At 50.3% G+C, this 69761-nt stretch overlaps 3 protein-coding genes across 4 annotated transcripts; all 3 read left to right on the plus strand.

The window, feature by feature from the left end:
• Positions 1-14575: 14575 nt before the first annotated feature.
• Positions 14576-16901, plus strand: Dusp2 (dual specificity phosphatase 2). Its single transcript, XM_031373647.1, has 4 exons — positions 14576-15153; positions 15249-15370; positions 15734-15953; positions 16066-16901. The coding sequence occupies exons 1-4, from the start codon at positions 14754-14756 to the stop codon at positions 16278-16280; spliced, it is 957 nt and encodes a 318-aa protein (XP_031229507.1). The 5' UTR covers positions 14576-14753; the 3' UTR covers positions 16281-16901.
• Positions 16902-21100: 4199 nt separating this feature from the next.
• Positions 21101-35489, plus strand: Astl (astacin like metalloendopeptidase). Of its 2 annotated transcripts, XM_031373645.1 has the most exons (9): positions 21101-21216; positions 21853-21978; positions 23494-23555; positions 24810-24903; positions 25255-25372; positions 26394-26575; positions 29735-29816; positions 30054-30208; positions 34225-35489. In XM_031373645.1, exons 1-9 carry the CDS (start codon positions 21162-21164, stop codon positions 34656-34658), a joined length of 1308 nt encoding a protein of 435 aa, XP_031229505.1. In that variant the 5' UTR covers positions 21101-21161; the 3' UTR covers positions 34659-35489. The 2 variants fall into 2 exon arrangements, with proteins under 2 accessions (XP_031229505.1, XP_031229506.1); XM_031373646.1 differs by lacking the exon at positions 24810-24903 and having other exon boundaries at positions 21162-21216; positions 25227-25372; positions 34225-35024.
• A 5578-nt stretch (positions 35490-41067) lies between these two features.
• Adra2b (adrenoceptor alpha 2B) lies at positions 41068-43182 on the plus strand. The gene has a single exon (XM_031373648.1). It carries the CDS (start codon positions 41416-41418, stop codon positions 42775-42777), a length of 1362 nt encoding a protein of 453 aa, XP_031229508.1. The 5' UTR covers positions 41068-41415; the 3' UTR covers positions 42778-43182.
• Positions 43183-69761: the final 26579 nt, after the last annotated feature.

Genomic DNA, 69761 nt, shown 5'->3' on the forward strand with positions numbered 1-69761 from the left:
TATTAATTGAAACTAGTATAGCAGGGTCAACTCTGTAATGGAGACCAGAGGGACCCAGAGGAAACCAAGCACTCAGCATTTATACAGAGCTTACAATGTGGGCTGGTTACAATTTTACAACACGGGCTGGCTACACTTTATCTTGTTCATTGTTCTTTAGTTTCAATTGACTTTTCTCCCGGTTAGGATAAGACACCTGTGACTAGCAGGAGGGGTGGGGGAGATCCTCTCTCTGAGGGATGTCTCTTGGAAATGGTGCATTCTTTGGGGATGGGTGTTTGCTCTGTAAACTCTCCTAAAACCCCTTTGCCTAAAGGATAAGGGGACTTCCTTGCTTTCTGGTAATTTTATGAAGCATCCCCGTTTGGCTCAATTTCTACACTTATAAGTTTACAAAAGAGATAAATTTGTTAACAGCATGATAATTTTTTAAGATGAGCTTAGGCACACCTGGCTGTTGCCAGGTAACTATGGGGCAGAGCCTAGAAGAAATGCTAACATTTCTCATCCACAGATGCACATTGTTGGGTTCGTTGGACTACAGACCGTAAGTCATCACAATAAATTCCCTTAATATATAGAGACATTCTGTAAGTTCTGTGACTCTAGAGAACCATCACTAATACATGGGGTGAGCTTCATTGAGTGTGAGGCAGCTGATCTTGAAAAAATTCTTTCAGCTTAGGAATGATTTCTTCCTGGTCCCAGGCCTTTCCAGGCCCAAGCACATTAGTGCCTCTGTTCCCAGAAAACAGACCTCTGAGCAGAAAACATCACAAAGAAGGCTCAGCTAGGCTGGTGGGGGCACTGGCTGCTTGTGGACCCAGCCTGAAGGTGGACAACCATGAGGGCCTCTTTTCTCTTTTTTCTGCCTTCTCTTGCCTCCAGGATTCAGGAAGTGGGGCAGGGGCCAGGAGATTAAGGGACCAAGAAAAACAAAGGCCCCGTGGGAACCCATGTCCTCAGTGGAGAGAGGGCACATAGGACAGAGGTAGCCCTGTGTCAGGGCAGTATGACAAGCTTGGGATCTCCCTAGAGATGGGTGCTGCCCCTGTCCTCAGGGCCAACTGACTTTCTTGAATGCATGAATCTGCTGTTTATTTAAATCATTTCCCCACAGACAACCCTTCATGGTTTCCAAAATGCCTTCCGGGATGGCGAGGCTCAGTGAATTTCCATAGCATGTGCTGAGGTGGCCCGGCTTTGGCCCCTTCCCCAGTGAGGCTAAGGGGACATGACTCATCAGAGGGGTGGCCCAGCATTGGCTGGGAAGGGGAAGGTTCCTTGTTGTTGGTCCACGAACAGTTTCTATTTCTCTCATTTGACGAGCTGTTGAGTCTCTTCTCTGCTGGAATCAGTTACCCTTACTAGACTCAATAATGAGAAGCTACCCCTGTCCTGCAGGGTTGGGTGTGGTGTGAGATGTCTGGCCTTATGCCAGGCCTTCCCTGTCTCTGGACACCACCTTGCTGGGTGCCCCCAGGATCACCCCCTTGTATCCTTTTCTACAGTGGAGGGTCCCATTAACCAGTAAGCCCCTCTTTCCTATACTACCCCCCACTTCTCAGGCCCCCAGGGCCCTGGATGAGGAGAAGGGCATTACTAAAACCAAGCCTGGGGCACCCCTATGATAACTTCTTCCAACCCACAGGAACCAAGGTGGTTTCTAAACCCTCTTTCTAAGAGCTGTTGGGTCTCTTCCCTGCTGGGATCTGTTAACTGGCCCTGGACTTAAGATTGAGAGGCTACCATTGCCCTGCAGGGTTGGCTTTCCACAGCTCAGATGCTGATCAGCTCTTGGGAGAAGAACTAGCGGAGGCCCGCAGAGTGTGTGTAGGGAGAGGGGGAGTGGGCCAGAGTGATGGGGGGAGGGACAGCCTGAGTCAATCTGCCCTGGACAGCCCTTTGCTTAGGCCTCAGGAAGCCTTGACTCATTTCCCCCTCTGGGTCTCAGATTTCTCCCATGAAGGAGGCCTCAAGGCAATCCCTGGGGTGAGGATGGAGGAGGTCCCTGGAGAGAGGGGAGGGTGGGAGGTGACAGCTGTATGCACCCTCGCCTCAGGGGATCAAGCCTCTGAGCTCTTCATAGTGCTGGGTGCTAGGTATACAAGAGGTAGTCACTAGGCAAACTAGGAGGCTTCCTGGAGGAGGTGTTCATTGGTGCTGCACTCCAGCAAGGGAGTTTGGGGCATTCTGCCTCTATCTGTGCTCTTCAATGAGAGGATGCTGTGAGCAAACGGGGGTGTGGGGCCCAGGGAGCCGCATGGTAGGGGGAATGCTTGGGCTTTGCCACAGAACTGAGGTGGACACAGGAAGAGGTGAGAGCCTTGACTATCCTACTGAGGGGTTCAGGTTCCCCTCAGATGTCCTTAGAAAAATATTTTCACTGTAAGTGTGGAAGCTGGCTGGAGCTGGGAGGCAGGCACCCAATGCCTGTGTGGCAGGAACCATTATCATAATCAGGTTATGGCTGAGAGCAGTGGCATCTGTCTGTGATCCCAGGGAGGCTGAGGCAGGACAATGGAGAGTGTTGAGGCCAGTCTGGGTTATATGATGAGATGCTGTGGTTGTTGTTTGTTTTTAAATCTGGTTAGGAGATGACAGGGATGGGTTAGTTCTAAAAGGGACTGCTTGGTTTGGGAAACCTCTCTGCTGCAACCTCACGTTGGCCTCAGAACAGTTTGTTCTGTCACTAACATGCGGGGGTGTCCAGTCCTGGATCCTTTCACACCATGGTGTTAAGTATGCACAGTTAACCTGTTCAGGCTGGGGACATAGCTCAGCTGCTCTGCTCTTAGCTCACAGGAAGCCCTGGGTTCAATACCCAGCACTGAGTAAAACCAGGCACACATGTGCTTCCAGCTCTTAGGAGGCAAAGGCAAGAGGAGCAGAAGTTCACGGTCATCTGTGCTGTGCTTGGAGTTAGAGGCCAGCTGGCAGCCTTGGATATATGTACCAAACTGAAATAACAAACAACGACAAAAACTTGGATCCTGCATCAAACAAAACAAGACAAAGAATATTACCAACCAAACAAATTAAAACACACACACACACACACACACACACACACACACACACACACACACACACACACACAAAATGCCTTGCTCTTTGCCTTCCTTTCTTATGCCCTCATTCCAAACAAGTTCTGAAGGGTCATAGATGAACTGGGAGGAAGGCCCAGGAAGTAAAGCTCTGGCCTCACAAGCCTGGAAGGTTGAGGGAGGCAGACAATTCCATGAAGATATACCCTGATTTCCACATACATGCTGTGGCATGATATACCCTGCTATCCCCCCCACACACACAAAAACCACACACATACACACACACACACACACACACACACACACACACACACTTTATTTTTTAAAGAGTAAAGACAAGTATATGGGGGAAGAGAGTCCCAGCAGCTGGCCACATGTGAAGTCATATGCCCCAGGTCCTGCACAGACATCTGTCTCTCTTCTGCTCCTAGTTGGTGGAGTGTGGGCAGGGCTGATTGTATCCCAGTACAGAAGCTGCTGGGCACAGAAGGAAGGGCTAGCAAGGCTGTACCCGTCCTTGGGAGCCCTTTCCAGAGGGCATATGGGAATGCCGTCCCTGGCACTACTAGCCATTGGGAAGCAGGGCAGGTGGCTAAGACACAGGGAAGGACAGGCTGTTCCCTACTTCTCCGTGGCCTACATTCTGGGAGATCTCTTCATCTCTAGTAGGGCTAGTCATTACTGTCTCCAGAGGGATGAGAAGCTGAAAGCCGTCTTGTGGTAGTTTCAGAGTACTTGGGAATGTGAAAATGTGGCCAAGTGGTTCTTTTTGTATCTTTGAGGCTGCTAGAGTAGAGCCAAAAATCTCTCAGTGCCTGGAGCCTGGGCTTTTGCAACAAGATTTGGTTTCTTGTCAGGGATAGTCTGGTTCCAGGATCTAGGGAGCATGATGTAGGTAGGTGGTGTATGTATGGGGAATCTTCCAGTTGGATCCATTAGCAGCTAGACTAGGCTCTGACACCTATAAGCTTCCTGGCCTGGCAGGTGAAGAGTGCACAAAAGTGCATGAGGAAGTTGTCAAAACTCTTGCTCTACTTGACTGCGAAGGTCTTGTTGGCCATTCCCCTGCTCAAGGAGGCCTCAGTTCACAAAGGGAAAAGGCTCTGGATGGTGTGTGTGTGTGTGTGTGTGTGTGTGTGTGTGTGTGTGTGTGTGTATGTGTGTGTGTGTGTGTGTTTTCAGAATACTTACCTTGGTCTTTCATCCTATAGTTTCTTGTCTTACTTCTTCTGCCCCAAGGGACAAATAACCTATGCTGAGGGTAGGCCTGGTCTGGTTCAGCCAGGATGCCCATGTCCCTCCTTAGACCCAAGGCTCAGGGAGGTGGCACTGAGTGCCAACTCTGGTCTCAAAGTGTATGCTCCTGCCTGGGGCTGCCACTGAGCTGGGGACGAGGTACACAGGGAAGTCAGCTGGGTCCAGCTAGGATGTGTGAAAGTTCCACAGCCAGGGTGTACCCCTCTTCCTAGCCACATTGCAAGGAATACCAAGAGCAGAGGTACAGAATTTGGGGTTCAGAGAGAATGAAGATGTGTGTGGAATCTGTTTTTGTTGTTGTTGTTTTGTTTTTTCAAGACAGGGGTTCTCTGTGTAACAGCCCTGACTATCCTGAAACTTGGTTTTTGTAGAACAGGCTGTCCAGAGATCCGATTGTCTCTGTATCCTGAGCGCTGTGGTTAAAAGCATTTGCCATCACAGGTAGCTAGTGTGTGGAGTTTTTAAAGCTAGTCTTAAAGAGGGAGGGAATCAGGTCAACACTACCCTGAGGCTTTGAACAGGGTAGGCTCCAGCGGCTGGGTGGCAGGGGCTCAACCTTTATGTCTGCGGAAGAGGCTAACATGGAGAAGGACTTGTCAAAGTGTGGGAGGACTGGGCCCCTACCTCAGCACCAGCTCAGCCCTCCTCCCTGCATCCTCCTGTCCTCTTCCATCTAAGGCTCAGGTTTGGGAGCGGGCATGAGGATGGGGCAGCCAGGGCCAGGAGAGAGGGATTGGAGGAGGAGGGGCAGGGCTGGCAGAGTGGAGAGAACAGAGCCAGACTGAGAGAGAAACAAAGACACTGCCCTTCACCTTGCCCTGGCTTGCCGGCCTGAGTGAAGGCAGCCTTCCCTTGTGCTGTGTGTCCTATGTGTCTTCACCCTCAGCAGGGAGGTGCCTCAGCACAACCAAGGTCTAATGACTGTTGTCATTGGGGCTTCACACTGAGGCCTGGGGCTTCCTCCTCCCTTTCTTGAGCCATTCCTGAGAATGTCCGTTCCAGCCAAGCAGCCCTGTGATAGCTGGCACAGGGTGTGCCTGGGTCCTTGTAGGTTCCGGTCCAGAAACTTGGTGTGTGTCATTACAGCTCCTGCTTAGTCTAGCCTGGGAGGCCCTTCCTGGCCACTGGGAGTCACCTTGCCAGGATTTTTCCCTTTTCAGGGTGAACCTGGCTCTGCTTCTCTGTATTGGGAAGCTGAGTCAGGTTCTGTATTGGTTAATTTCTGTATTGGTTAATCCTTGCTTAGGCTCCAATATGGGGTGAAAGGCTGGGAACAGGATTAAAGGGCCCTCAGGCCGGCAGCCTCACCCTAGACGGAAGAAGGGGACAGAGGGTGATTTTTTCTCCAGAAGGTCCTGGAAAGTATATGGCATAGCATGGTGCTACCACAGCATTGGCTGAGCTGCCTCATCCCAGAGCAGTGAAGGACTGCAGACTTGCATTGCTGGGATGACAAAGCTCATCTCTATCTGACAGTTTTCTTGGGGCACCCAGGATAGTCCCTGACACCAGAAGTAGGGAGCCCTACTGCTAAATTTACAAGTCGAAGACTGATGAGACGTCATGAACCCTTTCCTTCCACCTGGTGATCTCCCAAGTTGACATCCCTCTCAGATCAGCACTGATAGTGGAGGTGTAAGCATGTGTGAAAGTGTAAGTGAGGTCTTTGGATCTAACTGGTGTGGTGCATGTGTGCGTGTGTGTGTGTGTGTGTGTGTGTGTGCGCGTGTGTGTGTGTGTGTGTGTGTATGTGTGCATGTGTTATGTGTGTGTTTGGTGTACATGTGGATATGTCAGAGTGAGGTATATCTGATAGTACGTGTGTAATACTGTTGTGGATGTCAGTACCTATGAGAGGATAGGGCAGTAGCCAGACCCAGAAATGGTCCCTAGCAGTCTGAGAGCTTGCTCCTTTCTGGGCAGCGCAGAGGAGGTATCACTGGCCAATGAGGGAAAGAGGACCATCACTCCTGAGTAGACAGAGAAATGGACTAGAGGACTTGTGTGTAGGCAGGGATACATTCCATGCTAGAAGTGGACAGGCACTTATGGTAGTGTTTTGCCGTGGGATGAGTGGTCAGGGATGAAGGTCTGTGGGCTGCAGAAAGACAGGAGGGAGTGTGTGAGGAGTTGGCCTGTAGACCTGGGGTCTGGCTCCTAGGTGGAATTGCTGATGCAGGGTTCCTGTGGTCTATGCTGGCACTTGGGAGGCCACATCGTGGAGGGTGTGTCATGTGTCCATGGGTCATTGAGGGTGTCTTGGTTTAACTATGCAGCACTGTGGCTCTGAGGACTGGTATGCTAGTAGGGCTGTGTAAGCATGAGGGAACACGTGTGTGAGACTGGGTACACGTCTGCCTGTGAGCACATGTGACCCCTGGTGTCTGGGGAGACTCTGGGGCGAGCTGCAATGGTTGGGCTTTGTCAGGAACCGTCATCTACAGGAAACACCTCATCTAACTTGAACGTTAATCCTGCCTGATCCTCCCAGGTGCTTCCTCTCTGCTGTTCACTTGAGGCCCTGTCCCCATATCCTGCTGTGTCTGTCCATTTCCCTTCCCTCTCCTCCTCCCCCTCCACTGCTCATTCTCTCGGACTGTGGCTTGGATACACTCTCCTTTTGAGCCTTTGCCTCAGCTTAGAGTGGGTAAACCTCTTGCAATCACAGAAGTCTGAGTTGCAGGGTGCACACACAGCTGGACCCTGGCTGGGCTCGGGTTCAGGAGGATGACGATGGGCGGGAGGTTTGGGCCTTATCATACCCAAGGAATCTGGCTACTTTAACAGTCCTCTCCACTCCTCCTCATAACTGCCCCTTCTGGTAGGCTCAAAGTTCTTGCTGGCTCTTTTCCTTTGCTACCCAGGTTGAAGTCACTGTCCCCAGTCCCTGAGCCACTGCATTAGCATCTGACCTTCCTCCGTGGTGGCCTTTAATCCCTACTTGTTCACCTCTCACAGCTAAGTGCCAGTCTGATGGTTCTGCCCCATCAGAACCTTCCAAGGGTTCCCATTGGCTTTTCAATAGAGTCAGATCCTCACTGGAAGTAAAGGGCCTACCAGCCAGCTGCTCCCCAAACTCCTCCGCTTGGCCTGCTGCTGTTGCTTTGTTCTGAGCTACCTCTTCCTAGCTGTCATCTATAGGCCTCATAGATGTCATAGCTAAAGGCTTCATTCAGTGGAACCCTCCTCATTATGGGTCTATTCTCTCCCTGCCCTTTGAGTGCTTGTCACAGCTTCTGCCACTCTGACATGACATATTTACAGTCTGGTCTCTGGCTCCCATGGAAGGTCACCCCAAAGCCTTGCCTATCTCTTTCATAGTCACAGCGCTAGCATCCAGAATAAAGCCTAGCACCCTGTAGATAAACCTGGTGAGCTGTGAGTCCTGGGCTGTGAGGCAGTCTGAGGCAAGTGGTGTGCCCAGGGTCACCAAAGTGGAACAGGGTTACCAAAGAGGAAGTGGCTGAGCTTGCCCTTGAACCCAGGACATTCTGCTCTTCATGGAAGTGATGATGGGCACTCCTTGATATTCCTGGAGTGTTTGCTTTCTAGAACCGTCCCCTGATCTGAGAACCTAAGGACACTTCTTTCCTGCATCCCGGGGAATGGTGGGAAGCCAGTAGAGATGACCCCATCCCCAAGCCAGACCTGGGCACTGTGCTTTTTTGGTGGGGAGCACAGTGGACTTTTGTCAGGGAGCAGAGGCCTGTGTGCTTGCAACCTCCAGATATTTACAATTAGGCTGGGAAGCAGCACTTCTGATCCTGAGACAGCCAGTGTTTCCAGGATGGGAAGCTCAGGGGCCAGGGCTTAAAGAGAAGAGTGCTGTGGGAAGAGCAGGGTGTGTGGTGGAATCTATGGCCCAGCATGGATCCTGGGAGCATGGTAGGAAGGGCCTAACACTTAAGTTCCATGTGTGGCTGTCAGCTGACTTCAGGGCCTTGGGCAAATTACACAGTTTCTCAGCACCTTGGGTTCCCCATGCATGTAGTAGTAAATTTTTAACCCAATTTACCCAATCAATGAATTCACAACTCAGTTAATTGGTATACAAGCTACTCACCTAGATTGGGCAGATCTACCACTACACTACTCTATTCCCATCTGTTAGATCCCATATGACTTGCAATTTCTCCAAGCCACGTGCTTCAGCTCCATCTTCCTTCTACCTCGTCCTCTCCCCATCTCCTCTTTCCCCTTCTCCTCCAAACTTTTCAGCTCCACCTTCCCTTCTGCTGCCAAATCATCAGCCTTAACCTTTATTTGAAAAGTTAAGGTGGGGAGAAGGTTCACAAGGCACCTGTATAGTGATTCACTCCTCCTCCGCAGTGCTTTTCAGGAGAGGAGAATTAGCATCAAAATATAAGACCAGGGCTATCCCCAACACATGCCTATTTGGTGTAGCATTCTTTCTGGCCGATAGGGATGTCGGGGTTGAATCTGATCATTTTTAGAAAGGTCTCAGGGCAGGGCAGGACCTGTGATATTCATAATTTGCATTCAACGTAGTTGTTATTGTGAAGAAGGGCATGTGGGTGGTATGTGTCCAGGGAGGAGGTAAATGCAGGACAAAGGCAGGTCCTTGCAGACTCTGTCTGGAGGCAGGGAAGTCTAATAGTTAAAACCCAGGCTCCACTCAGTATCCCCATAGGCTGGGCGGCTGTCCTAGTTATGGTTCCTGTTGCTCTGATGAGCATGACCAAAAGCTCCTTAGAGATAAAGGGTTAATTTTGCTTCGACTTCCACATCTCTGCTCCATCATTAAAGAAAGTCAGGGCAGGAACTCAAGCAGGACAGGAACCTGGAGGCAGGAGCTGATTGATGCAAAAAGGCCATGGAGGGTGATGCTTACTGGCTTGTTCCCTATGGCTTGCTCAGTCTGCTTTTTGTTTGTTTGTTTGGTTGGTTGGTTGGGTTTTTTTGAGACAGGGTTTCTCTGTGTAGCCTTGGCTGTCCTGGAACTCACTCTGTAGACCAGGCTGGCCTCGAACTCAGAAATCCGCCTGCCTCTCCCTCCCAAGTGCTCAGTCTGCTTTTTTATAGAACCCAGGACCACCAGCTGATGGGTGTTCCCACCTACAATGGGCTGGGCCCTCCCCCATCAATCACCAGTTTGGAGAATGCCCTCCAGGCTTGTCTAAAGCCTAACGTTATGAAAGCATTTTCTTAACTGAGGCTCCCTCCACTCAGATGACAGCTCATATCAAGTTAACAAAAAAAAAAAAAAAAAAAAAAAAAAAAAAAAACCCAAAAAAACAAACAACAAAACAACAACAACAAAAACTAGCCAGTACAGTGATCTTGGTACCTTCACTGGTATGATTATCAACTTTGGTTTCAGTTCATTTGTGTGCTAGAACCAAGTGTACCAGGCTGTACAATTACTGAAAACAAACAAACAAACAAACAAATAAACAAACCCAGGGACGAACCAGAAGGCTTTAAAAGCCCAAGGGTTAGCATTACTGGAGGGCCATCTTACCCTGGTGGGAGGTGCACTCATTTCCACCATATAGGTATCAACCCATTCTACTCTCTTGGCATAGTCACCTCTCACTAGGCCCATCTTCTAAATAAGCGGTTCTTAACCTCCCTAATGCTGTGACCCACCATGTTGGAGTAACCCCCAACCATAAAAGTATTTTCGTTGCTACCTCCCAACTGTAATTTTTCTACTGCTGAGAATCGTAATGTAAATACATGTGTTTATTGAACCATATGTGTTATCTTAAGCAACCTCTGTGAAAGGGTCATTTGACCCCTGGAGGGGTCATGACCTACAAATGGAGAACCAGTGTTCTAAACATTGTTGCACGGACCACCATAAGTAGCCAAGGCATACTCCTGTGTAAATGCAATGAAGCTGTTGCAGTTTCTCTGTCTCCAAGAGACAGAGATAAGTAGGATATGATGACACTTACACCATAGTAGTGCCTATAAGGCTCTATCATACTGCTAGTCATTGCTTTCTTTATCAAGGGCCCAGAAAGGTTAAAGCATTTGCCTAAAATCCACACTAATTGAGCAGCCCAATTGTGTTTCATCCAAGGCCCTATGACTCCAGAGCCCCTGTGGCTGACTGTTGGAGTTATCTTATACCAGCCTCTGTCACCTCTGCTGCCACTTCTCAGTCTGGCTGTCTTCAGAGGGGGTGGAAAGCCCAGCCTGGTCTCTGATCCTGGAAGACTCTAAATTCCCAGGACCTAAAAGTCCCTTTGTCATCCACCACAGTGTACCTAGCTCTGTCCTGTGTCGTGACAGAGAGGAGTCAGTCCTCTTGTCACCTTGAAACCCAGTTTGGTCATATGTCTGAGAATGAACTGCTTGTGAAGCTGTACCATTGGTGGCAGCTTTTCCTCCATAGCCTGCTCTTCACTCCTCCACTGTGCCTAAACCACAGATGCCTCTGGCTGCCAACATGGGAGTAGGGTTAGTTAACTGGGGGAGGAGGGTGTCATCCAGGCTTGAGAGCCCAATATATGTTGGGGATGATGGGTGTACTGGGGGGCAGTTTCCACCAGCCATGTCCAGACACACAGGCAGGGGCATAAGTAAAACCCAGTCCTTGTGTGGATCTGTGTGGGCCAAGGTGTAGACTCTGCCCTGACCATGGGGGTGCTCACCATTGTCCACTGTGGCTCCTCCTTCCCCTGTGACTCATGCTCTTGTCTTTATGGGAGACCACAGCCATGGGGAGAGCCAGATCCCCAGAACCACACAGCGCACAAAGCTGGAAGGGGCTATGACAGTGCCCTCCAGGGCAAGGTGTTCCCACTCTGGCGTCTCCTACCTGCATCATCGCTTACAAGGTGTTTGGGAACTGTCTGTGTCTTACCTAATAGCTTTCCTAAGTTGACTTGATTTTCTTTTACAACCCTAGCATTTATTTTAAAAGGAAAAGATAACCATTACTCTAATGGATAACTAGTGTCACTGGCCACGAATACAACATGGTCATGAAGATAGGTATTTCTGGGATGAGGTCAACTCCTTGAAGGTAGGCGACACTAGGGGTTTACTGCTAGATCCCCACCCCCAAAGCAGGCCTGACACTCACGTTCTCAGGACTGAGTCAGTGAATGAATGCGGGGGTGAGGAACCTGAGCTTTGGTGAGGAGGAGAAAGAATGGAGGTTTCAGGGGCCCCAAAGCCAGCCAGCCACAAGTGGACAGAGTCAGATCATTGAAAGGGATTTGAAAAGCGTAGAACTTCCTCGCTGTGTGCTGTGGAGTTCTTCAGTGCCCTATTCAAATGTTGCCTCTGTATATCAGAGGACCACATGGGCACAAGAGGGACCCAAAGCTCAGGTGGCAGGCCCCTCTCACCCACATCCAGCATGAGGATTGATCCAGGGAAACCTCCTTGGGAGCTGCCTACGTCCCTCTGCCCCCATAAACTAATCAGACAGACATGTGGGACATGCCAGTCCCTTCTACCACATCCTTGTCTATGTCTGACCAGCAAGATCTTTGGGTCTTCCTGAGTCACCTTCCCCAGCAGGAGACTAAGTGGCCATGTGACCTTCTGGCAAGACTGTGATGGCAGCTGAGCTCAGGGTCTGGGTTTTGGGTCTTTGCCCGACAGGAGCCTATGGGGGTGGCTGCAGCATAGCATCTGGGTGGGAGGCCTGGCACCGGAAAGCTGACGTCACTCCTGACTCACTCACTCTTCGGCAGGGCTGGGGGTGGCTTGTCGCTCATCTCCACGGTCACTCTCACCTTTATGACTCTCAGGCCTCTCTGCCCAGTCACTCACATCTCCTTTCCACCCTGGGCCATCTGCTTGAGGCTGGGCTTGGACTGAGGAGGAAGGGAAAGAGCGTCAGGTTAGAGCCTGGAGCGTCTGACTGTGGAAGGGAAACCCAGGCTGCAAGCTGGCTGGGTGGACAAACCGGAATCCCAAAGGCAGAAGGCTGGTGACGTCTAAGCGGCCATCCAAATAAATGGTTACAGAAAAGAACAACACAGAGAATCATCACTTCTTCCAAATGAGTCCCACACGGTTTTAATTGAAGGAAGAAAAATAAATAAAAGCTGAGCTCCAAACTCACTTGTTAGGTCTGTTCTGTAACAGCCAGGCCATGAAGGACCTTAAACAGAAACCAACTGTGTGATCACTCACCGTCTAGCGATGGGGCACTGGCAGCCTCTGCAGCAGCCAGCCTGGCTGGGGCCCCTTCTCATGTTATCCCCAGCCTATGTCCAGAGTCCTGCCTCCTCTTGGCAGGCTCCCAGGGAATGGCTCTGGAGAGACAGGGTCCTGAGGAGGTAGCAAGGGGTAGCAGACATCCTACACATGACTCATTGGTGGCGGCACTGGGGGATCTTTAGTCAGAACAGGAGCTGGGGAGGAATGTGGGCTCTTCTACCCCAGCCATGGACTTTCATCAGGTATTGAAGGTGGGGGGTTTCCGCATGATTTGGGACTCCAGCAGAAGATGAAAGCAAGCTGCTCTTTTATGGTTAAGTTTGGCCTCTTTGAGATCATCTGTGTTTGTCAGAGCTGAAAAGGGTACCACACCAAGGACAGTGGCTTTGGGATGTATGTGTGACAGATCCACAGTGGCTCATCTGCAAGGACTGAGGCACCCGACAAATTCTGAGTAACACACTCTCACCCTGCAAGGAGGCCAGGCAGCTCAGTGCAGCACCGGAGTCAGGGGCTGGAGTTCCCCACAAAGCTAAGCTGATTTCACTCCTGCTGCGGGGACCTCAGCTTACAGGGCCTCCCCTCTTCTCCACGGCTGGAAGGCTGTGGCTCCAGGCATGGCAGGTGACTCTGTTCAGCAAGACTAGACATGATGGTCCCCTCCATGCTCTGTAATTTGTCCCTGGATACAGCCATTAAGTCACCTGTGAGGCTGATGCCAAGGATTAGAGCCTCTATCAGCTTTGGGGATCTATGGCCCAGACTCCCTGGCTGGGCTGCCAGTTGTGCTGCATCAGCCTCCAGACTGGCTTGGTGGGAAGAAACCCAGACGGTGGCACAGCCTTAAAGCCCTGGAACCAACCTGCACGGCGGTGCCACTGAGACACAAGTCCATGATTCCTGGTCCAGGAGTCCTTGTGGCTCTCCCTGGCATCCTGTATCCCCCCACAAGATCCAAGTTCCCCAAACAAAGAAGAAAGGCATAATATTCTGCTCTAGCATCTGTAGACCTACCATACTTTGTGTTGGAGGTCCACACAGGTTCTAGCCATAGGCCTCCAAGAAACAATGGGTATGCTGGGAAACTGGAAGGGTCTTACTAAAGGCACAGAGGATTGACTCAGGTGAATAAAGATTTGGCTAGGTTCTGAACACTGTCCCCACCCACTGCGCCTGCTTCAGATGGAGTTCAGCCACCTACCAACTTTCTTGCCCCCAACCCAGGAGTGTCCCTGGGGCCCACGTGCAGCTGGGCCTCACCACATCCGGGAGAAGGGGGCAGGTACTTGAATGGGGGAGGGCAGAATGGCTGTGAGTTACCCAGCTTTTCATTCTTAAACAGCTTGGTGTGGGACCAGGGCCTGTCCCACAAGGGTTTGCAGCTCCTAAGGGGTCAGAAGGGGACAGGTTCTGTGAGTAGTTCTTCTTCTGAAATTCCCGTCAGGCCTGGTTAGGCCCTGGGAGAGCCCAGCATCGTCAGCAGAGTTCCTCTTCAGCCCTGGCCTGTGGCATGGGAAGTACTTCTTATTAGGCTCTTGGGGGGTTTCCCTGGGCCCCTGGGGAAAGAAACTGTCCCAGTCATAAGTGGAAACTCGTCATAGGCCCCTGCGCCCCTTCCCCCTAAAGCCCCCCAGACCCGGGGCTTTGGCTTTCTGGGACTCCTCCAGCTGGGCCTGGGCCTGACATGGGGCGAAGGGGACAGACATTTTCCTAAGTTCTTTAAAATGAGACGGTTGGTGTCTTTCCTAATCAGTGTATCATCATCGGTAGCAACAGGTAATTTGCCCATTTTTCCTATCAAAATTCCTAGAATGAAAACCCTGGGAGAAAATGGGAAAAGTGAGGAAGCCTAAAGCCCGAGTAACTCCAAGGCTCCATGCAGCTGAGAAGCTGAGTTCCTAAGCTCTTAGCGGCCTGGAGCCCGGCAAAGAGTAGGAAGCACTGGGGCATGTACACTGGGGAGACGTGGGTGGGACCTCTAGACTCCAGGCTGACACTTGTTACGGTCTGGTTCTCAGTTTCTTCCCCCGCGTGTCCCTCCCCCTGATGCCCCGCCCCACCCACCCCCTGTCCGCTCCTGGAGCCCCGGGGGCGGCCCAGCCAGATCCCCACGTGAAGCCGCGGGGGCGGGCACCGGCGCCTTCCTGCTCTACCCTTGTATGGTGACCGGAGGGGCCAGCCCTCGAGTACTTAAGCTCGGGCGCCACGAAGAGCGCCCAGAGCCCTCATCTCCCGCCACCCAGACGCCGCGCCGCCAGAGCCGAGGGACAAGGACCGCGGGAAGCAGGAGGCTTTGCGATGCCGATCGCCATGGGGCTGGAGGCGGCGTGCGAGCTAGAGTGCGCGGCGCTAGGCGCGCTGCTGCGGGAGCCGCGGGAAGCCGAGCGCACACTGCTGCTCGACTGCCGCCCGTTCCTGGCCTTCTGCCGGAGCCACGTGCGCGCCGCTCGCCCTGTGCCCTGGAACGCGCTGCTGCGGCGCCGTGCGCGCGGCACCCCCGCCGCCGCCCTCGCCTGCCTGCTGCCCGACCGCGCGCTCCGGGCCCGCCTGGGCCGCGGGGAGCTGGCCCGCGCCGTGGTGCTGGACGAAAGCAGCGCGTCTGTGGCCGAGCTCCCGCCCGACGGCCCCGCACACCTGCTGCTAGCCGCATTGCAGCACGAGATGCGCACGGAACCCACGACCGTGTGCTTCTTGCGAGGTGAGCCCGCGCCCTGAGCCCCGCGCCCCCACTCCCCGAGCCCCGCGCCCCACTTCTTGGCTAATTATAACCTTTCTTTCTTGCCTTTCTCACAGGCGGTTTCGAAAGCTTCCAGGCATACTGTCCGGATCTGTGCTCTGAAGCTCCTGCCCAGGCCCTGCCTCCTGCTGGGGCCGATAATAACAGCTCTGACCCGAGGGTTCCCATCTATGACCAGGTGAATTGATACTCGAATTCTTTGTCTTCCTATCTAGTCTCATTGTGCATTCTTAGAGGGATGCCTCCGGAGAAAGCTAGTGGGGAAAGCCAGGGGTGTGTTCAAGTACACTTTCCCCTGTGTGGAGAGTGTGTGACCTGCAAATGGTGTGAATGTGTATATCCTCGTACAGACTTTAAGGCATATGTGCCACACGCTGTCTGAACATATATGTCCCCTTGTGGCCTCAAGACTTCAGGTTCTGTCCTTGGTCAGAAGGCCTGGCCTAGAGCGCCTCTGGTTTCTAGCCAGCCCAGGATATCTCGCTCAAGACCTCCTCCAGGCCAAGACTGGGATCTCACCATGTTCCCCTTCCTCCTCCAGGGTGGTCCTGTGGAAATCTTGCCCTACCTGTACTTGGGCAGCTGCAACCACTCCTCAGATCTTCAGGGGCTGCAGGCCTGCGGCATCACAGCCGTTCTCAATGTCTCCGCCAGCTGTCCCAACCACTTTGAGGGACTTTTCCGTTACAAGAGCATTCCAGTAGAAGATAACCAGATGGTGGAGATCAGTGCTTGGTTCCAGGAGGCTATCGGCTTCATAGGTAAGGGAGCCTCAGCCCAGGGGTCTGTGGGAACTGAAGAGGAGAAGGTCCAGGTCACCTGACTCCTCTAGCCACCTTCCCATCTGACTCTCTGCTCTCCATTTCCTTTCAGACTCGGTGAAGAACAGTGGGGGCCGGGTGCTGGTGCACTGCCAAGCTGGCATCTCTCGCTCAGCCACCATCTGCCTGGCATACCTGATTCAGAGCCACCGGGTACGGCTGGATGAGGCCTTTGACTTTGTTAAGCAACGTCGGGGAGTCATCTCCCCCAACTTCAGTTTCATGGGGCAGCTGCTGCAGCTAGAGACCCAGGTGCTGTGTCACTGAGGCAAGACCCAGCCTGGCCCCACCCCACAGCTCTGGCTTTCACCGACTCCTGGGGGAAGCTGCTGTGGACAGCTGGGCTCCTCTCTGGCCCAGCTTCTCTCCCCCTCACCTTGTCGTCAAACTGGGGTGCTAGGAAATCCAGGATGACTGCTATTCTGATATGGTGCTCTTCTGAGGGGGCGTAAGGGCTGGCCCTTATTTGCTCTCCCTCCTTCGACTTGCAGAAATTAATTGGACTCTAAACCCATATATTGCCGTCCCACTATATTAAAGCCCTTGGTAACCCAAGGGCCCAGAAAACAAGCTGTGACAAGCAGAAACTGTGTCTAGGGGTGTGCAGCCCTTGACCCAAAGCTTAAGCCCTGTGCTCCCAGGGGAGCCAGGAAGTGATGTGTGTGTCATATTACTGACATCTTACGTTTGTGTGTGAGTGTGTGGGCATCTCGCTGTAACTGGTGCTGAAAAGTTATTTGTGTTCAACTGACATTTAACGCTCCCTCCCTGACTTCCTCCCACCCCTGTGGGCCAGGGAGGGGCCGTTGGAAACAGCACTTTATATTTATATAGAATATTGAGGTTTTGTCAATAAAAACAAGTGTTTTGTTTAAAAAAGAACAACATCACATCATCTGGTCTGTGCCTTTGATGGCTGAACAACTGAGTGGCCTTCCCTGCCCTGGTCTGGGGTCTTTCCCGTACAGGTTCTAGGCTGTGGATGAACTGGGAGGGTTAGGAAGGCTGAGGCCGGCTTCAGCCTCACAGCAGCTCCTGATTAGACCCCACTTCCTTGGGAACCACCTTTACCCAGTGTGTGGTGTGCAGGTGTATGTTGGCTGAGGGCATTCAGATCAGAGGGCACTGGCTTCCTGGAGCTGAATGAAGGCTGTATAACCTGCCTCTGGTACCCATTCTCTCTGTCCTGGAGTAAGGCACTCAAGAGCTAGGGTTGTCCTGAGCCTTCCTCAGGAACTATATCAGGTTTTTTTTTTAATTGATTATTTGGGACTCTCACATCAAGCACTCTGGTTGTGCTCACCTCCCAGTTTTCCCACGTCTGCTCCCTTCCCGAAGGATGTTCTGCCCCTCCAAAAGGAAAAGGCAAGTCCATTTTGTGTTGTCCATATATTCTCTGGACATGGTTGAATTCTAAGCAGCCCACAGGGAGAATGAATCTTAGCTTGCATTCACACCGGAAGCCATCGATTGTAGAAGAGCCAGTGAGGGATAGGACCAGCTCTCCTACACCTGACCCCGCCCCCGGCCCGGGCCTCCGCCCCGCCCCCATCCCCACCCCCACCCCCACAGACGTTAACATGGTTTAAGTCAGGCAACCTGCTTCAGTGGTAACCACAGACATCAAGTGGGCTGGCCATATCAGGGTCACTAACCCACTCATGGCTCATAGCAGTTGCACAGTCCCTGGACAGGTGCTACAGCATGGCCTCAGGTGGCTACAAATGCCGCTCACATCAGGATGCTTCCCCCTCCCCCCCCTTCCGCCCCCAGGCAGCAGAGCCCAAGGACATCATCAAATCACCAGTCAGAGGCACAGACTTGCGTCTCTGTTGATCTCAGGTTTCATCCATCCTGGGGCAGCAGCATGGACTAGATACCAACATGGCTTCCAGTGGCTCCCTGTACCATGATGGTCCTTCAAGGAGGTCGGTCTAATCCAGAAAGCAAACCTTTCTTCATCTTGGGTTTCTGTAGTTGCCCAGAGCCAGCGGGATTTCAAGGCCAGGCAAAAGGTTTGGGGAGCTGAGTCTGCATCTCCCTAAGCTTCAGGCTGCTATTCCGCTGACCTTCCTGGGCAAAGACAGCGTGTCCACCAGCCCGCTCTCTCACCCGTCACCGCCATCACATCTACAGTTTCGCCTTTCTCCGTCGTAGCACACACACCACTCAGTTTTTCTATGTTCCCCACTAATCATCTCATATCTGTTCATTGTAGTGGTGCCCGCCTGCCCAGGCCATGGGGCAGGCAACTCTACCACTTTCTACTGGGACCTGTGAGCTTGATGTCTAGCTCAGGGGTGGACATCTGTGTCCCAGAGTCATTAACATTTCATCACCATCTTATACATAGCGTGGCTGGTTGCTGGCGGCCCCATTCCACTTTATTCCTTGTTCTTCTGTTTCTAACATCTTAGCCTCCTAACAAATGGCCTGCCTGCCTGCCTGCCTGCCTGCCTTCTTTCCTTTCTCTCTCTCTCTCTCTCTCTCTCTCTCTCTCTCTCTCTCTCTTCCTTCCTTTCTTCCTTTTTTTTAAAAAAAAAACAGTATTACTATATGGCCTTGATTTGTCTGAAACTGGATATGTAGACCAAGTTGTCCTCAAACTCACAAGAGATCTACCTGCCTTTGCCTCCCTAGTACTGTGATTAAGGGTACTTGTCACAAATGACATTTCATATTCTCTCCTTCAAGTGTGTGTGTGTGTGTGTGTGTGTGTGTGTGTGTGTGTGTGTAGAGCCATAACAAACTTTATCAGTTTTACCATTCTAAGTGTTCTGTAGTGTTAGGTAGTAGTCACAGTAATTGTCTCTAGAACTTTTCATCTTGAAAAATGGCAACAGTTTATAAGTTGACACAACTTCCAAATCATCCTCCAGGTGACCTCTGCCTTCTGCTGAACTGGTGACTCTGGGGAGCTCAATGAGTGGGGCCAGACAACATTTGTCTCCTTTTAAAATTACATACTTTTTATTCTTTGAGAATCTCATACATGTATACACCTGTGTGCTCATATTCGCCCCTCTCTCCACCAATTCCCCCTCATCACGTCTCTCTCCCACCACCTTCATGTCTTTTCTTCTTTCATAACCCACAAGTCCAATTAGTGCTTCCCAAGTGCTCGTGGGGGGAAGTGTTATCCAGTGGAGTGGGGGCACACCCCAAAAGAAAAATGGCCACTCCAACAATCACCCATTGCTGCTTAGCTAGAGGAGAGGGCTTGAGAGCTCCTCCTCCTCCCTGCTGGAAACTGCCTTGATCTTGATCAGCACAAATAACCTCAATTGCTACGCGTTGGAATGCCACAGCCATGTTATGCCCAGAAGACAGCATTTCACACCTCCTCTCGACCTGCTGGCTCTTACGCTCTTTCTTTCCCTTCGTCTGATATGAGACATTCTCTGTGCCTTGGGGAGGACCGGGTGATACAGACGTTCCATTTAAGGACGAGAGCTCACAGCCTCTTATTCTCAGCAGCTGACCAGTTAGGATTCTCTGTATTAACCACAGCTAACTGCAGAGTTTCCCTGGCCAAGATGGAGAACAGCACTCACTTATGAAATGAACTGCTGGCACGGCTGCAGAGTTGAAATGCAGAGTTCTCAGGTTCCTCCAGCACTAGCAGGCTTGCTTTGCTCTCAAAATGGAGCCTTGAGGCTCTCAGTCAGCAATATTGTCTTCTTGTTACTGGTTACTCCAACTTAGTTCATGACATTCTTGTTTGAAAGAAAGAAAAAAAAAACTGTGTTTCTGACCAGATATGAGATTTTCCACTAGTGTGATGATGATGATAATGATTTTACTAAAGCACATTTAAGTAGTTAGGCTATTGTTTTATATGTTTTTGAGATGGGCCCTCACTATGTAGCCCAGGCTAGTTTTAGTCAGCTTCTATGGGATCACAGGTGTGAACCACCATGACAACTCATGTCTTCTTTTTTATGGAAAAAAAAATTGAGTGTTTAAGGTACCTGACAAGCTTTGACATATATAAGTGCTGTGAAGGAATGAGTCTGCCAGTCGAGCTAATTAGCATACTCATTGGATGCATGGAATCCAGTCCACACTCTGCTCAGGCGTCAGTAGCATCTGCTTTTATAGCCCCTCCATGCGGCTCTGGCTTCTATTTCTTGAGAAATGCTAGCCCCAGGCTCAGCAGGAATGCCAACAGGCCCTTGTGGAGAACAACCAGTGCCCTTGGCTCTGGCTTTCCTTGTTGGTGTGTTCCAGGCTGTCCATCCAGGTGGGGTTTCTGGATGGCAGGATGTAAAGGACAGGAGGAAAATTCAGGAGCTTTGCATTTTGAATTAGTGAAATGGAAAGGGGCCCTGGCTGATCATGCCAGTGGGCCGTGGCATTGGAAGGACCCTAGTCATATGAGAGAGGAGTGGGTGCTGATAATGCTGGTGTTCAGTGTGAAGTTTCTCGAGTCTTGCAACCTGTGCCTGTGTAACTGTGTACTTTCCTATATGGCCTCTGAAATAAAAGCTTATAGTTGGGCATAATGGCACATGCCTTTAATCCCAGCACTCAGGGGGCAGAGACAGGCAGCAGGCAGATATCTCTGATTTTGAGGCCAGCCTGGTCTACATAGTGAGTTCCAGGACAACCAAAGCTACATAATGATACCTTCTCTCAAAGAAACTGAGAAGAGGGGGTGGGAAGGGAGAGAGGGAGAAAGGGATTATACAGGTGTGGTGACCACGTGGGGAGAGGTACCTTGAGTTTTCCGGTGGGGCAGGAAAAGGAAAAGCCCCCTTTTAGTGACGATCTTAATCCAGCTCATGAACTACATGAGGCTGCAATCTTCTCTGCCCTCTGGTGGCAGGAGGGGGAATCTCAGGGAAGCTACACAGCTAAAGGTTATCCTAAGGATTTGTTTTGTGTCCCCTGCCCACTTTTTACCCACTTCAGATGGGTGAGACTATGGTCCAGAAATGCTCAGGCTTGGGGGTGGGCCCTCAGGTAAGACTTCAGGTGGTAGTCGTTGGGAGGAACGGCAGGTGGAGGTGGTTGGTTGGCAGGCTGCAGGTGTGGGCTGGAGAAGCCCCTATTAAAGGGGGTGGGTTGTAGAGCACCTGAGCTAAGGAGGTCCTTCCCTGCCACAGTTCTGTGTGTTGCTTGCTGAGAAGGCAGTGAGGACCCACCATGGGTATCGTGGGAAGCCTGTGGCCTTGGTTGTTAACTATGTTCTCCTTGCTGGGTAAGCTGGCTCCAGCCTCTGGGACATTGAGAAGGGGGAAGAGGCCAGAGGCTGTGGCTGTGGCTGGCTGTGGCTTAACATAATCTTAACTGAGTTTTATAGCTCCAGCATGGAGTTGCAGGGATGTGTTCCAGGGGACTGAGGAGGAGGCCTCCTGATACTTGTAGGAGCAGAGAGGGCCCACCTAACAGCAGATTGCCACGTGCCATACCGTATACCTACTTGTTTTACGGTAGAGGCTCTGTTCTAGCCTGGCTGAGGCAGCAGGCACTCAGGCTGAGCCTGAGGTGAGAAAAAGTTTAAGAGCAGGGTCTGAGACAAGCCCTGAATCTGGTGCCACCTCAAGATTTGAAGTCTACCATGCCTCTTTTCTGCCTCATATTGGCTGCCCTAGCCTTTTTGAGCCAAGTGTTAGTCCCTTAAAGGGACCTCCTTCACTGAAGGCATCTAGACCTTGTACCTAGGAATGACTGCGTGAGATAGCCAGGCAGGTTTCAGGGATGCACGCTGGGAGGCCTCTACCGGAAGGGGCTGGGTTTTGCTGCCCAAATCCCTCAGCTTCCCTGCGTCCTGCTGTCCTATCTCACAATGGCGCCTGGGGGCATCTATATGTCTGCTTTTGTCTACCTGAGCCAGGTTTGAGCCTGGGAGCACCCTCAGCATCCAGATGTTCAGGAGTCTGCAGTACCAGTGTCCCAGAAGGCTTCACTCCTGAGGGAAGCCAGGTATCTCAGGACAAGGACATTCCTGCAATTAACCAAGGTGAGAGCACGGGGCCATACTCCAAAAGCCACGCTGAATGTGGACATGCAGGAAAGATTGAGAGGAAATTTCCCCCACATATGCAGGGAAATAAATGCAAGATTCACGAGGAAATGCTTAAGTCTGTTTTTCTGTATTCTTTTGCTGGTTAATTGTTGTTATTATATGAGATACTGTAAATTTCTTTAAAATGATCTGGTAAGAGAACACTGGTGTTCTCTCAGCCTGGGACTTGAGCAAAATCATCAGTAGATATTTGAGAACATGTCAGTCATTCTGTGAGGAATGGTATGTAGGTGTGACCTAGCCAGGTAGGGTGGGTTTTTAAGGAACAAAGAAGTCTGTGGCTCAGGGCATCTCTCTCTGGGGATCTCAGGCATGAGGAACACAGATGCATTGGGCTGAAGTTGGTGGCAATGAAAATGAATTCAGATCTTGGGGCCATCATGGATTGAAATGTTGGTAGAACACAGGTAACCTTGCCTTAGGGTGACCACTGCTCCCTTATTTCTCTGGTTAGCAGCTCAGATGGGCACCAATCATATGGCTTCTGGAGGGAGCCAGAAACACAAGAGTCTTCCCTGGCTCACTCTCAAAGTCACAGAGGAGTCTTTCCCATGCTGGGGCTCACAAAAGTCGCTAACAGCTGTCCCTGCCTAGCTGATGTCTTTTTCGTAGTGGTGACTAGCTGCAGCTGCTGTGGATGAAGGCTGAGGGCTAAGACCATACAACTGTACCAGATTCTAAAGAGTGACCTTTTAGATTTCAAGATGCAGCCTTCCTTGATCAGAGGATCCTGAGGTGACTTCTCCTACCTAAGAGGACTCAGGAGGGGGTGGGTCTAGTCTGTGTTGCCATCCATAGTCAGAAGTTATGATGGAGATCAGGCAGTGCTCCTGTATTCCTGTCAAGCCTTCTGTGGCTTCCTTTACTACCTCATGGGTTCTCCTGAGATTTCTCTTCCCAGCAGTCAGTTGCAGGAGGCTCCCTAATAGGAAGATGGGAAGCCAAAGCAGACTGAGATGAGAAGTATTCACCGTCCTCAACTTCCTTCTGTGGTTGTGACTTGTAATTTCAGTTCCTAGCTACTACAAGGGTTCAGAATATGACATAGATTATAGGAACTAGGTGGTGGGTAGGGGCAGGGTAAGGCAAGAGAGACCAGGACGTGTTCTGGGGATATGGCTTAGGCTGGAATGAACCTGGATAGAAGGAGGAGCTACATCCTGAGAGCAGGGGGCCTGGAGCTGGGATTGGATCACGCATGCTGAGGGAGCCATGGTCTGCATTTTAACCAGGGGAAGAATGCAAGCAGGCTGAGAATCTCACACACATTTGCAGGCTGGGACTCAGTGGGGGCTGTTGCACTTCCCCAAAGCCACACAGCCTTAGGGCTCACGAAAGTTTAGTCCCGAAGTAGAAGATAATAGACATTGGTATATATTGCTGGGTTCATCCCAGCTTGAATTCTGGAAGTCAAGGCTCACAAACATCCCTTCTTCTTTTCCCTCCCAGGACTCATCTCAGAGGAGACCCCAGAAAGCAGCTTCCTGGTAGAAGGAGACATCATCCGGCCAGTGAGTACATACATGGGGTGTGAGCATCTTCAAGGCTATGAGAACTTTCAAAATCCTCTTCTAGCTGTCATGAGTGCTTGACAGTTGGGACCTACCTTTGGTTTGTATGGTTGGTTAGGTACCACTTTCAAGGTCCTCATGAATAGGATAATGGTGACAGCTGAAATGACTACTTAGTCTGCCCAAGAGGGCTCCTTGCAAGAGAGGATTCAAACTCTGACTCCACTGGACACCTTGCCCAGGGTGAGTGCTTAGAAAGCACAAGGCTAGAGACATAAACCTAGGTCCAGTGGCGGCGGTCGTAGTGATGCAGGCCTTTAATCCCAGCACTTGGGAGGCAGAGGCAGGTGGATCTCTGCATTTGAGGCCTCCCGAAGTCTACAGAATGAGTTCCAGGACAGCCAGGGCTACACAGAGAAACTCTGTCTTGAAAAACAGAAAAACAAAAAGAGACATGATCCCAGATCAACTTGTGCATGTGTGTGAGACCTGGTGGCTGTCAAGAAACCAGAACAAGCAGTAACATGGGGAGACCAGCTGATAGGAACGGAAATGACTTATTTCAGAGAAAGGACACACTGGTCAGGAGAGGTAGTGCCATCATAAGCGGCAGAGGGTGCTGAATATGACAGCAAGCAGCAGAAAGCAGGACTATCCTGCTTGTTCAGAGGTGACTGATGGCCCATGAGGCTGTGCTGTGCCCATGAGTCCATAGGCAGGAAAGCTTAGGTTATCCATTGGAGATGTGCACACAGGTGCCTGGCATTTGAACCCCGTAGAACAGAATGGAATGTTGATGGCCAGAGGCACAGGGCCTTCTGGTAGCCATGGAGCTTATACTGTAGAGTACCTGGTTAGTGGAAGATGGGAGAGAAGCATTGTGAGGAGGTCGCTCTGCGTGGACCCTTCCCATTCTTCTCATGTTAGGGGAAGCCTTGCTATATCCCTGCTCCGTGGAGGTGCGTGGGAAGGGCTGAGTCCTCCTTAGCCAGGCCTCCTGGGTACTAACCTTAGGTACTTTTATCTACTTGATAGAACATGTTGTGACCTCTGTTGTCTGAGTTCTCATGGCTGGCCCATCCACTTCCCAGGCTTCTATCTCCCTTCTAGTGGTTTCCTCACTCCCAAGTCCTCCATGTCCTACTGCTCACATCTTTAGAGTCCTGGCAGACTTAGGCCGTGGCACCCTGGAGAATTAGGAAGCTTAGGTGACCCGTGTCCTCCATTTAACTTTGAGCTGCCCTCTCTCCTCAGAGCCCCTTCCGATTGCTGTCAGTGACCAATAATAAATGGCCCAAGGGTGTTGGTGGCACTGTGGAGATTCCCTTCCTGCTTTCCAGCAAGTATGGTGAGTGAGAGCTGAGGTGGGCCTTCCCACTCTCTTTCCCTATGTATCAGGACTCCTGCACCTCCTCCTGCAGAACCGCAGAGCTCCTATCTCCAGGGGGTCCTGAGCTGTGGCAGGGAGGGAGTATTGATATCCGGGAGGAGCGGATGGAACTCTCTAGTCCCCTCTGAGCCACTAGTCACACAGCTAGGGCCTTTCTGCAGCTCAGGCTTCCTCTTCAGCATTGTCCTCTCTGAACACTGGGTTGGGAGGTGAGCTTAATGTCCTGATCTCAGCCCCAATGTGGACTTCAAAGGTTCTCAAGGGCTATGGGACCTCCGCAGGGGGTCAGTCATGGTGTGTCTTTCCCAGATGAACCCAGCCGCCGGGTCATTATGGAGGCCTTTGCCGAGTTTGAACGTTTCACATGCATCCGGTTTGTTGCCTACCATGGTCAGAGAGACTTTGTTTCCATCCTTCCTATGGCAGGGTAAGTGCTCCTGGTGGATGGGGGTGGTGTGTGTGTGTCTGTGTGTGCATGTGTGTGCGCGTGCATGTGTGTGCTCACTCTCTGTTTATCCCTTAGCGTGCACAAATCTAAGCTTATGGTTCATTCATGACCTGGACCTTCTGGGCCACATATAAGGGATGGCCATTGGGCATAGGTCTTTCCTCTACAAAGCCCTTACCTCCGGAGGTCTTGTGGTATGAATCTGAGTGAATGCCGGGTTCTGGTTCTGTCACTGTGTGCTGCTTGGATCAAGATGAGTTCCCTAATTTAACCTCTTCTGCCTTCTTTCTGATGTAGGGGAGTGGTAATACCTATATCTTACCTTCACTGGGGCCTGATGTGGGGTGGACGAAAGCTGTGACTCAGGCTTGTGACATAGATCTGCTCATGTAATGACCTGCTTTTATTGCACGTGAGTGTCAGGTGCCTCCTCAGCTTGGCTAGTGCTGAGGCTTCTTTACAGGCCAAGCAGTCAAGGGACCTGGGAGATGGGACAGAGTCTGGGAGTAGAGTCTAGGATGGAGACAGGCAGTCTGTACTGGTCCATCCCAGCTCCTGATCAGTGTCTGTTCTGATGCCCAGTGTCTTAGTCAGGGTTTCTATTCCTGCACAAACATCATGACCAAGAAGCAAGCTGGGGAGGAAAGGGTTTATTCAGCTTACACTTCCATATTCCTGTTCATCACCAAAGGAAGTCAGGACTGGAACTCAAGCAGGTCAGGAAGCAGGAGCTGATGCAGAAGGCATGGAGGGATGTTACTTACTGGCTTGCTCAGCTTGCTTTCTTATAGAATCCAGGGATGGCACCACCCACAATGGGCTCTCACACCCTTGATCACTAATTGAGAAAATGCCTTACAGCTGGATCTCATGGAGGCATTTCCTCAAGGGAGGCTCCTTTCTCTGTGATAACTCCAGCCTGTGTCAAGTTGACACACAAAACCAGCCAGTACACCCAGCTAGCTCACCTCCATGCTAGCTCACTCTCATGGTCTTACAGGTGCTTCTCTGGTGTGGGACGCAGTGGAGGGATGCAGGTGGTATCGCTGGCACCCACTTGTCTCCAGAAGGGCCGGGGCATTGTCTTACATGAGCTCATGCACATACTCGGCTTCTGGCATGAGCACTCACGGGCAGATCGGGACCGCTACATCCGAGTCAACTGGAATGAGATCATCCCAGGTAAGCTAGCTGGCTAGGCTGGGCTCAGAGGACCCTGAGGGTCACAGGCCTCAGGCCAGGGCTGGAGTTGAGGAGTTGGCTCACCTCCCCTGGAAGAGTTCATTCCCCACACTGTCCCCCTTTCACGAGGCAAGTGGAATTCATGCCCCTCTGGTATTTGAGAGTGGTCCTCTTTGGCTGTTGCTTTGGGCTTCCATAGTTGTACCCCAAAAAAGGACATCAACCATTTGCTTTGTGTCTCACTTCTCTCTGCCATTGTCAGTCATCTGAATGTGAGATTGGCAGTGTCCTTTGACTCTTGGCCCACTGACTCGGCTGTCCTCCACACTGCAGATGCTATTGGGGCAGGTGATGTGTGTCCGTTGAGAACACTGAGCCAATACAGAAATTCAGAGGGCAGCTCAGATGCGTGGGTCAGAGAAGGGACAATGTAGAAAGGCTGAGGTGCACAAGATGGGCACCAGTGGACATATGGCTCAGAGAGTACCCTGGACGTGGCAGAGCAAAGGCTGACAGAAGGAGGAGCCCTGATGCCAAAGGGAAGCAAGTGTCCTGGTCATGGCGCAGGGATCAGATTGTAAGCCTGTATGTGTGGCTCAGAGCTCAGTGGTAAGAAGAATAACTGCCTTGGGCAAAAGGGGAGCTTGTGAAGGGGCAGGATCCACAGCATTTGGGGTGCAGAGGAGGCAGAGGCCTCCTGCCAGTGGGAACTTCTGAGGTGCCTCTTCTGATGCTCTGGGGTTGGTCAGATGAAAAGTGTGAAACTTACCCCAGAGATGTGCTTCGAGGTAACTAGGTGGAGCATGACAGAAGGACAGGGTTGGTTGGGTAGGGCTCGGGGTGACCATGATCTTTTCAAAGTGCTCCTGGATGGCTTGTAAGCACTCATCCGATGACAGGCTGTGAGAAACTAGATTTGAAAAAACAAGAACAAAAATAAAAAACAAAACAAAACAAAAAAACAAACAAAAAACAGTGCAAGCTGGGCAGTAGTGGTGCACGCCTTTAATTCCAGCACTTGGGAGGCAGAGGCAGGCAGATTTCTGAGTTTGAGGCCAGCCTGGTCTACAGAGTGAGTTCCAGGACAGTCAAGGCTACACAGAGAAACCCTGTCTCGAAAAACCAAAAAAACCAAAAACCAAAAACCAAAAAACAAAAAAAAAACAAAAACAAAACAAAAACAACAACAACAACAACAACAAAAACCAGTGCAGACATCCTGGTTACAACAGAGCAGAAGGCAATGACCAACCACCCACCAAAATGCTCTCATGTGGGACAAATCCTTTTAGTTCTGGGGTTCAAAGGATTAGTAGTGCAGGGATTTTCAAAAGAAAGGAAAGGAAGAGAAAACTATGTAGGCCCAGCAGTCTGGAGGCTGAGGCAGAGGTCCTGGGTGTGAAGCCTAAGATACATAGGTCCTTGTCTTTAAATAACCATAAACACTATTTTAAAACCAATAGTCTCTGGCTGAGGGTAGATCCAGTGGGATGTGTAGAGGTTGTCAATACTTATATCCATAAAAGCAAAGAGAGCATAAATTAAACATGCCCATTTAAGCTCAAGGGGGGAATTAATTAAGGTAAAAGCATAAATTAGAGTTGAGTAGCTCTTGAGGTTAATTAGTGTTTTCTAACAATCAGAGTGGCTCACTACTCACCTGGGGCTAGGGACAAAGCAGAGAGACACAGCACTTGTCCGGTTTGTAACTGGGTTTCCACCCTAGTGCCAACAAAAGAGCTCCGCTATTCTAGTGGGGAAATATGAAAAGGGAGATCTGTTGGCACTAAGGTGCATAAACTCTGCCAAGGCATAAACCTAATCACAATAATTCTGTAAGGATTGTGAGGTAGAAATTCAGACGTAGCAGGTGGTGTAGGAAACTCACCACTATCTTTAATATTTGTGTATATTATCTTTAATATATGTGTATTATATTTCCATGGCACTGGGGATTGCACTCAGGACACTCTGCACACTAGATAACTTGGTTATGTGTTTTGTTTTGGTTTTCTTTTCTTCTTCTTTTTTTTCTTTTTTCTTTGAGAGACAGGGTTTCTCTGTATAAGCCCTGGCTGTTCTGGAACTCACTCTGTAGACCAGGCTGGCCTCGAACTCAGAAATCCACCTGCCTCTGTCTCCCAAGTGCTGGGATTAAGGGCATGTGCCACCACTGCCTGGCTTATTTTTTCTCGAGACAAGGTCTCACTATGTAGCAGTAGATGTCCTGGAACTCACCATGCAGACCAGGCTGGCTTTGAACTCCCAGGGACCCTCCTGCCTCTGTCTCCCAAGTGCTGTGATTAAAGGTGTTTATAGCACTATGCCCAGCTAAATAACCTGGTTTTTAAGTTAGGGGGAATATATTGCCTATCCAAAATTAAGGTCTTTGAAGAGAAAAAATTGGTATTCTGTGGGGCTCTGTTTAAGAGGCTGCTGATGACTTTGGGGGAAGAATAATGTGGACACAGCCTGCCGGGTCTGGTGAGGGGAGGTGCAGGGCAACAAATATATAAGGAACAGCAGCCCTGAGTGGGCAGCAACCTTCCCCTCCTCACTGGCCTGGAGGGGAAGAGGGGGCATTCTGGGCAACCAGGGTGACTGGGCTGCTGGGATCCAGATCTGCAGCTTTGTGGTCTAAGATGGGAGGATGGAGATGGTCTGGGCACCAAGGGCTCAGGCACCAGAATCCTGGATGGATAGGACAGCATATCTTTGGAACTAGCTCATGGAGTACAGTAGATAGGATATCAGTGTCGAAGGCACAGCAGCCACAGCTCTGTGGATGCTGTAGGTTTGCAAAGTGTAGTGTCATACAAAGTGAACTGGGAAGGAGGAAGAGCTGGAGCGAGCTTGTAGGAGGTTATGGTTGCACGGCCACGAGGTACCCCTGGTACAGGTCTGGATTACTTCCAGGGTCAAGCAGAGTAGGGCAGCAAAGGTGTGCAAAAAAAAAAAACAGACCAAACCAAACAAAAAACAAAACAAAACAAAACAAAACGGGGCCAGCTAAAAGAGATGGTTCAGCCAGGGGAGACAGACGCTTCCACTCTTAGGTTGTGGATTCTCAGAAGTCGCCCCACTTCCCCTTCCTTGCCGGCTCTTCCGTGCCTGTCTTCTTGTTATATCTACAAAGGTGTCTGTGTTTGTACTTTTAAGGCTTTGAAATCAACTTCATCAAGTCACGGAGTAGCAATATGTTAGTTCCCTATGACTACTCATCAGTGATGCATTATGGGAGGTGAGGACACTTCCCTTCCCCCAGCACCTCCCCACCTCGTTTCCCTGTGCCTTCTGCCTCCTGCTCCACTTCCTTGCCCTCTCCGTCCCTTCCTCCTGCTCCTTGGCCCTGCCTTGGCCCTCCCTCCCCTTTAACCCCTATCTCTTTGCCTCCCATTCCCTTACCCTAATGTTGCACCATCCTCCGTTGCAGCCCCCTCTACTGCGATTTAACACAGGTCTCACTCCTGCGTTCCAGGTTTGCATTCAGCTGGCGTGGGCAACCCACCATCATTCCACTCTGGACCTCCGGTGTTCACATTGGCCAGCGATGGAACCTGAGCACCTCAGATATCACCCGGGTCTGCAGGCTGTATAACTGCAGCGGAAGTGTCCCTGACTCCCACAGGAGAGGTAAGTGACCTGATCTAGGGAATGGTGCTGAAGTGTGAGGGTGAAGATGTAAAGGATGGTAAAGAGGCAAGGAGAGGTGGGTTGGGTCACTATGACTCAGCATCATTGAATTTGGAAGCATATTTGAAAAGGACTAAAACCCCTAAGCAAAGAGAAATAACCCAGATAATGGACATCTATCAAAACTTAGAGTAGAGGACTGGTGAGATGGTTTAGTGGATAAGAGCACCAACTGCTCTTCTGAAGGTCCTGAGTTCAAATCCCAGCAACCACATGGTGGCTCACAACCACCTGTTAGGAGATCTGACACCCTCTTCTGGTGGGTCTGAAGACAGCTACAGTGTTCTTATTTATAATAATAAACCAATCTTTGGGCCGGAGCCAGCAGGGACTGAGCGAGTGGGTCAACCAGAGCCAGCAGAGGTCCTAAAGTCAAATCCCAACAACCAGATGAAGGCTCACAACTATATAGCTACCGTGTGTGTTCACATGCATAAAATAAATAAATAAATCTTCAAAAAAACTTAGAGTAGAAATAATTTTTAATGACAAAATATTAAATCTTATGACCAAGATAAGTTTTCCCACTATTATCCATCTATTCAGTGTTGAAATAGAGGTCTCAGCTGTAAAAATACTGTTTATTCACTTGATGTAATTGTCATCTCCAAATCTTACGGCGGTGCACAGCTCTAATCCAATCCAGCACTGGAGAGGCAGAGGCAGGTGGATCTCTGTAAGCTGGACATAAGTCTGGTCTACATAGCGAGTTCCAAGATAGCCAGAGCTACGTAATGAGACCCTGTCTCAAAAAAAAAAAAAAAAAAAAAAAAAAAAAAAAAAAAAAAAAAAAAAAAAAAAAAAAAAAATCAAATACGAAAACTCCAGAGGCAGGAGCTTGATTATGGAAGAAAAGAGTAGCTTAGTGATTCTCAGCCTGTGGGTTTCGACTCCTTTTGGGGCTCCAACAGCCTTTCTACAGGAACTCCATATCAGATATTTACATTTTAATTAGTAGCAGTAGCAAAAATAGTTACAAAGTAGCAGTGAAGATGTATGATTGGAGGTCACCACATGAGGAACTGTATTAAAGGGCATAGCACTGGGAAGGTTGAGAGCCGCTGCTCCACGTGGTTCTGAGATGACACCTACCATCACACAGCACTACATTCCTTCCATCCTGCATAAAAGACTTGTATGTGCATGGAGAAACTGTAAAAAGTTTAGCAAGAAACTAGGGAGATGCCTTTATAACATTGGGATGGGGAAGGATTTCTTCACAAGAAACACTGACAACTAGAAAGATTAATAAATCCAACAGTAACCATAACAAGTGCCCTTAAGAGACACCACAGGTAAATCTAAAATACAAGCTATAAAGCAGAGATGCTTCTGAATGTAAATAGTGGTATTATGAAAGTGCCGTAAACAGAAAGTCAAAATACAGATAGAAAAATGCATGAGGTGGTTAGCAAGCACCTCGGAAGAAATCGAATGAGGAGCAATTGCAACACCATTCACTCTCCTTAAATTAGAAGTCTCCTGTCTCCGTGATGATATCAAATACTCATAAAGGGTACAGGGCAAACGATGTTTGTATCCCACCCACAGGATCGTAAATGGCTGCAACCCTTCTGGAAGACAGTGTGACACCCAGTGAAGTTGCTGTGTGTGCCCGTGACCCAGATTTTATTTCTAGGTCATCTACACCTGAGTCCCACCCCCTTTCCCCTACCAGTCCTAGATAATCAGTAATCTACCTTCCGCCTCTATGGATTTACCTTGTCTAGACGTTTCATATAAATGGAGCCACGTGCCTTTTGTGTCTGGATCAATGCCCTCCACAGAACCTTTGCTATTCATGTGTTGTTGTACCTATGAGCAGCTCATTCCTTTTCTGCTGAATGACATTCACATTTCTTCACCGCTTGATGGACGTTCGAGTTATTTCTGTTTTCAGACCATTATGAATAAACCATGTCGGTATCTGTCCCAGGCATAACATTTCTGGGTCCCATGGTGACTCCGTACTTACTTGGCTGTCTTCCAAAGCAGTTGATCTACTTAAAAACCTCCGTTACCTATGTAGGTGGCTACTGACTTTTCTGCATAATTGCTGAAGTTTGTGGTCTTTGCTTTTGATTATGAGCATCCCCCGTGGGAATGGAAGTTTCTATTGCCTCTCTGGTTTGCACTTCTCTAATGGCTGGCCACATCCAGCCTCTTGATGAGATAGAGGGGTCCTCTGTATACCTTTCTGGTTTTAGACAAATGTCCACACAGATTCTTTGCCTCAGTCTCAGTTGGATCAGGTTTTACTTGCTGAGTTATAAGAATTTTAAAAAAAATATTCTTAATGGTATCTTTGTTCCTTATGTCATTTGGAAATATTTCCTCGTGTCCTGTGTGCTTGATTTTTGCTTCCTAGATAGTGTTCTTTGAACAGCAACCCCCTTCCCTTTTATTCTGAGACAGGGTCTCACTATGTAGTGGTGGCTGTCCACTAAACTGGCCTCTAACCTGGAGATTGGCCCACCTTTTCCAGCGCTGAAAATAGAGGCATGTGCCACCACACCTGGCTTAAGTATCATCCTTAATGTCACCTGATATATATGTATAATTTTAGTTAATCAAATATTATATACTTTTTTGTTAAAACTAGAGATGAGATGTGAGACATTGCAGGTCAGCCTGGGAACAGAGCAAAGAACTGGTCCAAGGGAGGGCTGCCACTGTGGTGGACAGACTGGCATGCTTGGGTGTTGAAATGATGGCACAGTGGAGAAGGGGGCAGGTCCTGGAGGAAAAAAGGAAGGTCAGTCAGAAAGATGGAAGGGAGGGTCAGACATGGACGTAATAGGAAGGAAGACAGGAGCAAACCTGGGTCCATGTGTAGATCTGGAGACCCCCTGTGCCTTCAGCTCCACACAGTGAGGGGAAGCTGCTGACAGACCAGTGTGTGTGTGGGGGGGTCACATTGTGTGGCCTACAAAATACCCGTACCTGGTAGAGATGGCAGGACATAGGATGGTGCTGGGGACTGGGGTGTGGCAGGGGCTTGGGACAGAAGGTGGCTGGGGCTGTGGCCCCTGTGGACGGATGATGGCAGATGAGGTGGATAACAAACCCGGTAGAAGGTAGAGTCGATGCTGCTGCTTGAAGATGAATTCCTGATGCTGAATTGCTAGAAATGGAGGCTGCAACTCCTGTGGTTTCTGGTGCTGATGTAGTCCAGAGAGGGGGGCATGGCTGTGAGGCCAGCAGAATCGGGCAGGAGGAGGGCCGCTGGTTGAAGGAGACAGCATGGATGTGTCACTGGACACTGTGAGCAGGAACGATGAGACCAGGAGGTAGTGTTGGGGTCGTACAAAATTAGTGCCAGTCAAGTCTGGGTGTGGCAGCATGAGAAAGAAAGCAAAGAGGTTCTTCCCCTTCCTGGCAGTGCACGGACCAGAGAGCACTCAGGAGTTTCTGATGGCCTCCCTTGGCTTGGACTGAAATGGTTCCAAAAAATGTTCAAGATGTATGGGTGGGAGGTATGTGCTGGGTGGCTGAAGATGGATGTGGTAGGAGAAGCTATATGGTCGGTTGGGCTAACAGAAGCCCAACTGGGCTGCTGTGGTGTGGGTAGGAAGGCCAGCAGGATCTTTTCATGGTGACCTAAGGGGCCAAACAGGGGAGGAACAATGAACCTCAGTTGTCCTGGCTGTTCTATTTGTCTTCAAGACATGGTCTCTCTGTGTAACCTAGGCTCACACAAACTCACAATTCTCCAGCTTCAACTTCTCAAGTACAGAGATACAGGCACAGACCTTCACACTCAATAGTTGTACTGGTATGCAGTAGGAATGTAAGTTTGTGCCTTAGCAGAGACCTCGTGGGCTATCGGAGACCTCTGCGAGTCTGGCTCCATAGCCCCTAAAGTAACACCAAAGGCCAACGTTAATACTTGCAGCCATGCAATAGCCTTTTTGTTTGAAGTTCTGAGACCCAACTTCTGCTCTCTCCTGCTCTAGGGCTCGAGGCCCACAGTGATGGGAGAAGCCTTGCTCCTGCCTCTATATCACATCTACAAAGACTTCTGGAGGCACTGTCGGAGGAATCTGGACACTTTGCCCGTAGTGACACCAGGACTGGAGGCCAGGGTATTGCCAGGCTTGTGAACAGCCAGCAAGGATGGGAGCATCCTCCTCAGAGCACATTCATTGTGGGAGCCTTGGCAAGACCGCCTCAGATGCTAGCTGCTGCTTCAAAATCGGGGCCTGGAGCAGGTGCCGACAGCATGTCTCTAGAGCAGTTCCAGCTAGCCCAGGCAACCACTGTACCTCCTGTTCCATTTCCAGAAGCCAAAAACAAGCCAGCACCTAGCCAAGGTGCCTTTGAGGAGATAGCTCTGCTTCCAGGAGGCTGTGCGCCTGGAAGTCACATTAAAGAGGTGCCCAGAGACTGAGCCTGTAGACTTCTATTCCCAAGTGGAGAGGGTGGATTCTGCCTAGAACAGCTAGGTCATCTAGTCCTTGGCCCCTCTGGGCATCACCCCATCTTCTGACCCCTGCACTGGCTACTGTTGGAGGCCCAGGTAACTCTCTTGGTCTCTTCCCCACAACACCCCCATCCTGCAGAGTTCTAGGGATAGAGAGGCTCCAGGGGATTTTCTTGGCTTGAGCCCTAGCCCTGGAAGATGGAGACACGATTCTGGGAGTGGCCGACAAGAGCAAGGTTCCAGCCTTGAATGCCTGTGGCATTTCTACAAATGATGACTAGCTCCCAGCATGGACCTCAGTGGGAAGCCCTGGGGCTGGGACCCTGAATATCCTCCTGTCTATGATCCCTGGCTGTAAAGATGTTCTGAAGCCCTGGGATTAATGCCCTGCTCTCCAGGAGGCAGAGAGCCCATTTTGTTCTCCTGTTAAGATGGACTAGCAAGAGCTGGATCCTTACAAGCTCTGCATGGTGGAGGCCTTAGTAAGACCACCAGTCCCTGGACAGCAGCCTTGAATCTTAGTGCACATCAGATCTCCTGTTTTGCCCACAAGGTGTTCAACTGGAGGCCATTGAAGGGAAGATGTCACACTACTTGTCCTTCAGCCACGCCACACTCCTTGACCTTCCATGAGATTTCTTCTAAGAACAGAGTGTAGGCACTATGGTCTGGGCCAGGAGCCTGTTAGGAGGCCAGGGGTCCCTGCTTGGGATAGAAGGGGAACCAGAACCTTGAACTCTTGAGGAAGGGTACATCATATGGGAAAAGGCAGAAATAAAGTTGGGTGTTTGCTTCATGTAATGTGCTGCGCTGACTGTATTCAAGTGCCCACATGGGCTCCCAGGGAGTCACACCCTACTAGAGGGCCATGCTTCTGGACTCATGAAGACTTGCTCAAAGTGGCAGAGTAGGAAGCAGACACAGAAGTTTGGTGCCTGAAGGTTGTGAGAACTTAGCCTTTGCCATTTTCTGAAGAAGTCACATTCTGGAATTGCTTCAGGGGCCATGAGATCTCAGCAGGCTCTGTCCTCAGTCTAACTCAAGCTTCAGAACAGGGTCCGTTTCCTGAGATTGAATGAGATTGAAGTTCTGGGTATTAGTCTCAGCAAAGGATCATGCTCAGGGATGCTGTTCCTTTCCTTGACCTTGGATATAGAAGGAGGTGACATCTGGCTGTGATGTTAGTAAAGTGGGGTTCTGGGAGTGTCTCTCAGAAGGGCAGCAGTCCAGTAGGAGAGACCAGACAAAATATGGTTGCCTTGTGACATCTTTGTCTAAACTAGGCATCTGGCACTGAACTGGGGTGTCTGGGGGTGCTACCAAATCGGAGGAGGGGATCTACTCTAGGCTCTGTGACCCCACTTCCCCAAAGCTATCATGAGACTATAAGAATGTATATACATAATCTCCTATATCCAAGATCAAGGAACAGCATCCCTGAGCATGATCCTTTGCTGAGACTAATATCCAGAACTGCCCCCCTCATTCAATCTCAGGAAACAGACTCTGTTCTGAAGATGTAGCTCTCAATCTTCAAATCCAGTTTCAGAAGATTGTGTTGACTGAATCTGGTGGCTCCTTTGTTTGGGGGTGACCAGGGACAATGTTTTCCTGTCACCCCTGCCCCAGGAAATCCATGTGTTCCTGTGAAATCCTGGTCTCCATGACACTCTGGGTACTGGAATGTTTAATAAGCTACACTCTACAGTAGAGCATCTGGTTACCCGGAGCTTGAAGCTCATCGGCCTGGAGTCTGATCGGAGTGGCTTAGCCACCTCCCAAACACTCCTAACACAGCTATGTAGTGTTAGTTGCTCACTGCTGGATTGATTTATTCAACAGTCACTTATGAATGCCCATTAAGCACCAGGGATAACATGAACAAGGTAAGGAAAGGAATAGATAACTCTAACAAGGTAGGCGTCTTGAATCGATAAATGATAGGAACGGGGGAGCACTTGCAGGCTGCTGGTTAGGAAGGGCCTCTGTAAGAATGCATGCACAGGCCTGTGGTTACCTGTGAAAATGCTAGGGTTGGGGCCACCAGGGCAAATGTCCTGGGGCAGGAAGGAGAAAGTTTCTGGCCAGTGTATTAGGGTGGAGCAGGCAGGGATAGATGAGGGGGAGAGTTTTCTAAGAACAGCCTGGAGTAACAAAGGCTTAAGACATTTTCTCTAGTGTGGTGCATGCCTTTAATCCTGGCACTTGGAAGTCAGAAGCAGGTGGATCTCTGAGTTTGAGACCAGCATGGTCTACAGAGTGAGTTCCAGAATAGTTAAGGCTATACAAAGAAACTCTGTTTTAAACACTTAAAAAAACAAAACAAAACAAAAACAACCAATCAACAACAAAAAAAACCAACCAACCAAACCAAAAACCAAAGACATTGTAGAAATTCCATGGGAAGTAGATTAGAAGCAGAGACTTGGCCATGGTCATGAAAGTGAGAGTGAGGGGCATTGTAGAGATTGACAAAAGCAGGTACCTTGGGCATATTTTGGGGTTTTAGGCAGCATGACTCGGTAAAAGCTGGGTGAACAGCAACCTTGAAAGCTGCACCTGGGGAGAGGTAGGATGGATGGAGGAAGTGGAAATGTTAAGTCTAGTCAGCTGTAAGATATCACACGGGTGGGTCAATAAAGGGGTAAGCACGAAGGTTCTGGGCCCCAGGACAGCAAACATGCCCTAGCACTTGGGGAGGGTGCCATCATTGGGTGGAAACTCCTGCAGAATTTAGATGCAGGAAAGGAGGGCTCTAGGACCAGACAGTGTATTGTGTGTTCTAGATCTCAATGCCATCAGCCCTTTTTACAGCCCTTCACTATGGTGGCTCACCTGTGTGTGCTAGATGTCAGTAGCAGCCTCATTGTGCTGTGACTGTCAAAGGTGTCTCAAGGCACTGCCTTGTGGGGCAGGTAGGACCACAGTCACTGAGATCATCGGAGTTAGACTTTGAGAGAACAGGATGCTGAGGAGGAGTGGCACCTAAGAGTGTTGCCAAGTTAGGGGGTCTACACTCCTAGCTCACTGAGAAGGAGGACACAGACAGGGCTCTCAGTGACTCATGGTGTGGGCTCCAGAAGGGCAGACTGCAGATGCATTCCTAACCCCAAGGGGGTTAAGGAGAGTGTGTGAGGAGCCAGGGGACTGAATGTAGTCTGAGGGTAGTGGGTGGCAGTGTCTGTGTGGGAGGGGAGCAGTGTCTTTGTGGAGGTAGCTGGAGGAATGGAGATGAGGAAGGTTGACCACATAGAGCAGTGGTTCTCAGCCTATGGGTTGTGACTCCTTTGCTGGGGTAGGGGTGGGGTTGAACAACTTCATAGGGGTGGTATATCAGACATCCTGCATATCCCATGTTTACATTATGATTCCTAACAGTAGCAAAATTACAGTTATGAAGTTGCAATGAAATAATTTTATGGTTGGGGGGTCACCACAATCTGAGGAATTATATTAAAGGGTCGAAGCATTAGGATGGTTGAGAACTATGGCGTAGTGTTCTAGAAATAAGGGTCCCTTGGAAGGGAGAGTATGTAGCTCAACGAGGATGTGGGATCAAGCCCAGAGGGATCTTGAGGGAGAGCAATGCTAAAAGCTAGAAGCTGCTTGGTCCCCACCAGGAGACTCAGTGCCACCCTCTCAGCTCTTGGATGTCACACATCTCCTTAGGTTCCATGCTAGCTTGCCCTTCTTTGGAAAATCACCTATGCAAAATCACCATGCCCCTATTCCTGTCTTTCCAAAGATGGCACTCTGGGACAGAATAGACACAATGGCTCTGAGCACTGTGAGTCTGCCATACACTGGTAGGCTTCTACCATCCCTCACCAGCCAACAACCATGGCATTTATCAGTAATAAGGAGGAGGTGTCCTGATGGAGGTGGGGATGTAATCCAACAAATCCTTGGACACCCGAGTGTCAAAGGGCATACAGAGCTTGAAGTGTGAGCTGAGCCCACCGAGGAAGAGGATCTGGCTGAACAAACCCTGGGAAGGACGAATGGTACACAGACTGGGACCTTCCTGGTTCTGGGACAGCTCCTATTGCCCTCCTAGCTGCAGGATAGGAGAGTATCTCTCCTGAGTTGTGGCCATCTTGAGCTGACGCCTGACTGGTGAGTAGGTGCCCAGCATGGCCTGACACTTGATAGATGTAGAATTACCCCTTCAGGGAAGAACAAGGTGAATGTTCGTCAGTGGACATGGGAGTAAGGTGGAGTAAGGGGAAACCTTGACTGCTCTTCCTGCAGGATCCTGGAGACCTGGCCCTTTAAGGAGAATGGGCCATAAAATATCCCATCTGATGTTGATCAGCTGTGTCTCTGTTTAAGTATGGCTGGAGGTTGTTTGGGACAGGCAGGAACTTGCCTCAGTGGCTACCTCTCAAGCTCCCATGACCACCCTCAGCCCTTTCTCAGTAAATGGAGCTACCAGGACTTCTTCATCACCTGTGGCTGTGGGCTCAAGCCCTGTCCAACGTGATGGTCTGTAAGACCTGTCCCAAGATTACAGTCTTAAAGGGGCAGGTGAAGCTGGCTGCCCTCCATGGCGCCACTCTCTCTGGCTGTGGCAGTCCCGCCTAACTAGAGAGCTAGTTGCAGCGCAGCCTGAGATGAGGAGGCATTGCTCAAAATGCCACCATGCGGTTAGGCATGGAGGTCTGGAGACTGTTTGAGCCTGAGATGGAAAAAGACTGGTCTGTGGGGACCCAAAGGTCACATTTGAGTTCACAGTGGTGGCTATGAGGAGTCCATCAGACTCACTGACTTGAAGAGAGGTTTGGGACTGGACTCCATCTCCAGGGGTTCGTTTATATATATATTTATATAGTACCCTTCAGAACTAGGAGCTGTAAATACAAAGCCTGGTTCTTTCCACACAAGCTGTGGAGAAACCTCCTCGAGGCTGGGGGTTGAGAAGGGCCTAGTTCAAAGTTGTTGTTGTTGTTGTTGTTTTTTTTTTTAAAGATTTATTATTATTATTTTTTATGTCATTGTTTTTGCTTGCATGTATTTATATGTATCACCCATATACCTGGTGCCTGTGGAGTCAGGTGAGGTCATCTGATATCCTGGAACTAGAATGACATTCGGTTGTGAGCTGATAGAAAGGTGCTTGGAACTGAAATCAGGTCCTCTGGTAAGTGCTCTTAAACTGCCGAGTGAGTCATTGCTCAGCTCCTTATCCTGGTGCTCTCCCACGGCCACCAGGTAGGCTGCGTGAGCAGCTGGGGCAGTCAAGGCCAGCTCCTTTCTACTTCTGAGCCACCAACGCTGCCTTTTTCTGAGCTGTGGAGAGAGAGGTCCTTTCACACTGCTCTGGAGGACGGACCTCCTTTTCCGTTGGTCAAGAGGATTCTCTCCAAACCTTTGCTTTGAGTCCAAGCTGTTTCCCTCTTTAAGATTTGTTTTAAAGTATGGGTCTCTGTGTGGCTATGTGCTGGGGAGTGTAGGTGCCAGGCCAGAGGCATGCTATTCCTGGAAAGGGTGTTACAGTTTTGAGCTGCCTGTTGTGGCTGCTGGGAACCGAACTCAGGTTCTCTACAAGAGGCACTCCATCTCTCCGCGGATCCATCTCTCTGGTTTCCCCTTTCTACTTGAACTTTTTTTTTTTTTTTTTTGCCGTTAATGGGGGGAATGGAGGCAGCAACAGGGTGGTTGAAGTCTACTAGTCGCTTCTCACTAAAGAGTAGTCAGCTTTTTTGGTGTCTCTGGGAACTGCGAGGACGCTGGTCCCCAGCCTCTGGCACTCAGATGACAGCAGAGGGCGCTCGCAGCACAGAGACGCACTCCTCGCACCTCGCAAGTCGGACGAGTGGAGTTTGGGTGGGGAAGCATTAGGAAAAGGGGTTCGGAACTCTCTCCGCACTCTGGTCCGGCCCCTAAGGTTCTCGGTTGCTGGAGGTGTGGCTTATTATGCTTAAGAGCTCAACACTCTCCTACACGCTTTCTGGAGCTGCCGGGCTGCTGCAGGCGACATGAGCTCTGGCCTACCACCCTAGATCTGGGTGCACTGTCCCAGACTCGCAGGCAGAAGGCAAGTGGACCCTTGGGACAGACCAGCTCTCGGCACGCACCGATTCTCTTCGGTAAGCATTCTTCCCAGAACCCCGACGACCCGAGACTCCCTGCTTTCCGGACTCGGCCGCGCCGTGGCGGGAAAGAGAAAGGCGTTGGGGCCCGAGGCGAGTAAAGGATGCACAGCGCAGGTCCGTGTCCCGCAAAGCGCACCTTCCACCCACCCCCGATCGGATCTCCCGCCCCGCCTCCTTCCCTCCTCCAGCTCCCGCCCCCAGTCTCCTCCCTCCTCCCGCCGTGTTGGCTCTCCTCCTCACGCCCCTGCGCGGCGGGCTGACTGCAGGCGCGGCTCCGGGAGAGAGAGAGCGCCTTTTCCGAGCGCAGGCTGTGCTTCCCCAGTCGGTTCTGTGCGTCCTGCAGCCGTGCGGCGCGACGGCGCGACTTTCCTCTGGTCCCGGGACGGCAGTGGGACAACTTGGAAAACTTCTCTGGGGCGGACTGCAGGGACGCCGGGCAGCGGTGGTAGAGGACATAGGAGAGCGATAGCTGGTCCTGAGTGTCCCCGGACCTTCTAGGCCACTTTCGGTCAGGCTAAGGTGCTCCTGAGCCGTCTGCACCGCCTGGGGGACGACCCCCAACAGTAGCGGAGCCAGGGTGGCGCATCTCCTACGTAGCGTGAGTTTGGCCAGCATCGTTCCCTCTGGACATGTCCGGCCCCGCCATGGACCACCAGGAGCCCTACTCGGTGCAGGCTACCGCCGCCATCGCGTCGGCCATCACCTTTCTCATCCTTTTCACCATTTTCGGCAATGCGCTGGTCATCCTGGCCGTGTTGACCAGCCGCTCACTCCGTGCACCACAAAACCTGTTCCTGGTGTCACTGGCAGCAGCCGACATCCTGGTGGCTACTCTTATCATCCCTTTTTCTCTGGCCAACGAGCTGCTGGGTTACTGGTACTTCTGGCGTGCGTGGTGCGAGGTCTACCTGGCGCTAGACGTGCTTTTCTGTACCTCCTCCATCGTGCACCTGTGTGCCATCAGCCTGGACAGATACTGGGCAGTGAGCCGAGCATTGGAGTACAACTCCAAGCGCACTCCGCGCCGCATCAAATGCATCATCCTCACTGTGTGGCTCATTGCAGCCGTCATTTCTCTACCGCCCCTCATCTACAAGGGCGACCAGCGCCCCGAGCCCCACGGGCTCCCCCAGTGTGAGCTCAACCAAGAGGCCTGGTACATCTTGGCTTCCAGCATCGGATCTTTTTTTGCTCCCTGCCTCATCATGATCCTCGTCTACCTGCGAATCTACGTAATTGCCAAACGCAGCCACTGCAGAGGACTCAGAGCCAAGAGGGGCTCTGGGGAAGGTGAGTCCAAGAAGCCCCGCCCGGCCGCCGGGGGAGCCCCAGCTTCAGCTAAGGTGCCCACCCTGGTCTCTCCTCTATCTTCTGTTGGAGAGGCTAATGGACACCCCAAGCCTCCAAGGGAGAAGGAGGAGGGGGAGACCCCTGAAGATCCGGAGGCCAGGGCTTTGCCACCCAGTTGGTCTGCCCTTCCCAGATCAGGCCAGGGCCAGCAGAAGGGGACTAGTGGGGCAGCTGCAGAGGAGGGAGCTGAAGAGGATGGAGAGGAGGTGGAAGAATGTGAGCCCCAAACATTGCCAGCGTCTCCTGCCTCAGTATGCAACCCACCCTTGCAGCAGCCTCAGACTTCCCGGGTGCTGGCCACGCTTCGTGGCCAGGTGCTTCTGAGCAAGAATGTGGGTGTGGCCAGTGGCCAGTGGTGGCGCAGACGGACACAGCTGAGCCGGGAGAAAAGGTTCACCTTTGTGCTGGCCGTGGTCATTGGCGTTTTTGTGGTCTGCTGGTTTCCTTTCTTCTTCAGCTACAGCCTTGGGGCCATCTGCCCACAGCACTGCAAGGTGCCGCATGGCCTCTTCCAGTTCTTCTTCTGGATTGGCTACTGCAACAGCTCCTTGAATCCTGTCATCTACACCATCTTCAACCAGGACTTCCGCCGTGCCTTTAGAAGGATCCTTTGCCGGCAGTGGACCCAGACTGGCTGGTGAGCCTGCCTGCTCGGAGCCTGTGCCAGGGTTGGTACCAGGACCAACCGGTGGTAGTTCCCCACCTCCACAGTCTGTGTGGCCATTTCCCTGGGGCCCACTTGCAGACCTCATCCTCAGACTCCCCTGAAGGGGAAAGGACAAATGTGCTGTTCCCAGGGGCCCATTTGAAACCTTCCCTTGCTGACTGTACTGTGGGGTAGCTATTCCCTATTCTCTCCCCGGCAAGGACATTCTCGAATGTGGTCAAGGCCAGACTGGATTAGAATACCTCCCTCCCAGCCACCTGTAAGACAACAGGCAGGCTTCCCTTTCCTGAAGACCCCCTGTGCCTTGGCAGGCCACTCATGGTGTTTTTCTTTCTTTCCTTCTTTCTTTCTTTCTTTCTTTCTTTCTTTCTTTCTTTCTTTCTTTCTTTCTTTCCTTCTTTCCTTCTTCTTTCTTTCTTTCTTTCTTCTTTCTTTCTTTCTTTCCTTCTTCTTTCTTTCTTTCTTTTTTCCTTTCTTTCTTCCTTCCTTCCTTCCTTCCTTTCTTTCTTTCTTTCTTTCTTTCTTTCTTTTTTCCTTTCTTTCTTCCTTTCTTCCTTCCTTTCTTCTTTTGTCTCTCATGTAGCCCAGATCAGCCTCAGACTTGCTATGCAGTCTGAGGGTGATCTTAAGATTCTGATCATCCTGCCCTTACCTCTCCAGCACGAGAATTAACAACGTTCACCACCATACCTTGTTTACCTGATGCTGGGGAATGAATTCAGGGCTTCAAGCATGCTAGGGAAACAGCCAACCAACCCAGCTATCTCCCCATTCTTGATCTTCCTCATGCCTTTCAAAGAGCCAGAAGCCCATCTTCTACATTTCCCAGGAGGATCTGATGCTGAGAAAGAGGACAAAATGAAGAGGATTCAGCCATGCTGAGCACCTGTGGTTCTCATTGGCTATTGGGACGGCTGGTTCTGAGCTAGTGCTGGTTGTTGTTGTTTTGTTTGTTTGTTTGTTTGTGTTTTGTTTTTAAGCTTTGTAGCTCCTTTAAGTCTAGAAGCATGGTTTGGTTTTCTCACTCAGCATCCCTCTGGGAGGCAAGTGGGCACGTGGATGCCTCAGTGGAGAGGTCTGGAATCCTGGCCTTGGCCTCACTACGGGTCCTGATCACTGGCATTCACCCTTGCAGAGAGCAGGGCGACAATTGCCTGCCGCCTACTTGCAGCAGGGAGATGAAAGGCTTTGCAGAGAGCTTTGAGCTCCGTGGGGGAAATGCGCTAGAGAGCCAGCAAATGTGATTATCTGGTGATATAAAAATCCCTTTCCTATGTGTTTACCACTGTGAGCCTTCCTGTAGACTTTTGTTCTGTGCTTGGGGTGTGTGAATTCCTACCCCAAACTGGAAGTGGGTTGAGGTGCACCGAGCCACTCTTTCAAATTCCGGAATTTCTTTGAGAATGCGTTCTTGTGCCTGAAAAGGTTTTGAGTTATTATGCTGTTGTCAGCTTCTCCATCTGTTACCTGTAACACCGACAGAGTTTTCAGTGGCTTGGCCCCAACCCCATTAGGGGATAAGTCCTTTGTCATTGAGCAGGCAAATCGTTTTCCTAAGCTAAAAATACTCGCATCAAGGAAACAGTCTGAGATGAGAGCCTCAGGTGGGGTTCTGGGGCTAGAACCGTCAGCCTTTTGGACTCCTGGGATAGCCACCCTCTGTGGGGCCCAGACAACTCTCTGAACCCATGTAATACCTTTGCAGACATTACTAGTTCTACCCCAGCTCAGAAGGATGTCTCATTGGCTCCCAGTGATATGACTGTGCACTGAGGTGTCTCTACCTCCTGGTTGTCTCCCCAACTTAGGAATTGCTCCCCAGAGTGAGTGGGGATGTGTCTGGGCCTTTCCCACAAGCAGCCTGCTTTCACCTTTGGGCAATAGAGACCTATTAGCCTCAGGGAAGGGAAAGTTTGAGCCATGCAGGCTAGAAGCTGCACAGGCTATTAGCCCAGGGTGGAGTTTTCAGATTTTGAAGGTGCTAAGGGAGTTTTTTCGGTTAGAGACAATGATGGGTCCTCAATAGAAACAGCATTCCTCTTGGAGAGGATGTGTCCATCTTGGTCCTCGGTTGGTTGGTAGCAGTTGTGAGGCTAGGACATTGATTTGGGGTGTGGATGAGGGTTGATTTGGATTTTTGTTTTGTTTTGTTTTGTTTTGTTTTTGAGACAGGGTTTCTCTGTGTAACCCTGGCTATTCTGGAACTCACACTCTATAGACTAGTCTGCCCTTGAACTCACAGAGATCTGCCTGCCTCTGTCTCTGCCTCCTGAGTGCTGGGATTAAAGGTGTACTCTACCACCGCCTGGCGGAGGAGCAGATTTGTAACCATCTTGTTGGCTGATCTTGCATATGCTTTGTGGGACCCCACACCCTGTTGTGACATATAGGTGTTTCTAAGACTCTGAGCTATTTTATCAATAAAGGTTATTTTGTAATAAGCAAGCTGAGTCCTGTGTCTAAAGGTTGCCTGGAGAAGTTAGGTAACTACTAATTCTGTGAGTGTCAGCCTGAGGAGCCGCCGAGGCTTCCTCCCAGGGCTCACTGTCCTGTCTGCCCCACCTGTCTGCCTTTTTTCATCCTCGAAGCAATCTTACTTAGCTCAGGCCACTAAGACCCGCTGACCTGCAAGGGAGAGACAAGAAGACTCCCCTGAGGAGGGGGCATCTGGGCCTGGGCCGGGTCAGGTCTTGGTGCAGGAATGCGCCAAGACGTATGACAGAAAAGTGTCTAGGGCAGAGGAAGGCCGCATAGAGTGATGAAATCTGGGAGACAGCTTTGAACTCCCCTGCTGCATGGTCACAAGTGGGTGGGAGGAGGTGCTGTTGGAGGCAGCGGGAGGCAGGCCACTATGGAGTGGTGGATACGCAGTAGCTGTGTTTAGCCAGGGCCAGGGGAGTGGATGGGAATGCTTTGCTTCAGCTATCCCAAACCAACACTCAGCTCTCCAAGCTGGGAGGTCTATGAGGTGCCCGAACCCCTAAGTCTCCTATGCGTGAGAAAAGGAACTAGTCATGCTCTGATGACACAGAGAGGGCAGAAGAGGCAGCCCCTGGGCTCCAAGCTGGGCTGACATGGTTCCATGAGCAAGAGAAGAGCCATCAGGCTGGAGGCAGGAGGTCAGCACTAGGGTCAAGGCCCCTGGCAGATTCCAGGTAGGAAAGGACCAAGGGAGGAGCAGTGAGTGATCTAGGGTACAGGGATATTCTGCTCCCACACCCTCAGAATCTACACTTTTATCATCTTCATTACTTTCTTTAGGCCCATTCATCTTCTAGGGACAATCACCAAAAATGCCAGTGTGTCCACTGCTATCAGTGGACATGGGATCGGTTGCTAATCTGACAAGAAAGCCCTGCCCTGCTCCCAGCTCCTGCCTAGCAGGGCAACCAGCTTCAAGGACTCTAGAGTCTCATACAGGCACTCACCTACCTCATCCTCAGGGAAATAAAACTCAGGAAGGTATAGTAACCACAGGTTACTATTCTCTCTGTTGGGTCACATATCTTTCTGTTAGTTAAGGGACTACAAGGGCCTGGGAGTAGATGTCCACTGAACTCTGGGAATGGAGGCAGGTGGGGTAGGACTTAAAACAGTTCTTGTGCAAGCCAATTTAGATCCTACTATGTCATATTAATCCACATACTCTTTCTATATGAGGTCACTTTACAACAGAGGAAACTGAGCACAGGGTCACTCAACTGAAACCAGGAGCCACGCAGCTATCACATCCAGGCTGAGGGATTTGTGCTTTCTCTCTCTCTCTCTCTCTCTCTCTCTCTCTCTCTCTCTCTCTCTCCCTCTCCCTCTCTTTCTCTCTCTCTCCCCCCTCATATGACAGACTTTCTTCAGTAGTGTTGACCTTCTGAGGCTGAGTTGGATTCAGTAGTCAGCAATGCTAGGATTGATTGTTCATGTCTGTCACTGTCACCAAAGACCTAAGAGGTAGTAATTGTTCCTCAGACTCGCCATTTCTGGCAACTCTGTTGAGGGCCCAGTTCTGAGGACCCAGAAAGGAAAGATCACTTGTCTCAGGAGGAATCACATAGACACACATGGTGACAAGAGCTGGATCTAGCATCCAGGTAGCCCAGCATACCATTTTTTTTTTTTTAAAGAGAAAAGTGTATGGGTGTCTTGCCTGTATGCATGTCTGTGCACCACATACATGCCTGGGGCCCATGGAGGTCAGAAGAGAACATTGCATACCCTGGAACTGGAATTACAGATTTGTTGTTGTTGTTGTTATGCGGGTGCAAGGAATCAAACCTGGGACCTCTGCAAGAACATGTGTACTGCAACTTCTTACTGAAGGAATTGGTGTACATGCATAGTCAAGGAGTGATGGCCCTGTGTTTACGAAAGGTCTGTTGACAGCCTGCCATCTGCCAGGTCCTGGGCTAGGCACACCTCTTTTTGCTACCTTGCTTCTCTGCACTCACCCAGGTTCATACAGCGAATGGAGGGAGTGGAGTGCTGGCTCCCGCTCTGCTCTCCATCTCTCTTCCCATTCCTTTATATCCCATTCCTGATCTCTCTGAGCCCAACTGAGGACCACTAGGTTGGAAAGGAGGTGCAGATATGAGGCAGAAATGTTTGCAAATAAAGTGGAGGCATGGCTAGTGGCCAGAGTGCCAACAAGGGGGCTCTATAGTTTTCCTGGTTAAGAAGAACTGAGAACATGGACCTTCAAAAAATCCCTTTCTATGACAGAGGGGTAGTCCCACTTTAGAAGACAGTTAAAGAAGCAGGCCCCCTTTCCAGCTGCTCCTGCTTAGTGAGAATGTATTCCTAGGACACGTTAATTCTTCTGCGGGAGGGCTTCAGTCAGTCCATGCTATGAAGCTCTTGAGAATTCCTATTTAGAGCATCCTGGATCACCTGTTCAGACAGAACAGGAGGCTCTAGAAACAAGGGAAGTCTTGATGGTAATCAGGCCCAAGCCCTGTGTGGCCTCCATTGGGTGCATGTGTGCAAGGAAAGTCACCTGAGGACCCATCTATAAGTGGGGCAGCTGCTGGCTGAGAGGAGCTTCTGCCCAGCTAGAGCTGGTACAGGACAACCTTCGGTTTCCCTACTGAGACCAGGAGATCTGATCACGGGACCTGGTCACTGTGAGTGTCAGAGCCGGTGTGGGGCTCGTGTTTCCATGAAATCTCCTTGGGAGGTGGGTTGCTCAGGGTTTGTGTCCTGCCTTTGCTAGTTTTGAGCTTCTTTGAGAAAGGCTTCACCCTTCTCTGGGCCTCTGTGCCTTTGCCTGCCCAGGGAGGGTTGATTGCCCTAACGGTCTCCAGCCTGTGGCTTCCTCTCTGCCCTCCTCCTCTTCCCAACTCCCTGGAAGGTCCAGCCATGGGGATTCTTCAGATTACTTGACTGTGTTAATCAATTGTTCTCAAGGTTTGAATCCTGGCAGAATCTGGCTGTTTGCCTTGCTTTTGTACCTCAGAGAAGAACTGAGCACCAAGTCTGGAGTGACAGATCTGTTTGCAGTCCTCTGAAGTATGCAGGAGCGAGAGAAATGAAGACAGCACTGAGCTGTTGGGGTCCAAGGCTTAACAGGCTTTGCCTGAGATGATGGTATTATTATTGTCCCCGTGCCATAGGGAGGGGGCTGAGGTAGATGGAGAACTTGCTGATGTCCACCAGAGTCAAGACAGGGACTCGCACAACCTACGACCCCAGCCTCTGTCCTCAGCAGCCCCCAGATCCTGTCCCTGGGTGAGCTGGAGGGTCACTCTGTCTGTGTCACCTTTGTGGTTTGTGGGTAGACCCTGCCTGTGGCACCCCATTAAAGCAGGAGCCCAGGCAGGGGTGCAAACTCCCACCCTTCAGTCCCTGCTCACTGTCAGCAGGGGAGGTGGGGCGCACTAGGCTAAAATTAGCTTCTGGGATTCTTTGTGCTCTGCATCCGTCCCTCTTCCATCGTCTGGGGAAGGATGCTGTCAGAAGGCCAGCACTAGAAGGAGCTGGTGTCAGTGTGCACCCTCCACAGCTTGTGGGCTCTGATCTTCTCACACCCTGCCCAGGCTCTGGGCCAAAGGCTTCTGCCCTTGGCTTGGCCTTGTGGCCACCTATGATTAGCAGTGATTTCCAAGGGAGAGACCCATCCCCATCCCCCTTCTGGCCCTGGGATCCTGGCTCCAGTGCCCCCTCCCCCTCCCTTCTCTTCCTTCTTTTCCTGACCCTGTCTTTGAAGACTGTACCCGCTAATCAGCCTTCCTGCCTCCTTTTCAACCCCCTGGCTTCTTCCTTACCCAGAGGGATGGTCCTGGTCCTGCAGGCTCCATGGACCTGTGGTGGCTGTAAGGGAACCGGAACAGTGTAGAGACCAAAAGAGTGCTACTCTCCCTGGAAAGTTGGGGCTATTTCTGTCCTTTCTGCCTCCCTCTGGGGCTCTGGGCTCCAGAGCAGGACAAGCTGGCGGGGGAGGTGTAGGGCCAGGCCAGGCCTTTGTGTGTGTGTGTGTGTGTGTGTGTGTGTGTGTGTGTGTGTGTGTGTGTTTGGTTTCCTTAATAAAGGGACAGGCCCACTTTGGAGCCAAAGGGTGGGCCTCTCCAATCTCAAAGCTGTAGGTCTCCATAGAATGACACACACACCCCCTCCCTCCCTCCCCCCCTCGCTCCCATGGGGAACTGGGGCCACTTCAGGAGGGAAAAGTGCTGGGCTGTGACTAAAGGGACCCAGGTGTCTCTGTGTCCCTGTGTCCCTTTCCCAGCCCATCCAGCTGCAGCTGTGAGGGAGGGAGCGTGAGAGGCTGGCTGGACTTGCCACTAGGAGTCCCTGGACAATTGGGGGGAGGGGAAGGCAAGGGTTAAACCCAGCCTCCCACCCAGCACAGGGGTGGAGGGTGACCCAACATGGTCATAGGTTGCAGGCTCCACTGGGTCCCTCCCAGAGTGCTGTCTGTCAGGTGCTTCTGACACAGCTATTCCAGCTGGAGCCCTTCTTCCTCTGCTGGCCCTGTGGCTCAGGCTGCAGGGACACCCAGCTACTGACTTCTTCCTTCCTTCCTTCCTTTCTTCCTTTCTTTCTTTCTTCTTTTCTTTCTTTCTTTCTTTCTTTCTTTCTTTCTTCTTTCTTCCTTCCTTCCTTCCTTCTTCCTTCCCTCCCTCCCTCTCTCTCTCTGTCTCTCTGTCTCTCTGTCTGTCTCTCTGTCTGTCTCTCTGTCTCTTTCTCTCTCTCTCTCTGTCTCTCTCTCTCTGTCTCTCTCTCTCTCTCTCTCTCTCTCTCTCTCTCTCTCTCTTTCTTTTTTTCTTTCTGAGACAAAGTTTCTCTGTGTAGCCTTGGCTGCCCTGGAACTCACTCTGTAGTCCAGGCTGGTCTTGAGTTCAAAGATCTGCCTGCCTCTGCCTCCTAAGCTGGGATTAAAGGCGTGCGCCACAGCTGCCCAGCTTTTAAAAGGCTTCCCAGCTGTTTTAGAAGCCCTTGTGGAGTCAGAGGCAGGACCACCAAATAAATAATTCCTTCACCTCTCTGGGCTTCTTGATTGATGAAGAGCCAGGACTAGAACAAACTTCAGATAACAACCTGGGACTGCCTCAGGAGCCACAGGGAGGCACAAGAGGATGGGGGACCTGGCTACCTGTCTGGGCTTGACACTGTGTCTAAATTATGGCCAAAGGAGATCTTGGGCGGTAGTGGGGGAGGGGCAAGGCAGGAAGTGAGCTGAGACCTTGCTGGTGGGAACCTGCACTCTCCTAGGTCATATCTTAGAATGACCAGGTCAGGTTATGTCTCCTAAGCATGGGCTGGGCTCACCCAAGCCTTGGCAACAGAGGGGCCCACAGAGCTAGGCTGTGTGGATAACCTACCCATAGGCCTCTAGCCCTGTCCTCTCAGCCCCAGGGTAGACATTCAGTGAGGAGTTAGGGGACCTGGGAATGATCCAGCAAACTGGAGCTATCTTGGCATTAGTCATCCAGATGCTGGGGACTCTGGACTCTGGGGACATGTCTTGGATGTAGAATTTGTATTTTGTTCTCTGTTTTGGTTTGTGTTCCCTACAGTTTCCTTGGGAGACTCTTCTGGGAGATCCATCTGCTTGTGGCTAAGCTGGAGGTATAAGAACTGTCCTCACAGCTGGACAGTGGTGGTGCATGCCTTTAATTCTAGCACTTGGGAGGCAGAGGCAGGCGATCTCTGCATTCAGGGCCAGCCTGGTCTATGGACTGAGTTCCAGGACTGGCCACAGAGAGTTGAGGTGTAGACCAGCTAGAGTGAGAGAGGAGACTGGAAGAGATGGGGTATGGTTGAGGCTATTTTGATGGCAACATGGAACAAAACCAGGCTTTGGCCACAAACCTGGCTCTGCTGCTCACTGTCTGTGTGGCCTCAGACAAACAACTAAACCACTCTGAGTCTTAGTTCCCTTATTTGAAGTGGGTTGGCACTGGATATCTTCAGATTGGAGATGGGGAGCTAAGAGATCGCAAAGAGCTATAGGATGTCCTTATAGGGCATGGAGGTGCAGACGGCAGAATCACAGTATTACTCTGGAACCCCAGATCCTCTGCAAGGTGAGCTGACAGAATCTTTTGCTCAGCAACCTGATGAGAGGAGGATAGATTCTGTGTCCTGGGAGATGACTCTTCCAGAATATTCCACCTGGAATTCCATCCATCTGTCCCATCTGTCATCCTCTCCAAAGCCTCCCCACCCCCACATACAATTCCAGCAGGTTCTCTCCAATGTGAAGGATCAGAAGGTTCTCAGGAAAGATCTAATGTGCCTCATCAGTGTCTCTGTGCCCCCCACCCCCCGCCCATACTAGGCCCATGATAGCCATCAGTAATAGATCACCAAACTTTCTCTGTGAACACAGACAAAACTGCATTAAGATCCAGGCATCAAATGATTGATGGAGTAAAAGATAAAACTGGTTGGTCCCTGAGTTCTGTGGGGAACCCCAGCCTTACCTCATGGGCGTTGGAGAAAGGAAAGCTCACTTTGGTATGAACAAGCCAGTTGGAGCAGTGAGGGGAATTGACCCCCAGAGCTTTTAGGATCCCTGTATTGCTGCTGCAGCAAGGGTCTACCAGATATCCCCAAGATCATGAGAAAGCCATCAGAAGGAGCAGAGCAGAGGGCTGAGGCAGAAGCCCAAGGGTGGGGCAGGCAGTCTGGGGAAAGGCCGGAATGCCCAGAACAAGGCAGGCAGTCAGCATGGAGGGCACTGGTGAAGGTAGGGCTCTTGGGTCTGCAACCCTGGATGTGGGCTAGAGTTAGGAAGGGAAACCTTTCCTCATCCTCTCAGGAAGCTAGGCACGAGGTAAGGATGGCTGCAGAGGCACCAGACCTCAAACACAATCAGTCTGTGATGGGCTGACCATCTGCATCGAGGTGAGTTTTGATTCCCTTCAAAACGGGAATCCTAACTGCATTCCCTCCTCTACCTGGAGATCCCTAGCTGTGGGCCAATCCCGAGGGCCTCATCCTCAAAATCCAGTATCCGCAACAATGTGCTCCAAGGATATTTGTATATCTTGTTTACTGTGTGACTCATGAGGGATGTTCCTCATACTGGCTTTTAGAGTGCCAAAATAACCCTGTAAGGGTGGTAAGATGCAGGAAGCCATATTTGTTTTTTATTTATTTACATCCCAAGCACTGTCCTTCTCCTGGTTTCTCTCCCTCACTGAGACATTCTCCCTCCCCTTCTCCTATGAGAGGGTGGGGCCTCCCTCGATATCCCCCAACCCTGGTGCATCAAGTTTGCCAGATTAGGCACATTCTGTCCCACTGAGGCCAGACAAGGCAGCCCTGTTGGGGAAAAGATACCACAGTCATGCTACAGCGTTAGGGAGAGTGTCTGTTCCAGTTAGGAGCCCACGTGGGGACAGAGCTGCATATCTGCTGCGTATGTGCTGGGGACTTCATTCCAGCCCGTGTGTTCTTTGGTTGGTGGCTCAGTCTCAGAGCTCTCAGAGGTCTAGGTTAGTTGACTCTGTTGGTCTTCCTGTGGGGTTCCCATACCCTTCAGGGCCTTCAATCCTTCAGGGCCTTCAATCCTTCTTCCGATTTTTCCATAAGAATCGCCGAGAAGAAGCCATGTTTGTGAGAATTCCTCCCAGGGACGGGGAACAGTTGAAGCCTCCAGAGATGAATCTGAGCAAGAAGCAAACGTCATGTCTGCTGAGTGGGTCAAGCAGAGGGTGAGCATCCAAGTCCCTACACAGTTCAGCTTCATGTTGCCATGGTGCCCTGTGTGGCTTAGGACTACTAGTGACTTGCTGAAGACCTGTGTCCTCCAGCCCTCCTCCTGCCTGTAGTTATAGCATGGACAGCTGGCTTAGAGCCATTTGATTAGTCAGGAATTGTATCTACATAGACACCTGGATCCCTTTGTGCCTGAGGGCCCCAGCGTACTCAGCTTGATACTGGCTTAATGTACCACAGAGGGAGCCAACATTCCCTTGTGCCCCAACAGTGAAGCCATGGGGTATCAGCAGTGCCAAGGCCTTGGAGCTCTGTCTCGGTGGGCACACTTGGAGGCAGGCAGGGCCGAGTGGGTACCTGTAGGATGTGAGCTTTGGGTGGGAGGGAGAGTGGCAGGAAGATGGTCTGGCGGTGGAGCTGGGGATGTGCCAGGCAGGCTCTTAGGTGGGCTTGCTCACCTCATGAGCTCTTTCCTAGGAGCAGGAGACAGGGCAGGGTAAGGCTCAGCAGCAGCTCAGCTCCAGAAGCAGCTGATTAAAAGTATGTTGGGATGTCAGGGGCTCTTGTCTCCAGGAAGTGGGGAAGAATGTGTTGGGAGGGGGCTCTTGGATGGGATGGACTATGGAGGCAGACAGGAAGAGGAGGACTGGGAGGAGAGAGTCTCTGCAAAGGCGGCCAGCAGGCTTGTTTGTTTATCTTCTTGCTTGACCCCATGTCTCTCAGTCTGTTGTTCTGTGGTCTAGTGCAAGTCATTGAATTTTGTGGGACCTTTGGTGTTCTCAGTCTCCCTACAGGCCCAGTCCCTGGGGAACTCTCTGAGGTATATCCTCAACACACACACACACACACACACACACACACACACACACACACACACACACTATATGCATAATATATGTATGTATATGTATGTGTAATGTATGTATGTTTGTATGTATGTATGTATGTATGTATGTATGTATGTGTGTATGTGTGTATGTATGCATGTAAATGGAGAGAATTCTTGAGGAAAGGCAAGAGGGATCTGGTGCCCAAGATCTGCCTTTGATCCTTTGGCACCTTCTAGAAAAGCCCAGAGTAGAGGGGGTTGGTGCTCAGGGGCTTGGCTCAGGCTACGTGCTCCCATGCTTAGTTTCAATCTCTATGTGCTTGATCCCATCAGTAGCAGTGTCTCTGCCCACAGCACCTTGGAGGAGGGGTCAGACAGCTGGTCAGCAGCAATTGGCACAGACTTGTGGGCATCTACACAGTAGATGACAATCATAGTGTGCCTTGTTAGCTGCCCGCCAGGCTCTGGCCAGGAGACCCCAGCTGCTTTTACTCTGCTTTTGGCTCCCTCAGTACCTCAGCACTCCCAAGCCCATCTCGAAGCCATCTGCAACTAGAGAGCCCCCTTTCCCTGTGCTCTGTTTTCTGACCCCCTGTCTCAGTGCTTAGTGAGCCTCTACTGAGTGGAGACCCCCGGAGGTAGGTCAGGGTTTCTGGCTGTCCCGGGTCCTCAGTGAGGCATCGAGGTCAGGCCCACCCTCTCGTGCACTTACCAGTCCCTATTGTCTTGGGTCCTCTGACTGCAGGTAGTCTGGAGATGTGAGAGAGCCTTTAGAGTGAGCAGGGCTTCTCCTTGTCACCCACAGCTGCAGGGAATGGGAGGGGAACACAACTGAAGGAGACAAGCTGAGAGGCCTGTTGCCAACTCTCTAGCTTCTCTCCTTTTCCTCTTCATGTTTAAGAATCTCTATTGAGGGGCTGGAGAGATGGCTCAGTGGTTAAGAGCACTGACTGCTCTTCCAAAGGTCCTGAGTTCAATTCCCGGCAACCACATGGTGGCTCACAACCATCTGTAATGGGATCAGATGCCCTCTTCTGGTGTGTTTGAAGACAGCAACCGTGTACTCACATAAAATAAATAAATAAATAAATCTTAAAAAAAAAAAAAAGACTATCTATTGAACTCTAGAAGCCTTGTATTTCCTCATCCCTGCCTTCCTAAATATATTTTTAGCTTAGTAATCACAACCTCTGTCTCTCCTCTGTGTCTCTGTGTCTCTCTCTGTCTCTCTGTCTCTCTCTCTCTCTCTCTCCTCATGTTTGGAAGCCCCCATCCAGGCTCTTTCCTCTTTCCACTGGGCCCCGCCCTACCCTTGGCAACTTTCCCAGGTTCTGAGGATAATTTTAGGGAGTCACAGGGATCTGAGCCCCATCCTTAAGGAAGCTCCCTAGGGATGGGCCTCCGGGTGTGAAGAGCTTCCCTTGGCCGTCACCCTGACGCCAGTCAGGCAGAGCTCTGGGCTCTAGGCATGGGATTCAGGCCTGTGGCTTGCAGAACCTCATCCTTCTAGAAACTGGGATCCACTCACAGACACGGCCTCCTGCAGAGGCGCTGTCTGGTTCCTGCTGCTTTCACCCCACCCTGCTGGCCTTAGCACTTCTTGGAGTAGTCGGACATTTCACTGACCTTTGACCTGGCCACCCCATGCCAGTGTCCTGGAGGCTATTTGCGTGGGAGACCAATAACCCAGAGAATAGAGGAGAAAAGGATGTCTGTGGATTCCACAGCTTAGGCCTGGAGCTACCCAAGCTGGAAAGCAGCTAGGACCTCACAGACTTAAACGACCCCAGAAATTTGAGCTTTGGTCCCATAGTTACTCTGCATCTATGTGTAATGAGAATATGTTCGTTACAATCTCAGGTGTGGGCTATGGGGCTGCTTCAGATCATCCACAGCAGCTGACTATGATTTATCTCATGCTATGGCAGGGTCGTGATTCTGCCAAGCTGAGGATAGTTTATGTTTGGAATTCTGGGGACTCTTGAGAGGGTATAAAATGCCAGCACGCCAAAAGGTGGGGAGGCCATCACTGGTTGTTGCTGCTTGCTTTCTGATTGGGAGATATTCTGATGAAGATCAAATTTGCCCCAGGGAACTAGATGCCCCTAATCAGCAGGAAGTAGTCTCATGATATTGATGCCCCCTTTCCCTTCTAATCTTTCTCTCCTACCTAGTTATGGGGGTTGGAAGGGAACAGGGGTAGTGTAGGGAGGTAGGAAAAAGAACTTAATAGACCAAAAGTCCAGCTACATATACGCTCCTGATTCAGTGAGTTGCAATAGAAGCAAGGGTCTCAAGGGACAGAATGGTACCATGGCTGTGGATAGCCAGTGTGTGAACCATTCTTAGCTTTTGTTCTTTTCACCGGAAAGTTTGATCTCTGACTCTTTGCCATTGGTACTTGAGTTCAAGGCCAGCCTGTCTCTAGTCTTTCCTAGGAGTCTTAGCTCTGGAAACCACTGGGTTGGGGGAGCACAGTGGAGTGTTGGAGCTGTGCTCATTTCATAGCTGGCTTGCTCTGTGACCTCAGAGGAGTTACTCAGCCTGACTCTTGTGCTAGTATTTGAGACCTGAGGTGGCTGCTGTACCTTTTTACCCTGAGGGCCCCAGCAAGGAAAATATCGAGGTGCTTGATTCAGAGATGTCTGTTTGGGCGCTGCACCTGGCTCAGTTGCCATCCCTAGGCAGGATGTGGAAAAGACAGCAAAGCCTGAGGCTGTGGCTCAGAAGGGCAACACTAGGGTCGAAACCTGGGTTGGGGATATCCTGACTAAGTGGAGGCTGGGTCTGAAATGGGACAGGGTGGGAAGTGGATTGTCTTCAAGCCCCACCCCTGGGCTCTGGTTAGCTAGTATTTGCCACCTCTTCCCTGTATTATTCACCAGTCATTACCTTACTGTGTAACAGATGTTGTCATGGCAACACATTACCCATCCTCAGATAAAAGCCCTGCTTGCAGGGGAATCAGGCTGCCTCTGGCTCCCCAGGCTCCATCACTGTCCCTGCACTGCCTCAGGGTTCCCTAGCAGACCCTTCTTCCTATTTGGGTCTCTCGAACAGGTCATTCCAGTCTTCCTCATTTCTCAGGGAAGCTTAGTCACGTCTATCTTTTCTCTCTGTGTCCAGAACCCTCCCCTCCCCCACCTTCCTCTTTCCCCTCTCTCTGGATTCTGATCCAGATTCTATCTTGCTCCGTTGCCTCTGTTTTCCATTCATGGGCACAGCAGGGTAAGAGGAAGATGGGTGGTGGGAATGGGAGGGCCTCCAACCATTATGGGATACACACACACGTGCGTGTATACATATGTGCATGCACATGCATATACACATCCATGCATGGCCAGGAAGGCAAAAAGGCCTGAAGAAACGTGGCCCAAAGAGTTGCCCTTCCAGCAGCTGAAACACCAGTACAAGCCCTTGTAGTCTCAGCTCTGGTGATCCCGACAGGCCTTGCACACTTCCCTGGTGTTGATTATGTTCCTTAAGGGCATTGACTGAGGAACCCTGCCAAGGCTCCAGGAGGTGAATGGCAAAATTCCATTTTTGCAGGCTAGGAAATTAGGGATCAGAAAGGCCAAACAACTCACTCAAAGCCATACAGCTGGCCAATAGAGGAGGCAGGATTTGAAATTCCATCCCATCACCAATCTCCATAACCATGGTGCTGTCATCATAACAACACTGTTTATGGAGCACTCACCCGGCATCAGTGAATTCAGCAGCATGTGGAGCCATTTAGCCTGCTGGGCCCTGAACACCTATCTGTTGCATCAGTGTGAGAACCAGGGCACAGGAAGGTTAAGTCATTTCCTCAAGATCACACTGAAGTCAGGGCAGTGCTAGGATTTGAAACCAGCCCCCCTCTGCCTCTTAACCTTCAGTACTGCATTTGAGAGACCCTCTGTAAAGTCCCTGTGGTTCCAGTTCAGGCCAGTTTGGGGAACATAGGGAAGAGGCCATGTGTCTTCTTTCTCAGGTTCCAAGTCACTAAGAAAGTCCTACAAACCCTATGACAGCACTGTCCCCTGGTAGCCCCAGGACCCCAGAGCTCCTGACATTGACACAGCACCCAGGAAGAGGAAGAAAGAGGATAGAGGTGTAGCTGGGAAGCCTCGTGGAGCCTGCCTTCTCCTGAGTGTCCCTAGCTCTTCTTGCCTGTTACACGGTCCCTAGAGAGCAGCCTGGGCCTCGGAACACATTGTCCCAGAAGTGCTACTGTCGGGATGATGAAGGGGCCAGTTATTTTTAACAGCCAAGATTCATGGACAGAAGCCTCTTCCAAGTCAGGGACACTAGGGAGGGTAGGGACCACAGACTCCAGGTCCTTCTGCTCTCTGCTCTCCCTCCCCCTCTCCTTGCTACTGAGAACAAACTTGGGTTGGTGATACCTTGGGCAGGGTGGGGCTGCTACCTGGCTGTCAACCCTTCTCAGAGCCCAGAGTAACGATGACCTCAGACATGAGTCCTATCCCTTTCTAGAGGCTGCAGGTACGGAAGCTGATCAGGGACAGTGGCCGAGCTAGGAGGTCAAGGGTCAGAGGCCTGGCCTGCTCTGGCTAGCCATGACCCCTTGTCTTTGTAGGTCTTTCTGCCCACTCTGAAGAAAGCAGCTGGTTCTCCACTTACCTAAGGCCTTTCAAGAAACTCCAGTATCTCAGGCAATGGGGGTATACACATCAGGACCTCAGGTTCTTCCCACACCCCTGGACTTTGTTGGTTCTAACAGCCCAGAGCTTGTGACCTGGCAAGCCAGGCACTATGCCGAGCACTCAGCTTCCTTCCTATGTCCTCTACAGTGGCTGGCCTTACCCACCCGTGTGGTGTCAGAGGGACCCTCATCTGTCTTTCTGGGTCCCATTAGGACTTTGGAAAGACACAGCATCCCTGCATGCAACAATGCCCACATTTTGACAGAAGTAACTTAAAGAAGGGAAGTTTATGCTGATTTAAGGTTTCTGGGACTCAGTCTGTCATGGTGGGGAGGACATGGTAGAACAGAGTATTAACCTAATGTACATGTGTTATGGCAAATCACGGACCAGAGAGAGGGGGATGCTGGGTTGAATTACCATTTTGTCTCTTCTCTCTTCTTCTTCCTTCCTTCCTCCCTCCTTCTTCCTCCTTATTTCTTCTTCCTCCCTTTTCCTCCTCTTCCTCTCCCTCTTCCTCCTCTCCCTCCTTTTGCTTCTCTTTGGAGACAGGGTCTCTCTTAGTCCTGGCTGGCTATGGTTTTAGTTAGGTTGACAATAGAAAGATGAACCATTGTATTTGGTACTTTTGTTTAACTGTGACAAAATAACCAGACAGAAACAACTTAAAGTGAGAAAAGTTTGTTTTTGTTCAAGGTGTGATGAATTGGAGACAGGCACACGGCAGAGGCTTACTTATGTGCTGTGGACCAGAAAGCAGAGACAAACTAGACCAGAACCAAGGCCCTCTGTCTAGTGACTTCTGCCAGCTAGGATCCACTTGCTGAGAACTCCATAGCTTTAAAGAGTGCCACAAGCTGAGGCCCAAATGCTCACAACAAAAGCCTGTGGAGGATACTTCAGATGGAAGATCATAAACATTGGAGTCACTTCTTAGCAAAGGATGTTCTGAGAATGGCCTGCTGCTTCGAGTGAGCTCTGGGCCTGGGTCTCTTCCTCTGGAACAAGGAGGTGGTGGGGATGCTCCTCAAAAGCCCCTTCTGCCTGAGCCCCATGCTGGCTCCATTCTTGGGGTTCAGACTGACCAGCCAATTCTGTCAAATGAGGTATGCTTGCTGGATGAATGTGCTAGTTTGAATACATAACTCTCATCTGGCTGAAATCCCACAAGTCCTTTTTTACCCTGCACTCAGAGGGACCACCCAAGCGATCACTGAGGCTTATGCAGGCTCCCACTAATGGATGTTCACCTGTGTGACCACTACCCAAAGCTGGGTGCCTGTTAGGTAAGGGTGTCCTTACCCAGAAAGTCCCTAATTCCCTTACTGAGTCAATATCCCATTGTAGTGGTGTGAATGAGAAATGTCCTCCTTAGGCACATGTGTCTGAACTTGTGGTCACTTATGGGTTGTGTTCTTTGGTGAGGTTACGGAACTTTCAGGGCGTAGGGGCTTGCTGGAGGAAGTATGTCCATGAGGCTGGGCTTTGAGAATATATGGCTTCAGTCTTAGTTTGCTCTTTCTGCTTCCTGCTCCCACCTCCGTGCCTTCCCCACCATTCTGGACATCTAGCCCTCTGGAACCTTAAGACAAATTCTTAAGTTACTTTGGGTCATGGTATTTATCAAAGAACAAAAGTCACTAATATGCCCATAGAGAAGAACGTCTTTCTGACATCTCTCACTTCCCATTACTTTTGCCTGTTGTAGAACTTTAGACACAAAAATACAAACATACTCTTTGAATGTGGTTTCCTTTCTTTCACTATCCTAACTGAGTTACCCATATTGTATCAGCATTACTTCATTGTTGTTCATTGCTGAATAGTATTTCATTGTATAGACATGTGATAATTTATCCATTCTCTATTGATGGACATTTGTATTACTTCTGGTTTGGGGCAACTATGAATAAAACCAATATTTATGCCTGTTGATATAACTTTTAGAGACACACATACTTAGTTCTTTTGGGTAAATGTAAAGAGGTAAAATTACTCAGTCATAAAAGAGGCAGATGTTTACTTTTAGTAGATATTTATGGTTTTCCAAAATTATTTTCCTAGTTAACAGTTGCCTGGGAGGGTGTGAGTTTTAGTAACTCCTCATCCTTGCCTCTGTTTACTGTTCTCTTTGCCCTTATCTAGTTTTGAGGTATGTTTAATATCTTTTGGGGCAGGAGAGATATTTTTCAATTGTTTTTTACTGTAAAACAGCATTATCTTAACTATTTCTGTGTGTATGTATGTACTCACATGCACATGTATATATGTGTTCATTTGCACACATGTGTGTTCATATACATAAAGGCCAGTGGTGTGTGTCATGCATAGCTCTCAAGATCTTTGAGACCTGATCTCTCACTGAACCCAGAGCTAATAGCATAACTAGACTAGCTAAGCTCTAGGTATTGGTCTATATCCATCCCCAGGTTACAAATCCCTCAATCTTAAAATATTTAAATAGTCAACAATATTAAATATACTAATGTATCATCCTTTTTTGTGGGTTTTTTTTTTCAAGATGAGTTCTGTGTAGTTCTGGCTGGCCTGGAACTCAGTCTATAGATCAGACTGGCCTCAAACTCAGAGATCTGCACCCGGTTGCTGGGATTAAAGGTGCATACCACTGCTGCCTGGAAATGTATCATCTTCTAATAATGTCCATCTTCGGCACCTTTTCTATTTACAAAACTGAAACATTAGCCATGAAATACTGGCTCCCTCCCCTCCCACCTTCACCATCCCTACTACTTCAGGAGCTCGATGTAAGTAGAGTCATACACATTTGTTTTCTTGTGACCAGCTTATCTCACTGGGTAGTTCATCTGCACTATGGCCATGCTGTCTTTTCAGTGGTGGAATAATGGTGGGAAAGCATGTTGTGTTTCCCTGCTCATTAGCCCACGGACAGAACTGATTCTACCTTCTGATTTGAATCATGCTGCTATGAAGGTGGTGGGACAGGATAGAAAGATAGAAGGTTGGGTTATGGGAAAGAGCCCCCTGTCTTTGATCTGACTGAAGCCTCTCACCAGCTGAGAGGCTCAGTTCACAGCATCAGCTAATGTTGGGACCAGATTCCATTTATATAGAGGTATTTCAAATAAGCACATTAAAAACAGCATGAATCACACATGAGGTCTAAGTGCACGTGGCCTTCATCTGTTCCTAGCTGAAAGCCTATGGTTTTCTAGCAATCTCACAGACATAGCATTTACAGTACAAGGCTAAGTCCTACCCCCTCACACAATCCTGGTGGCTCCTGGTTTTACATTGCCAGATTGTAATTCGATCCCAGATTCACTCTACAGTGTCATTTACCAAAATGGAGGGAGAGATGTAGAGATAGTTGAGCAGTTAAGAGTACATAATACTTCTGCAGAGGACCCAAGTTCAGTTCCCAGCACCCACGTGGAGGCTCACAACCACTAGCTTCTGATGCTCAATTCTGGCCTCCATGGGCACCTGATTCTCATACATATGCCCCAACACATGTCCATAATTTAAAAATATTTTTTTCTGAGCTAGGGTCTCTCTGTGTAGGCTTTGGCTGTCATGTAGACTAGGCTGGACTTGAACTCAGAGATCCGCCTGCCTCTTCCTTCTGAGGGCTGGGATCAAAGGTGTGCCTGTGATTGCTTGGCTAAAAATAATTTTTTAAAGGAGAGAAAGAGGAAAGTAAATGTCTTAGCAACTCCTTAGATGGAACTTGAAAGCCAGCAAAGTGGCCTATGCGCTAACTGCTAAGACGCCTCACTAACTCTCCCAAGAAGCCCATTCCTGCCCGTTTGCTCTTTCATGCCCTTCATTGCTCCTGCATTCAGTTTTATGGGCAAATACAAAATAGTGAAATTGCTGATTCATATTTTGCTTCAATTTTTTTCTATTTTAAATTTTATTTATTGAAACAGGATCTCATATAGCCCAGGCTGACCTTCAACTCTTGGTTTAGCCAAGGATGGGCTTGGATTCCAGATCCTTCTGTCTCTGCTTCCCTAATGTTGTGCTTATAGGTGTGCACCACCACTCCTGGCTTTATTTTTAAGTTTTAAGTAGCCACTGCTACCATTTCCCCCACTAACAGTACTTTTTATTATTTTTAAAAACGTATTCAGTTTTAAAAGATTTTTATTTTGTTTTTAATTGTGTCTTAGTGTTCTATTGTAAAGAGATATTGCGACCACCACAACTCCTATGAAAGAAAGCATTTAACTGGGGCTGGCTTACAGTTTTAATGTTTAGTCCATTATTGTCATGGCAGGAAGCATGGTAGAATGCAGACATGGAGTTGGAGACATAGCTGAGAGTTCTACAGCTGGATCCATAGCAGCAGAAAGAGAGAGAGACATTGGGCCTGGGTTGGACCCTTGAAACCTCAAAGTCCACCCCCAGTGACACACTTCCAATAAGGCCACGTCTCTTAATCCTTTCAAATAGTGCCACTCCTTAAGCATGTAAATATATGATCCTATGGGGGGCCATTCTTTTTCAGACCTCCACAGTGTATAAGTACACGTCTATGTGTGGTTAGGTATGTGTGAGTGCAGGTGCCTATGGAGGCCTAGAGACATCTGCCCCCTCCCCCACCAACTGGAGTTCTAGGTGGTTGTGAGCATCTCAGTATGGGTGCTGGGATACAGAACTGGGGTCCTCTGCAAGAGTAGTAAGCACTCTTGACCACTGAGCCATCTCTCCAGCCCTCTGTTGTGTTTTTGAGACAGAGCTTTGTTATGAAGCCTTGGCTGGCTTCTGATTTGTAGCACTCCTCCTGCATTAGCTTCCACAGTGCTAGGATTACAGATGTGGGCCACAAGGCTGGGCAGCTGTGCTAACACCACATTCTCTCCAGCAGTGAGCAGCTGTTGCAAGCTATTCTCTGTTTATTTTTAAAAACAAGAGCCATCCAGTGAATTTTAATTTACACTTTCCTGGGCTAGGACCTTGCCAAGTCTTCAATCCATTTCAAAAGTTGTGTCCTCACATTATTGATTTGTGGCCATTTGCTATCCTGATTATGAACTGTTGGTAAGGAAATGTATCTTCTATTGGCATAAATTAACATAACATGAAATTAACCATTTAAAATATATAATCTTCACTGGGACGATAACTCAGCGAGAAAAGTGCTTCCCGTGCAAGTGTAAGTTTGGATCCCAAGCACCCACATAAAAGCCTGGTATGGCTGTGAGTGTGTCTGTAATGCAGCTCTGGCTGGGCGCAATCCAGTGGATCCTGGGAGCTCACTTGGTCAGCCAGCCTAGCTGAAACTGTGAGCTCCACATTTTGGAAGAGACCTTGTTTCAAGCAATAAGGTAGAGACCAGGAGAGGAACATACCCAACGGTTTACGAGTAGATCTCTGGTGTTTACAAGTACCTGCACATGTGCACTCAAGCGCGCATGCACACACACACACACACACACACACACACACACACACACACATACACACATACACACACACACACACACACACACACACACACACAGAGTACAGCCAGTGAGTGGATGGTGCTGTCCCAGAGATGTGCAACCTCTGCCACTGGCTCACTCTGAAATGTTTTCATCACCAGAAGAAGCTCTCATGAAGCTTGTACACTTTCCTCCCCCACCTCCAGCAGCCTTGAATCCACTTTCTGCCTCTGCACTTACCTCACAGGAAGATTTAATAGGAATGGCCATTTGGGTCTGGTTTCCCTCACTTAGCATTATTGTCCTCCAGAGTCATCTTCCTTGGAGGAGCTGGAACTTCAGCTCCTTCTGAGAGAGTCACCGGGTCACATGGCAGCCCCTTCTCTTCCCTCCACCAGGTGGGCATCTGAATCTCCAGCAGCTGGCTATGATGGCAGTCATTTGCTGTCCTGTTTTTAATTCTTCTGGTATATAGCAGTGGGATGCACCTCTGTATGGTGCTAGTACGCTGAGTTTTGTGAAGACCTATCAGGCTGCTTTTTTTGGAAGGAGGGGATGCTAGGGATTGAATAGAGGGGCCTGGGGCTTGTGCATGCTAAGTACATGTTCTATCCTTGCTCAGCCTCCCATTTGCATTCTTAATTATGAGAATCCCAATGGCATAGACATGACTCCAAAAGCAACACATGAGCTCCTGGGTCTGGATTCTCCAGTTTCTGGATGTGTGTCTGGTCTAGGAAGCTGACAGCCTCTCAAATGGCTTTGCTAATTTCCTTACTGGGTCTCAGTCTACAGGGCCCTTCCCTGAGGGGACTGCTGGTGATAGCTGCTGGGCAGTGGCTTCTCTGTAGGGTACACTTCCTGAGCTAATTGCTCCTGCAGGGCTTCAGTGATGTCCTCTGTGCCTACCACAAGCAAATGGGATTATCGGTCCTCTGCCCCAGTGGCTTCCAGACACTGGCAATTGAATTACGGTGGTCCACCTGCCCTTTAGGCTGGTGGCTCCCTCAACCAAAAGGGCTGAGGTCCTTCCTAGTGCCCCTACAGAGAAGGTGAGGGTGGAGCTCTTGGGATGGATGGGATGGATGGGATGAACTCTGCGGCAGGCTGGAGGGACTCAGTGTGGAGCCACAGGGACAGCCTGGGTGCTCTTGTCCTACCTCCCCAATGTCCTCCTCCATAGCCTTATCTCCTTGTAGCCCAGCCTTGCCCCAGGCACTTCCCTGATTACAGCTCCTTGCTACCCGCATGATGAAGCCCAGGTACAAGCCTAGCAGTCTCTGCCCAGTCCTCCTATGTGGACCAGAAGTAGCTACAGACTCAGTTCCTGGCACAGTGGAGGTCCCTTCCTGTGTTGCCTTCATCTAGGGATGAGTCAGCTGGTCAAAAGGGACTGGCAAGACACATACCCCTTCTACCTGACAGAGAAAAGTCTTCCACACATAGTCCTCCTCATTTCCCTTGCTTTGGGTTTTTAAAGGCTACAGGCTAAAAATGATAGCACCAGAGAAATGGATCCTGGGTTCCTGGGTAACTTCTTAGACCCAGTCTGGACTGCAAGGGAATATGTACTCACCTGTTCTTGGTTGCACAGGTTTGGGGAGTCTGTTACAGTAATTAGGGTACCCCAACACACAGAAATCTTAGGTCACTTGTGACTAGGTTAATAAGCTTAAGATTCCTCACAGTGAGATGAGGTGGTATCCCTTGTAGGATTACAGAAATGATGGAACAAGGAGGGGCCCCCAGGTACCTGGTGCCTAGCCAGCTGTATTGCAGCAGTTTCATCTGTGCTGAACACAACCAGGGCCTCCTTGAAGCAAAACAGCTGTGCTCACCTGGACAAGACCTTGAGAGGTGAAGCCTATTACCACTTCCTCATGGAGGGTCCTGAGACCCCAGTTGCCACTGTATGAGGTAAAAGTAACACTTGGATGGGGCTTCTCAGTGGTGTAGCTGTGACTCACCCACAGTCTTTGTAACTCAAGTGAACCCATCAGTTCACCAAGCTGGACTCGGGCAGAATTCTTTCTTTGGGCCATTGATGCCCTTTCTATGTGGGGCAAATGGATGCTTTCCTATGTCTGTCACAGCCCTCTGCACTGGAAATTATTTGCTATCTGCTCTAGGCTCCTGTGACATCCATCCTACTGTTTCTCCCTTACCCCTCTCCTTTCTTGTCCTCTCCCCTTCTCTCCCCCTCCCCTCCCTCCCTATTCTTCTTCTCTTCTGTTTAGGTCTTGCTGTGTATCCTCAAACTTGCCATCTCCCTGCCCCAGTCTTCTGAGTGCCAGGTGAGCACTCCATCACTCCTGGATCATTTGAGTTTTACTTGGTGGCAATTTGCCTCAGCAGCTACAGTCCTTGGGATGGGGTGGAGGGATGTGGAGAGACAGGCAGACCAGGAGGGCAGAGAAGTGTCACAGAAGGGATAAAGGAGTGAGTCTCCTTTATGATGTCTGGAGTTTTGTGTTGTTTGTTTTGTTCCTCTGCCCTTTCCATTCCAGGCCCCTTCTAGGCTCATCTGAAGCTGAGGCCTTTGCTGAAGCTCTGGCCCTTGGAACCCAGTTTCTAGGGTTTGAGGCCAGAGCCCACATTCTGCGTGGACTTCCATCGGTGTGTCCTACTTAATACTCTGTCCTTCTGTCTCTTCTATACCAGATACTACGACCAGTCTGCACAGAGCTTTATCCAAAACAAGACCCACAAACAGTATTTTCATCTGTAGATGAGACTTGTCTTGTTTGTTCTAGGCTGGGCCTAGCAGCACGGGATGGACCAAGGTTTTGAAGGTGGGAAAGATCCTTACCCCACTTCAGGAGACTCACTCCTTTATCCCTTCTGTGACACTTCTCTGCCCTCCTGGTCTGCCTGTCTCTCCACATCCCTCCACCCCATCCCAAGGACTGTAGCTGCTGAGGCAAATTGCCACCAAGTAAAACTCAAATGGGTTTGGAGCCTGGGTCCCTTTGCTACCACCTGGACTCATTCTCAGATGTTGTCTGAGGTCTTCCATGGTCACAGTTCCCTACTCTAGAACCCACCAGCTGCTGGCCAGATGTAGCTGAGGACAGCTGGGTATAAAGGCAGGAAGCCACTAGACAGCTTGAGGTTCTCACACGAAAGCCCAGATGTAAGCCAGCCCTCCTACAGCCCCTTCTTTCTACATCCTCCTTCCCTCAGCCATGGCCTTCTCTAGAGAGTCCTCCCTGTGTATAAGTTAGGAGTGTGGGCTTTTGGCCTCTACCAAGGATGGGATACAGATGACGAACCAGAAGGCTCATAGAGATACATCCCTATCTGTGGGGCAACCTGGTCCTGGTCGAGTAACAGGTCTGGAACTCCAGAGACCCGGTGGGTGATAATTTCTGCCAGCATTGGATGGAAGGTGTTCGGCCATGCCTTCTGGGTCCCTGGCTCCTGTTTCAGTCACAGCTCCCCACAGGCACCCCCCACCCCAGGAGAGGCATGTGCTATCGTGTAGACAATGCCTCAAGCTCCCAGCCTTCTAGCTGGACCCTACCCCCAGTCATCTGACCACAGCCAGGTATGCCCCACCCCACAGACAGATAGCCCAGCCCCACCATATAAGGGGTGGTTTGCCCCCCCTCCCCTCTCTCTTGCCCTCTTGCCCTCTTCCTCTCTTCTCTTCTTCTCCCCTTATCCTCCTCATCTCCCTTCCCCTCTTTCTCTCTCTCTTCTTCTCCTCTCCTCCTTTCTATGTCTGAATGGCCATGGCCAGCCTCTACTTCCCTATCTTCTCTCTCTTCCTCCTACAATAAAACATCTTACGACCATGCATTGCCTCCTTTTAACTAGACCCACGGTGATGATCCAGCCCTAGTGTTTGCAGCCATGAGGCCGTATTAAGAACTCCTGTGCTGGCTACCCCACATCCCCCCTCCCCACCACGCCACCCCACCCTTGCGACTTGTGCCAGCCTTGTTGAACCACAGGGCACTGCCCCCTGCCCCTGCCTGCCTTTTCCCTTGGGCTTCAGGGTATACTGAGCTACCCGGGGGCCCCCAATTCATTCTCAGCTCCTCTGTGGTGTCCAGTGTCACCTGTGGCTTCCAAGGAGCAAGAACCTATGATTTCCCTCAGCTGTCCCCCATCCCACTCTCCGAGAACTGGGATATTGGCACCCATCTGGCAGGACGGGGCACACAGCGGACCTATGTCCACCCACCAGAGCACCAGAACTCTGGTAGGACATGGGTCATTCTTCTTCAATCCCTTTCATATCCTAACTGCCCAGCGGGTATCCTGATGGGTGCCCAGCATGCCGCTGCCTCCTGGTTCACCACCCCTTGCGTTGTGAGCACTGTGCCCCACACCTACTTATATTCAGGACGCCTAGGTGGACTGGTGGGGAAGATAGGAGCTCAGCTACAGTGGTGATAGGACGCCTGAGGTTCCTGTGCAGCTGAATTTGAGGTTTGCTAAAGCATAGGAGGAGAAAGTTGAGCCAAGTTAGGCCAGGCCTGACACAACCAGAGAAAAGGATACTGCTGGCCCTTTGAAGCCATTGCTCTAGCTCCAAGAAAAGTCTGAAAGAACATAGTGTGACCCCTCCCCAACTTCTGCAGCCTTCACCAATTTTTTGCCTCACAGGAGGGCCAGAGAGCAGGAGAGAATGGAGTCTGTGTATAGGTCAATGGTTCACAGAGGGAGCTTCAGTTTCTCCAGGATCCAGATTAGTCCCCCTCAAGCTGGCTGAGGATCCTCTGCAGTGTGGACATGCAGGAATACACAACCCCAGCTCACCATGGTTCCTGGAAGCTACCCCAAGTAAGCTCTGCCCCCTGGGGACCCCACGTTAGAGGCAGCCTGGGGTTAGCCCAGTGGCTTCCTGTCTCAATTCCTCCTGACCCATGGGACAGCAACAGCCTGCAGGTAACCTCTGCCCACAGATCACACACCGAGAGGGCTCTCCCACCTATATGTACATACAGACACTGTTATACTGCTGTGACGGTGGACACAGATGGCTCTCTGAATGATAGAGGGGGACATACTCATGGCCCTGGCATTTCTCCAAGCACCCTAGGTCCCTACTGGCCATATGTCTACGATCTCCTGTCCCACTCATTTCCAGGTGCTACCTTCCTTCCAGCCAACACAGCAGCAGTGTCTCCCCACCGTGCTGCTGTTTACAGCCCCAGAAGAGCAGACCCAGCTGCAGTCATAATTCAGACGGCTCTCAGGTTGCTGGAAACTCAGCTGGCTTCTGTTTCTCACTATGACAGAAAGGCTTCTCTGAACCTCTGCTGAACTTAGAACTTTTCCCTCCCAGGGTTATCTCTTCCATTGGGGTAGCTCCTAGCATGGGTTTTTAGGACCAGGGATGTGGCTCAAAGGCCTGAAGTCCATGAGCTGCACGGCTGAGGTGGTGAAGGCCTACGAGATTATGTGCTCTCTCCTTCCTATAGGCAAGGGGACTGAGGTCACAGAGAGGAGGTGATCCATGAGAGTGAAGTCCAGCACATAGGCCACCTCTGTGGGTTCCTGCATAGACACAACACACACACACACACACACACACACACACACACACACACACACACACACAGAGGCACACACACACACATGCACGCACACACACAGGCACACATACATAAACATAAAATATTTTTCAAAATTGTGAGCTGGATGAGGTAACACATACCTGTAATCCTAACACTTGAAAGGTGGCAACAAGCAGGTCAGGAGTTCAAGGCTATTTTTGATACATTGGAAGTTTAAGATTAGCCTGGGCTACACAAAAACCCTGTCTCAAAAATCAGAACAAAGGGCTGGAGAATGGCTCAGCGGTTAAGAACACTGACTGCTCTTCTGAAGGTCCTGTGTTCAGTTCCCAGCAACCACATGATGGCTCACAACCATCTGTATAGTTAGTGTGCTCATATACACA

The sequence above is a fragment of the Mastomys coucha genome, unplaced genomic scaffold (genome assembly GCF_008632895.1).
Source record: "Mastomys coucha isolate ucsf_1 unplaced genomic scaffold, UCSF_Mcou_1 pScaffold15, whole genome shotgun sequence".
Classification (NCBI taxonomy): domain Eukaryota; kingdom Metazoa; phylum Chordata; class Mammalia; order Rodentia; family Muridae; genus Mastomys; species Mastomys coucha.

Coding starts and splice junctions, on each gene's coding strand:
- Dusp2 (XM_031373647.1), top strand. CDS start 14,754: ATGCCGATCGCCATGGGGCTGGAGGCGGCGTGCGAGCTAGAGTGCGCG. Junction 15,371..15,733: donor GGGTTCCCATCTATGACCAG/GTGAATTGATAC, acceptor TTCCTCCTCCAG/GGTGGTCCTGTGGAAATCTT. Junction 15,954..16,065: donor GGAGGCTATCGGCTTCATAG/GTAAGGGAGCCT, acceptor ATTTCCTTTCAG/ACTCGGTGAAGAACAGTGGG.
- Astl (XM_031373645.1), top strand. CDS start 21,162: ATGGGTATCGTGGGAAGCCTGTGGCCTTGGTTGTTAACTATGTTCTCC. Junction 25,373..26,393: donor TCCATCCTTCCTATGGCAGG/GTAAGTGCTCCT, acceptor ATGGTCTTACAG/GTGCTTCTCTGGTGTGGGAC. Junction 30,209..34,224: donor CCCTGACTCCCACAGGAGAG/GTAAGTGACCTG, acceptor CTCCTGCTCTAG/GGCTCGAGGCCCACAGTGAT.
- Adra2b (XM_031373648.1), top strand. CDS start 41,416: ATGTCCGGCCCCGCCATGGACCACCAGGAGCCCTACTCGGTGCAGGCT.